General features: G+C 47.8%; 4 protein-coding genes across 7 annotated transcripts; 2 read left to right on the top strand and 2 right to left on the bottom strand.

Moving 5' to 3' along the window:
• Positions 1-12,030: 12,030 nt before the first annotated feature.
• On the bottom strand, positions 12,031-15,892 carry LOC136527054 (auxin response factor 18-like). 2 transcript variants are annotated; one of them, XM_066519667.1, is made up of 4 exons: positions 15,622-15,892; positions 14,135-15,404; positions 13,032-13,972; positions 12,031-12,487 (listed from the first exon to the last, which is right to left on the bottom strand). In XM_066519667.1, the coding sequence occupies exons 2-4, from the start codon at positions 15,257-15,259 to the stop codon at positions 12,418-12,420; spliced, it is 2,136 nt and encodes a 711-aa protein (XP_066375764.1). In that variant the 5' UTR covers positions 15,260-15,404; positions 15,622-15,892; the 3' UTR covers positions 12,031-12,417. The 2 variants fall into 2 exon arrangements, with proteins under 2 accessions (XP_066375764.1, XP_066375763.1); XM_066519666.1 differs by having other exon boundaries at positions 14,135-15,892.
• A 14,500-nt stretch (positions 15,893-30,392) lies between these two features.
• Positions 30,393-44,130, top strand: LOC136528935 (structural maintenance of chromosomes protein 5-like). The gene is made up of 29 exons (XM_066521943.1): positions 30,393-30,717; positions 30,830-30,983; positions 31,723-31,796; positions 31,962-32,111; positions 32,245-32,349; positions 32,433-32,581; positions 33,598-33,709; positions 33,788-33,943; positions 34,108-34,229; positions 34,300-34,444; positions 34,519-34,584; positions 35,213-35,341; positions 35,587-35,685; positions 36,129-36,294; positions 36,374-36,519; positions 36,736-36,799; positions 36,868-36,992; positions 37,092-37,169; positions 37,832-37,904; positions 38,498-38,601; positions 39,189-39,305; positions 40,139-40,216; positions 40,313-40,412; positions 40,493-40,547; positions 42,752-42,800; positions 42,889-42,976; positions 43,070-43,142; positions 43,232-43,335; positions 43,447-44,130. Exons 1-29 carry the CDS (start codon positions 30,478-30,480, stop codon positions 43,497-43,499), a joined length of 3,174 nt encoding a protein of 1,057 aa, XP_066378040.1. The 5' UTR covers positions 30,393-30,477; the 3' UTR covers positions 43,500-44,130.
• A 251-nt stretch (positions 44,131-44,381) lies between these two features.
• On the bottom strand, positions 44,382-60,293 carry LOC136528936 (synaptotagmin-3-like). Of its 3 annotated transcripts, XM_066521946.1 has the most exons (13): positions 59,030-59,692; positions 56,941-57,039; positions 56,775-56,827; positions 56,189-56,239; positions 55,931-56,054; positions 48,283-48,401; positions 48,093-48,194; positions 47,942-48,016; positions 47,752-47,828; positions 47,142-47,391; positions 46,653-47,000; positions 44,908-45,036; positions 44,382-44,803 (listed from the first exon to the last, which is right to left on the bottom strand). In XM_066521946.1, exons 4-13 carry the CDS (start codon positions 56,228-56,230, stop codon positions 44,675-44,677), a joined length of 1,395 nt encoding a protein of 464 aa, XP_066378043.1. In that variant the 5' UTR covers positions 56,231-56,239; positions 56,775-56,827; positions 56,941-57,039; positions 59,030-59,692; the 3' UTR covers positions 44,382-44,674. The 3 variants fall into 3 exon arrangements, with proteins under 3 accessions (XP_066378043.1, XP_066378041.1, XP_066378042.1); XM_066521944.1 differs by lacking the exons at positions 56,775-56,827; positions 59,030-59,692 and adding an exon at positions 59,715-60,293; XM_066521945.1 differs by lacking the exon at positions 56,775-56,827.
• Positions 60,294-65,704: 5,411 nt separating this feature from the next.
• On the top strand, positions 65,705-67,678 carry LOC136526452 (F-box/LRR-repeat protein At3g03360-like). The gene is made up of 4 exons (XM_066519116.1): positions 65,705-66,721; positions 66,824-67,003; positions 67,142-67,426; positions 67,646-67,678. The coding sequence occupies exons 1-4, from the start codon at positions 65,705-65,707 to the stop codon at positions 67,676-67,678; spliced, it is 1,515 nt and encodes a 504-aa protein (XP_066375213.1).
• The last annotated feature ends 2,110 nt before the right edge of the window (positions 67,679-69,788 follow it).

Here is a 69,788-nt window from a genome sequence, read left to right as displayed (position 1 = left end):
TGTTGTTGGCATCGAGGCTGGTAGGAGCAGCCAACTTCATCTCCCGTGGTAGTCGACATGGTGAAGTAGTGGGCGATGTTGGCGTTGATCGAATCTTCTCCTTCATCGGAGGTGTCGATGTTGTGGTAACCTAACCCGAACTTGGGCTAAGCTTTGTTCTTCCTCTTGATGAGAATCTCTGCCTAGCTCCACCATTGCTCACATATGGATGGTGGTCGTGGGACCCTGTTGTTTGGACCGAGCGTGATCCCGGCCTTCTCTAGCAGGCGAACCATTCTAGGCTCGGCCTTCATGGTCATAAGTGCCTCATCTGCATCATGATTAGGGTTAGGGGATTCAAGTACAAAATCACAATGTTGTACTTGTGGCACTTTATAGAAGATGGTGCTAGGTGTAGAGGAGTGACTGGGAATTGTCCATACTTCCAACTCGGTGGTTGTCGATATGTACAATGATGGAGGTTGCATGCATTCAGCACTCTCCGCTACTCCTTCTATTTCAGCGACCCTCTTCTTTACGACTCCTTCCGACGTTAGTGAGGGTTGGCTTGTAGACACTTGAGGTGTTGGCGTTGATGACACATCTTCAATTCTTATTGGTAGTTTGGTGCCACCTCCAAGGGTCAGAGCACCAGGCTTTGTATCCTCCTTAGTTGACAGAACCTTCTTAACTTGGGAGACAACCGTCAATAAGGGTCTCCGTGTAGGCCTTAATGTTAGGGGTGTCGATGTGGACACTCCTACTTTCAACGATAGAGGAGTGGCCGTGGATGTCGAGGGAATGCTACCCGCCCCCTGCCTTGTCCTTCTAGACCTTGGGGATGTCCTCCTCTTGGAGGGGGACCATGGCATGATGAGAGCCTTCACCTCAGGTGTCGACAAAGCGCCAGGCTTCAGCATGATGTCAGCTACAGGAGCGACTCGACCAAGCTGATACTTGTACTCCTCCACCGGAAAGTAATACTTGGCGTCCATGTGGTACGCCTCTTGCACGGTGTACGGGGACATGTTGCCGATGATGCGTTGTTGTGTCTTGCTTCCATCAAGGAACTTTAAGCATTGATGCAGCGTAGACGGCACCACCCGATACTTGTGAATCCACGGCCTCCCTAGAAGCGCGGAGTACGACATGTTGGCGTCGATGACGTAGAACCGCACTTTGAAGCTGAACGTGGACATCTGGATCTTAACGGTAAGAGCTCCTAAAGTCGCCTTCCTGGAGTTGTCGAAGCCACAGATGATGACGTCCGTAGGCTCCAAGTTAGCCACCGTGTAGCCAGCTTGCGTCAAGCTCCGTAGGGGAAGGATGTTCACAGCGGACCCTGGGTCGATGAGGATTCGACAAAGGTGCACGGCTCCTACATTCCCTTCAACGTAGAGTGGGCGGTTGTGATCGCCGTCTTCTACCACCTCATCTTCTTCATCGAACGTGATCTCGTTTACAAACAACGGGTTGTTGACAAGGCGGTGTTTGGCCATGATGACTTCATAGAGCTCTGGTTCTTGCAGCGCCTTCACTAGGGCTTCTTGGAGCTCGAGCACAAGCATGAGAGCATCATAGACACTCAGCAACGCGGGGACCCGCTTTAGGTGAGAGACAACATTGTAGTCGATGACGTCAATTCTGTTCTTTTTCTTTGATGTTTCGGGCACTCCCGCTAACGGGGTACCTTCATTTGTAGGCTTGTTCCCTTTTGGTTGCTTGACTTGGGGCAGCTCTTGTAAAGCCTTCCCACTTCGTAGGTTCTTGTTGACTTCCAGTGGGGCATCTCCTTGCTCAGCACCATCATGGAGCATTTCCTGCTCTCTAGTCGTGAGCAGCTCATTGGAGTTTGTGCTACCATCATTGCTGCTAGTGGAAGTGGCGTTACATGTTGCCACATTTGAGGTTGGTGAAGAGCTTGATTCTTCACTTACCTCTTTAGTCGAAATCTGCCCCCAGTCCTTGGGCCAGTATTCTGCCAAGGTAGCTAGAACGCGACCCATACGAGGGAAGGGCGCATTTCCTTGCTCCCTGGGGACAAACCGAGGTTGGAGGCGCCGCCGGCTTGGGTCTGGCCGCCTTGGTGCTGGTGTTGATGTTGATGTTGCATGTGGAGACACAACCGTGCAAGGATGTTGTGGGGGACGCCCATTTGGTCATCGTCGATGCTGTACTTCGGTCCATGTCTCCCCTTGAGGGACCCTGGTCGGCTCTGTTGATGTAGTTTGGGGCTGCTTGAGCATCACAGAGGCAAGTTGCTCCTCGACTTGCGCTAGCGGCACCCATGATCATTGGTCTCTTTCTCCTTCTTGACTCATCGAAGAATGTGCCCCCATCGTCACCATGTTAACAGCATGGTAATCAGGATTAACAGCATTGGGATCCAGGTTGATTCTCCCCTCGATGATGGCTTTTTGGAGCCACTCCTTGAAGGCGATGCAATCCTCGATCAAGTGACCGACGTACCTGTGGTATGGGCAGTACAAAGGATTGTTAGCCATGCTTACCTGGTGTGGCTGACGTGGTTCAGGAAGGCGGAGCGCTTGATTGTCCATCAGCTGCTCGAACATAGCTTTCACCAACTCCCGCCTGAAGATGTATTGCTTCTTGAGGAGGTCTGAGAGACGTGTCCTCCTTCCTTCTTGATCGTTCCTTACGCCTGGGCTGGAGGGACGTTGGAGAAAACCCTCGCCGTATTCGCCTCTGCTTGAGCCTTCATCTTGCCCCCAGCATTGTTGGGCTTCACTGTCGAGCTGAAGCGCTTAGCAAGGTCGAAGACGCTCGCGTTCTTGTTGAGCTCCATTGTTTGAGGTGACTTTTCGAACTCGATCTTGGTGGCGGCCACCGTAGAGCTCAGTTCGCTGAACGTCCTAGGCTCACGACGAGAGACTTCGAGCGACCAGTGTTGTAGCATCCCATGAATGCACATTCCGATCGCATCCTCGAGGTGCATGTCTCTAGCCAGACGCACGTAGCTATCCTGAAACTGGATAATGTAGTCGTCGATGGCTTCATCGCGTCGTTGCTTAACTTGCGACAGCTCGACGATGGAGATGTCCCTCTTCATAGCAACAAAGTGCTTTTTGAAGGCGCTCTTCATGTCAGTCTAGCTAGTAATTTTTCCTACCGATAGCTAGCTGTACCAATGGAACGCCACGCCGGTTAGAGATCCTAAGAATTGGCGCAATAGCAGCGACGAGTTGTTGGCTGTGTTGCCGCATGCCGCCTCAAAGTAGGCCAGATGCTCTCTCGCATCCCCAGTCCCATCGAATTGACAGAATTTAGGTGGGCGCCATCCCACAGGGAAGGGGACAAGATCGTGCCATGCTTCATATGGCTTCTCCAAGTCACCCTCTAGTGAGTGCGGCGCCTTCTCGTTCGTGATCTGCCTCAACTTCTTGGTCACCATGTCCTCGACTATGTCATGATAGTCTTTTAGCACTGATGGTTGTGGTCCTACACTTGCCGACGCAGAGGGATTTCGCAATGGAGGGGGACAAGCACTTGCAATGCCTTCTACCTCCTCAAGCTGCGGATCCTCGAGAGGTTGATGGGCACCACCAGGTTGCACGTTTTGTGTTAGGGTCGTCATTAGTTCAACTAGATTGTCAAACTTTGCTGACAACGCTCTGATCACCTCGCCTTGTGCTTGTACTTGATCTTCTAGGCTTCTTGGGGCGCTGTTCTCTCCCGCCATGCGTGCTGACGCTGTGTTAAGGTCGCCGATATACTCCTCCCCTTCCAAAGGGATGGAGCGAGCGAGGTTGTGGTAGAGTGGCAATGTGGAGTGCACCTCCAATGACGCAGAGGAGTCGGAGTCAGAGTCAGAGTTAGAATCACAGGTGTAAGGGCCTGAAAACTCCTTATCTTCATCGACCATGGCTTGGTTCACCTTTTGCTCCGTGATGGACTTAAGCCGAGTACTAGCCCTAGCCCGATCAATGATGTGTTGCAATTCTTGTTGGTCTTGTGGAAGCTGAGATGAGATGTCGGCGTATCGTTTTGGAGATATGTTCGACGTCAATATATCATCACCATCGGACAAAGCATTCCTTCTCTCGCTAATAGGGAAGCAAGGAGCTGATGTCCCTACTTTCGGATTCACCAGGATCTCTTCGTCAGAAGGATAAGTGAAGTCATGGGTCACCGGCAGAGGGACCCATGTCTCTTCGGACATGTGCTCTGGATGCACTGTCAATGCAACGCACATGGCTATGTCCTTCTTGGGTGCTTCAGTCGTTGGAGAGGCTTCCTCATCCATCGCAACCGTATCGTCAACTTGAGCTTGTGGAAGAACCGCACCATCTTGCATGGATGGCGCTTTCTCGACCCCATCCATTGGTGAAGCCAAGGTCAAGGTGGACTCTCCTAGGCTGTCCGAAGAGGCTATGCTTGGTGTAGCTTCTCGCGATCCTTCTCTTTTCAAGATAATTGGAGGGCGCTCTTGAGTAGGAGCGACCCCTTTCCCTACTGCCTCGCCACCTCGCACCTTGCGAGGTTTTGGAGTTAATCTTTTGAGGAGGTACTTGTACCTCTCGTTGCTTTCTAGAGTGGGGGAGATACGGAATATGATTCTCCCATCTTCTTGGCGGATGTCCCCATCAGCACGAACGCGCACTTGAGTGTTTGTAAGCACCAACTTCTCAAGCTCACAGTAGAGTGTATGGCGGTTCCTTCGTCGCCTCTCACGCTTGCGTTGGTTCTCCGTTGGCACATGTCGAGCCTATGATGGCCCTTGTGGGGCAGGAGGAACCACCGGCCCAACTGGTTAGGGAGTTGTGCTTGGGATGTTCTCTTCCCACTGCCTCGATCCCGAGGCTCCGTGCCTTAGAGAAGGCGGAGGTGGAGCAAGCCTTCCAATGGATGGAGAGGCAGCACGTCATTCTTGCGTTTCATGAGGAGGTGCGGCATAGTCAGTACGCCTCGCCCACGTGTTTTGCCATGGAGGCGGAGCCATGTATCCTCGATGCGTGGGTGGTGGAGTTCGGCGACGCAGTGCCAAGGTTTGACGCTCATGTTGGGGACGGTGGCTCGGCGCACGCCTTTCCGGCCCAGTCCTGAATCGAGCCGAGGAAGATTCCGGTGTAGCCTGAAGCCTTCTCCCAAGCTCGGCCACTTGGTCTCGTAATTGACGGATCTCCTCCTACACATTCCCATTGCGAGGTGTAGGTTGTTCAGTTTGCAGAGGCGCAAACCTATTGGCGTTACGAGAGGAGGCGCCGTTAGTCGCCGACGCGTGAAGGCAAGACACCCATCCAATCGGTTGGATTGGGATGCTGTTGTCGACGATGGTGGTTGGTCCGATGATGTAGGGCTGCTTGTTTGCGTGGTGCATCTTCCAATACTCCTGCATGATCGTGCGCCTCATAAGCTCCTTGATCTTGGCAGGTTCATATGCCCACCTGTCAGGGAACAAGTTGTATGGAGGCTCCACCGTGCTGGGGTAGATGAACACCTTGCGACTTAGGTCTCTCACGTCTAGAGACCAGTCCTCCTCTAGAACAGCGCTTCGCGCAATGCGAGCACTGACTTGTTGGTGGAGTTGTTGTACCTTGCGGTACTTCCTCCTGCAGTTGCGTAGCGGGTGTGGGCTCGACGCGTGGCGAGCATGCATCATTTGTCGACGTAGGTCACACGAGACAGCCTCCAAGGCTTTGAGCAACTCCACCTCCGCGTATTCCACAGGTGGAACGGGTGCGTCTTTGGCTAGAGTCGACACGGGAGGTTGGAGAGCCGCACTACTCGCACGCCTATTGTTTGCCTTGATGCATAGTTGTTGTGCAGCATGGACGTCTCCTTTGACCTCCTCGATGGTGGACTTCTTTAGGAGGGCGCGAGCTTCCAGCATGAGGTTGCGACGCTCCTTCTTAGCCTTAGCAAAGGCTCGCTTCTGCGCCTTTTTGGACTCGACCTTTTGGAACAGGGCCGGGTCTTGTGTTTGGTGGAAGTAGGTCTTCTCGCGATGCTCGAAGACCTCTACCGGAGGGTGCGTGCCGAAGGAGATCAAGAACAGAGTCTCAATGTTGGCAGTGCCATGGACTCCTCCCGCTCCTTCTTGGATCACCGTAGGGCGGACCTTCTCGACCTTCATGGGGAATGCCGGCTTGACGTCAGCAGCTTCCAATCGTGCTCCCATCGGTCCAGAGATCGGCACTAGGAATTGCCCGATCTGAATCATGGCAGACTCCTGGGTGGTTGCAGCATCAGATGGTCCTCCTACAAGAAGGGGACCATTCATTAGGACAGCTCCACCTTGGGTACCATCATGCAGCATGTTGTGCTTGTTGGAGGAGAGGCGAAGACGAATCCGACGACACACTACAGCAGAGATGGGAGGAGAACCAGGTCCCACTGGGCGTGCTAATTTGTTTGGACACCAGAAAATCTGCCTACAGCAGCTTCTCGTGTGGGAAGTGTGCGGGCGTGCCAGTGTACAATAGTACACAAAAATAAAAGACAGGAACATAGTATCTTATTAATCATCATGAGTAACAAGTACAAATTCCTAAGAAAAGAATGCGCGCCATGGCCTGCTGATGGCTATCTAACTTGGGCGATGTGGTCTCCATGGTTCCTGGGGCCTCGGAAGGCTCCTAGTTAATTACCCCTGTGAGTTGAATCACAGAGTACCTCCAATTTTGCTACTGTGGTCGTCGTCTTCAATCTTCGCTTCACTTCTCCATGCAGAGTGTTGGTGTAGATGTGGGTGGCGTCGGCGTAAGGGCCTCGTCGGTCCATGAGCCGATACAACATGGCTGGAACATCAGCCATGCCCGCCCATGTAGTCCGCCTTGTCAGTGTCGAACAGCACGTGGTGTCATCTTGATCGCACTTGCATGGTTGGTGTAGATCGGATCGGATCAGACTTCCTCGGCCGCGTCGTCGTGGTACGCCGTGGAACTTGTTCACTTGGAGTTGTTGAAGTAGTGGATGGAGAGCTGCATCGCGGCGCTACGTTCTTTTGGAGGCCGGCATGGCCTCCTGGCTTTAGCACATCTGGAGCATGTATGTGTAGATGCATCCATGCATGGCCCTATACACGCCCACATGCACGTAGCCTTGCCTTGCTTGCATCTTGGTGTTGCTTGTGTGTAGGTAAAGAACTTGCATCTTCAAGTTCATGTCGTGGTAGCGTTCGGCCTTCACTCGGGCGTGTTCGACGCCAGCGGACCAAAGCCGGCCGTCGGCGCTCCGTATTCCCATGACACGAAGTCTGGCGTCGTCTCGATCATCAGACCGCCACGTCGTTCTCTTATTGGCCCAAATCATGACATTGGACCGATGTGCTCATATCCATGCAAGATTGCAAAAGAAACAGTAACTAATAAATAGATTGACTAGATTAGTTTCTTACCCATGGAGAAGAACGTGTATGCCATCTCTTTCTACTAGTGGCTTTCGCCTTCTCGGCTTCAGGAACTCACGAAGGAAGACGACGTCTAGCCGTTGGCTAGCTGCTGGTCTAGGGCTGAACGTCAGAGTGGTGGATGGTGATGTGCTTCTAGCTCTTGTTGCCAAGAACAGCCTGATGGCGTGGAGGTGAGGTCTGATTAGCCCTTTCATAGAGTCCTGGGGGCTCTTTATATAGGCAACAGCTAGGGTAATGCCAAGCCTGTTGGGCTGCTCGCACGCGCCGCCTTTGTTGGTTGCCACCGAGCGAGATATTTAGAGATTTACTTGTCTTCCGTTCGATATTATCTTCGGCTCGTGTATATCCTGGCGAGAACCTGGACACTTCTATTCCGTATACCAAACAAACATCTCCTTTCTTGGCTAAACAGTGGGCCAGCACTTGATATGGATTAGCTTCTCACATGCAGTCACTGAGGCATGGGCCCAGCTGACTATAGAGCCTACTATACGTACGTATATTTGGTCCAGAGAGGCTTGCGGCTGATAAACGTGCATGTACGCTAGCTGGCGATCAGTACACGGATCTGCCGGCTGTATATCCCCCGAACGTTCTAGAATATTCTGGACCTCGCACCGAGTAGCGCCGCGTCGCATCGGCCCGGCTGGTGTACAATTATGCGGAAAATACATGGTATAGACCGGCATATATACGACCTCTACGGCCGATTCCGGACGTATATATACAAGCGCACATACGTATCATGACTGCACCTGTTTAGCTCTCTCCCATTGCCTGTCGCGAGCATACCTACACTGCATGCATGGACCTGTAGCACGCAGAAGCTCACACAATGGTTATTAGCTTCCTTGCCTGAATGCACGTGACACAAGCATATATATGTATATGTATGTATTTTCCCTTTTTTTATATGCTTGGTGGTACACACAAATAAAAGTGTACATATGGATTTTACTTTGACAAAAATCCATCGAACAGCATGGTGTATGGCCCACAAGGGCAAGGCGACGTCCGACGTCTCCTTCAACCTGGAGGACCTGCCCGAGGCATACACGAACCCGAGCGTCCACTCCCGCATCAGTGAGTACACTGAGGTGGCGAGGTCGCTCCTTGGGCCAGACCACGATCTGAGCACCCAGGACTTCGATGGAGAGGCCGTCATGAGGGCGGGGCAAGGCAAGAAGCATGGGCGGTTCTGACTTGGCGACAGCATCATCGACACGGCCTCTACTCTCTCTCTCTCCCAGATCCGAGCACGGAGCATGAGCGAGACCCCGGCCATTCGCACAGTGCCGACCGCTGCACAGCACCGGGTCGACGCACTCGAGGTTATTCCTGTTTTATTCGTCATATATTGATCTTTACACACCTTAATTAGCTTTGCATTACTAAAATATTAGAGTGAAATATTGCAGGCCTAGCTGGAACAAGAAATGAGGCAACGTCAGGAGCTGGAGGCCGGGCAGCAGAGGATGGCGGCCCAGCTGGAGGCCGAGCGGGCCGAGCGGCAGGCCCAGGCGCAGAGGCTGACTGACATTACGGAGTTCCTACAAGGGCTTGGGCAACGTGTGGGCTTCTCTCTGCCAGCTGGGCTGTTGGTTCCACCTCCGCCTCCGTGTCCTACAGCTGCAACTACTCCTGTGAGTATGTAAGTTTTTTACTTTCGCTTGTGCTTTGCTTGTATGGCCTCTACCTTCCTAGATTAGCTATCCAAATAATCTTGTCTCATATGCAATCTTTTCTCCTTTGTGCAGTTTCCATCTGACGGTGGTTCGAATAATCCACCTCATGCACCTCTGAATGATGGAGCTGGGCCTTCACCATAGTCGCAGTGGCCGAGATGAGTGCACGTTGTATTTTTTTCATTTGTTGTTCACTTGATGATGGACTTGTGATATACTTGTGATGCACTTGTGGACTTTGATGAACTTTTGATGGACTTGTGGATTTATTTGGATGCACTTGAGCACTTATTATTATATATGTGATATATATTATGATGGATGTGATATGTGCGGATGAATGTGTGGATGGATGAGATATATATGTGATGGATGAAATATATATGTGATATATGTTTGTATGAATTTACTTGTCATGATGGAATGTAAAAAAAATAAAAATTGCCGTTTTGGGTCACTTTGCCGAGTGTTGCACTCGGCAAAGGACCCCGTTGCCGAGTGCCATGGTCACAGCACTCGGCAAAGCTGAAAAAATGGGCGCTCGAAAAACCATTTTTCCAGCTTTGCCGAGTGCCATGACCATGATACTCGGCAAAGAATTTTTGCCGAGTGCCGACCAGAGAGCACTCGGCAAATAATTTTTTTTTAAAAAAATCAAACTTTGCCGAGCGTCGGCCAGAGGGCACTCGGCAAAGAATTTTTTTTAAAATAAAACATCTTTGCCAAGGACCGGATAGAGGGCACTCGGCAAAGAATTTTTTTTAAAAAAAATAAAAAATCTTTGCCGAGTGCCTGCAGGGTTGGCACTCGGCAAAGCGACCGTCAACGGGGCCGGCGCCGTGACGGTCGCTTTTCTTTGTCGAGTGCCCCCGGGGCTCTCGGCAAAGCCTTTGGCGACTGCCCGATAAAAGACACTCGACAAAGAGAGTTTTGCCGATTAATTTTTTACCGTGTGTTCTTTGTCGAGTACCGCACTCAACAAAGACTTTGCCAAATATAATTTGACCTTTACTGAGCGCCTCATGCACTCGATAAAAAATCTGAATCCAGTAGTGTGGCGTGTCCTTGTCACCGGCCGTCATCGCGATTAGCAGCCGCAGGCGTCTCGGTTATCGCTTTTATTTTTGGCAAAAATCTCGGCTATCGCTTTGACCCCGAAACAGTTGTGCACGTACCGTCAGCGAGCCGGAAGGCACGAGACGACGACGACGACGTCGACGCGTCGCATGCAACGCGAACCGTTGGCAAGCGCACACGCACGACACACGTCGTCGGTCGTCCCCGGCCCGCGTGCGGAACCAGATCGAGACGCCGGCCGGACCCGGCCATACCACCGCACCTCTGCGCCGCTGGACCGGCCGGCGCGTCCAGGGCGGCGCCGCGACCACAGTAGCTCGGTACGTCGCGTATGCGCGCGCCGCCGCCTGGCTAGTCCAGCACCGGCGGGCCGGCTTTTGCTTCTCGTCGCGGAATGCCGGTACGGACCATCAATATGGATGGATCCTATTATTGCCCTAATACGACAAGCTAGCTATAGCCGTGTCCAGCTACACCTAACGGTTTCTGTCTCGTGCGACGGCCGTGCATGTGCGTTGCGTTCTCTGAATTCCAAGCTCCGTGCACACGTACGACGACGACGCGGCTAACGGTGAGGCTGGGTTCGTGCATCCATGCATGCACGTACGGATACGACGGACGATGCGATAGCTTCGCCGAGGTTTCACTGCGCCTGTCGGTACACACGTGGTACGTAGCAGCTCCGTTTCTACTTTTCACCCACCCGTGCGCAGCAGAGGGAGAGGATAACGACTAACGAGAGGAGGCAGCTAGCCGGCAGTGCCGTACTAGTAGCTACACTATGTACGCTACGGTGTAGAAGACGTAGCTTCTCACGGCCTCACGGCAGAAATTGGTCGCGGTAGAGATCAAATGCGTGTTCGTACAGTCCTGCAAGAGGAGCACACGGCAGATATGCCAAGATCCTCGAGCGTTCGACATGCAGTGCAGGTTGGCTGGATAGCCAAAAAAAACAACTACTATTAGGACCGAAACGCCTCATCGTCTCATCACCCTGAACTGATTTGGTTAGGTGTGCAGCAGCGTCCACGTCGAAGCTGACGTGGTTTGCTTGCTTTGCTGCGCCTTTGCCTGCTCTGTACGTTTCTTCTTTCCCTTCGTAGAGGGACCAGGCGTCCAGGCGGCAAAAGGTACTCACGCACGCTATTTTGTTTGACACGGTAAAAGACAGGTGCACCTTTCTAGCGCTTTTTACACGTGCAGACGAGGGTGTAAAGGGGATGGATACGGGTCGAGTGTACCTCCTTTTTTCCCGTAACTACTGTTCACGCTTTTCACCCGTGCACAGATCTCAGAGGATAAAAAAGCGGACCGTGGGACTGGACATGAGAGTACTTCAAAATCCCGGAAAGATCACTGGACAACGGACGCCATGTACACCAGGACTAGGCGACTAGCAGGTAGCAGCACGGGAACTTGCAGTTGCAGCTCAGCTCAGAGAACGGGAATGGCAGTAAAAGGTGAAAGGCGTAAGGAGGACGGCGTGCGTACCACTGTCCCAGGCAGAGCTGGGGTTTCACTGGATCACGTCCGCACGGCGCGGCCTGGCTGGTCGCCTCCGTCGTGGGCGGGCCTGGCCCTCTCCTTATCCGGGGGCGCTTTGCACTACACCCACCAGGATCTCCGTAGGATTCCCCCCCGGAACAAGAAGCATGGACGTGACAAGTAGCACTGCGTGCGTGCTGACTGTCGTCGCAACGCGTCAAAGACATTCTTACAGTTACAGACAGCAAAAAGCTGAAACGACCGACACGACAGCAACACCGACGGACTGACGGTGGAGTGCGATGAATTTGATGCGCGAACCAGTCCATCCTGACTTTCCTGTGAGGTGGTGAGAGCACCGAGCCCTCCATGACTTTTTTAGATGGAGTACAGACAGAGGCACAGAGCGAGAACAGAGAACACATCAGCATCTCAGCCAGCCAACCAAAGCCCTTAATTATACCAAAACTTTCAGTAATCGCGTTTGCAAAGCAACGGGGTTCATGGCAGAGGTACATAACATATGATCAGTCAGTGACCAAAGGCAACTGCAATGGCCACTTGAACTAACAACAGCAAGAAGGTGTAGCAGTGTAGAGCTAGTAGTCCGACAAATCCAGCGATAAATCTTTGGTCCTGGATTACACGCACGCACTTGGTCCCGTTCCGGGGCGCCTCCCAAATCCCAATCGACGAAAACCAAACTGAACTGCCCTCTCTGCACCAGCAGTCCAGCACTTTGGAAGTGGGGATCTTCTTCCTTCGAGATCGCCACCGCGCTCCTCCTGCTGTACAAAGTGACGAGAGCTTTGCTGCCTCCTACCTCGCTAAGCTAACGTTGCTCGCATCTGTTAGTATGGTCAGCCTCCGGGCTGTCTTCGTGAACTCACTGCAAATTCAGAAGCATATATAAGCGTACATTAGTACCATCCAGGAATAGTTATCATCTGTTCAGAACAATGGGAACGATGTGGGAGCTAAGAAAAAAGGGGCTTCCTCCAACCACATGGGTGCAAGATGTCCTAGTCCTAGCTTGAAGCAATTCAAGTCAAAGTACCATAAGAATTAAGAATGCTTCCAAGGAAAGAACACCTAATAGAGTTTGATACTTGAAGATAACTGTGTCTACTAGTTAATTAGGTCGTAGTACGAACTGAAGATTGAAAGGTTTAGCCCGGTCAGGAACAGCCATTTCAATATTCTTTGATATACATGCTCAGCTTGTTGAGGTTATGAATTGCCATATTAGCAAAGCAAATTATCAGGAAACTTGAAAGGTTGTAGCTATCCAGGCATTGTACCCCTACAGGTTATTATAGTCATGATTTGTAAATGCAACAAACGGCATATATCTAATCGATTCCTAATCAATTCCTAAAGAAAATCCAACGACTGAACCGGAACAGAGCGCTTCAATCTGAAATCATACGGACCTGAAAGGCTTGTCGCCGGTGTGCTTGAGCGCTCCAGAAGCGTCGTCGCGGTAGAAAACATGGCTCGTCAGCTCAGCTTTCTCGATGCCAAACATGTCGGCGAGCCTCTGGTAGAGCTCCTCATACGACCCAACAGCAGAAAGGTCGAGCGTGCGCCCAACATCCTCCGACTGCATGAACACCTTGCAGTGCCCGGTCTCCAGCCCGAGATCAGGCACCTTGTTGTCCTGGCACGACGACGGGGCGCCGTCACTGGATGTGCCATCCTGGTTGCTCCTCCCAGGGCTGGAGACATCCGAGTTGCTCACCGTCCTCTCGGAAATGTCATCAGAAGGGCTCTTCTTCGGCAGCGGGACGCCCGTGACATTGCCTAGAGATATCTGCTGCTCAGTGAGAATCGGTTTCCCGAAGAGCATCAGCTGCGGTGGCGCCGCCGCCGCCGCCGCCTTCTTGACGTCTGATGATGATTTCTTGTTCTGTGGGGAGGTACCAATGGTGAGCAAGCACGAGATGTCATCTCGAGCTGCTGCCGGGTGGCCGATGATGAGGCCAGCGGCGATCCTCGGCTGCATGCCGTGGCCGTCCAGCTGGTGGTGAAGCCCGTGCGGTGACAGACTCGACTGCAGCTTATTGAGGTAGAGATCTGATAAAGATATGCCAAAATGAGCATGCCTGGCTCCCTGTATGCCTGCAGGAGTGCCATCCGGGAAATAGCACATCGGGCCAACACCGCGGCCGAGAGGGCTTCCATGGAACATCGGCGCCGGGAACTGGTGGCCCTCGAGCGGAAGCTCCGGGTACAGTGGAACACACAGCTTCTTCCTCGGCGGCGGCGAGAACGGCGTGAGGTGGTGGATGGCCGGCATGTTTGAGACAATCTCAACCAGCCATGGGCTCACTCTCTTCACGTTCTGTAACAAGTCCGGTTCATCCCAAGCGACCTGACAAAAAAAAAATGATCAGCATGCATTGTCGCGAACTACTCTGTAGTCTGTACGCTCCTCCTCAACTTGATTGAAGTGATGAGAAGCTGGAAGGAACTTTGAGATGCCGTCCTTGAGATGAGAGTACACATTGGCAGTTATGGAGGTTGGTTTATTTACCTGAAGAAGCCTCCAGGGTGAATTGGGCCATCTGATGGGGTCAGCGACCTGCACGGCGGAGACGGTGCCCATGAACCAGCTGATCCTGGACGAGTCCTCCGTCTCGAAGGCCATCTTGAACCTCATCCCGGCGCACCACTGGGTGCGCATGGCCATGCGGACCGCGCCCGCCTTGACGCAGAACTCCGGCGTGCTCGCCCTCGGGTAGTACACCACCTCGAACGGCTGCCCGCTCACGGCGAGGTTCGCGGCCTCGACGACCTCCTCCGGCCGCACCCGCACCCTGACCTTATTCCCCCTCGTGGCCGCGCCCGTGGCCATCATCTTGCCGCCGTCCTCTTCTCCTCCTCTCAGGAACATGGAGAAGCCGGCGTAGCCGCCGCCAGGTGGCGGGGGCGGCTGGTGATGGTGCAGGAACTCCGGCCCTCCGATGCCGCCCTTCTTGGCGCGCCGGATGCCGACGCAGAGGTCCCCGTTCTCCGTCCGCATGAACACGATCGAGTCCCCGGCCACGAGCTTCTTCTGGTTCACGAAGGTGCTCCACCCGGTGGTGAGCAGGTGGCGCCGGGGCGTGCCGCGGTAGATGTGGCGGAACTTCCAGACGACGCCGTGCACGTCCTTGGCGAGCACGGTCTGGACGGGTGGGTCGGCGGAGTAGTCCAGCCGCGGGAAGATGGTGTCGGCGCAGTAGCGAGGCACGGAGAATCCCCCGCCGTTGTTGGCGTCGGACTGGGTGAGCGTCTTTGCGAAGGACGCGGGCTTGTCCTCCTGCGCACCGCCCGCCGCGGCACCAATGGCGTCGTCGGCGTCGTCGGCGTAGCCCGGCTCGTTGGGCCGGACGGGGGCGAGGCGGATCTTGGCGAAGACCTCGTCGGTGTCCGGATCGGCCATGAAGCGGACGGCGGCGACGCGGCAGAGGACAAGCGCCGGGACACGGCCGGCGGGGAGGTCGACGACGGGGCCCGGCGCGTGCTCCGCGTGGCCCTGCGGGAAGTAGTACACCTTGGAGTGCACCGGCGGCATCTGGACCATCCCGCCGGCGCAGGCGTGCCACAGCTGCGGGTCCAGGCACCTGTCGCTCTCCCGCTCCCGCTCCATGGCCGCCGAGTCGACGAAAGTAATCATCTCCAGGCCACCTCCCACGGCCGCGCTACTACCACCCCGGAGAGGCGATTTCAGCGGAAATTGAGCGCGATCTCCACTCACCCACCGCGACAGCCTTTATGGATGAAATTTCACGCCTCCTCCACTAGCAGGACAAGCCTTTCCGCTGCACAGCCGCCATCAGCACTACCATCATGATCAGAGTCTGAAAAAGGCTTGGGAAAAGAAGCAGCGGAAGGGAGAGAGGAGAGAAAAGCAAGGGAGGATTTTTTTTTTTTTTCTTTTCTCCGGCTCAGAAAATCTTGCAGGGAAAGGGAACCCAAGCAGCAGCACGGCAGCAGCAGCACCACAAGATTGCCGAATTCATCCGGTCAGTCACTCACCACTGGGCTCTGGCAGGCAGCAGCAGCAGGCACAGCTCGACAGGCACAGGCTCGTCGTCTCCCTCCTCCCTCCGTCCTCTCTGCAGCGCTTGCCTCCCCACCCACAGCCACAGCCACAGGCTCTCAGGTGAGCAGCAGGCTCAGATTCCCCCAGACTGCTGCAGCTGACATGAGGGCAGCAAAATATAGAGAGGGAGAGGGAGAGGCAGAGGAAGAGAGAGGAGAGAGAAAGGCAGTCAAGGCCGGGAAGCAAGCTCTGCATCTCAAGCAAGTACCACTGCCTACTAGTAGTAGTGCTAACTCCTGGTTAGTAGTGGCTTAATTAATTGTTTATTAATACTTTTCATCTGCACACCCAAAGTGCCAGCTGCTAATGATATTTTCCGCACGATGAGCTGCATCATTGTACCATTATCCACTGCTGTCTCTTCTTTTACAAGTTCTGATTTTTTCCCACTCTCAATCAGAAGCAGAAGGAAACAAACAAACGGGACCACACGCTAAATCGAGAAGTGTTGTTGCTTTCATCCTAGTATTATATATAATAATAATACTTTTCCACGGAGTTTTGTCGTCCAAATTGCATTGGACGCACAGGGTTAAGCTTGTATATACTGTACGTACGCTGTAGTGTGTGTACACACACGCGTTCTTCAGCAGTTTGTAATATGGTATTTCCTTGTTTCAAAATTAAAATCAAGTACTGCACTCATACTCCTAATAGTGTACATAATTTTTTTTTCCCTTTCTTGACTTTTAGAAGTTAGCTATCTTGTAAACTCTAAGCCTGAAAATGTTGGAGTTGTTCCAAATTCACTCCAGGATATAGGCCAGGCTTCTGACAGAGCGAAGCGGAGGCCCGTCGCCGGAGGCTTGGGCCGGAGCGTAGCGGAGTCTGAAGCCGGCCCATCAGGTCTCACCCCTGTGCTCGGGGGGTGCGGGGGGCGGAGCCCCCCGCGGTACGGTACGATATATACACCCTTGCTAGGGTTTCGTGGAGACTTGATTCTCTTGTAAGCCGCCATAGGCGTGTAACCCAAAACTCTTGAGATAGTGAGATTGTTGCTGGCTGGTGCCCGTGGTTTTTCCCCTTCACATCGGAGGGGTTTTCCACGTTAAATCGTGTGTCTCCTCTGTGGCTTGATTCTTTACTTCATATTCCTATACGTCGTTCATAACAGAAAATGCATAGGCAGAAACTTTTTGAGGAAGCTGAAACTCATCAAAGCCGACTTACATGACCAGCACCGTGTTTCCGCAGCTTTCTCGTGATCACGACATGGAGATTGGAGACTGAATCCGTGACTCCTCTTCTCAACCCAAGTTTTTCCTCCACCTCTTAATGAAAAACGTGCCAAGAACGATCTCGGAAAAAAAAAAACCAAGTTTCTTTAGCGCGGAACAGATTTTCACCAGAGCTCATGGAGAGGAAGAACCGGTGCACGGTGGCGTGGGCGATGCCAGCTTGCTTTGCTTGCTGGGTGACCATTGCCATGGAGACTTGGAGCAGTGCTCCTAGCTCTTCCTTGGGAAAACTGGCACAGAGTTTGTCCCTTTTTTTACAAAGTTAATATCCAGCTTTTATCGAAAAGCACACATAGCTGTCAGTGGCAGCACATTACAGACCAGCATAGAGTTTATTCTCAATCGGGGTGGAACGAGTTTGATGACTACTCACTCGCGGATATCACACGCAATGCAGCAGCTGAGAGTGAAGCTGAAAGAGGCCGTTGTGTGTAATTTTCCACGGACACGGAGGACGAACGACGAACGACGAACTGACGAAGAGAGAGAAGGCAGGGAGAGATTTCAGTCGCTCCAAGTCACGGAGAAGCACTGTACACACCCCCTGATGAGGAGACGACGAGACAAAGAAGCCTCGTGCACATCATCCTCGGCAGAAGATTTCAAAAAGAAGAGCGAGCAGAGCGATCGGTGGCGCAAATGGACCAAGTTGCGGCCGTGTCTGTCCTCGCGCCCCGCTCTTAATTCTGACGTACCGCAGCCCGTTCCGATCGACGCTGTCAAAGATGGAGCTCCTTCAGCTAACAAGCACACACAGCCCATGCATCATCTTCTCTTCCTTAAAGAAAGAAGCAACGAAGGATCACCTCGCCTAGCCGCCTGGATGAATGAGTCTCGTGTCGGCCTGGCGTTTTTTGTTGCAACGAAGACTCGGCAGCAGCACCAACAGACCAGGAAATGAAATCATCGGCATACGGTTCTTGTTTCGTCATTAGTTCAAGTGTCGCTGAACGATTTGGACAGACGACAGACAGGCGTGTACAGCCTGTTCGCAGCTCGTATTCGGCTTATAAGCCTTGGCTTATCAGCCAACGAACAATATTTTTCTCTCGCACCAAAACAGTCAGCGGTACTTTCATCCATGGCTTATAAGTCAATCTAGCCGAAACGATCAGGCTGGTAATGTGCAAAAGATGGGTTCAAATCTCCCTCGCTGTCGTAGTCGGCGAGACGGCGACGTTGGCCCGGCCGGCCGCCTCCCTCCAGCGTCCAGCTCCCTCTACTGGCCTCCCGGCGATTGGTCGCGAGAGAATGCCCAGGTCACCGTGATAGGGTGGCCTCGTGCTCGACGGTTCCTCGGTTCGGTGTCTGATGTGATGTTGCCCGGCCATTTCGTTTCCCAAATATGTATAATCCAGGATTAGGTGCGTGCGTCGAGGCAATTAAGAATGTCTTTTTTGGTTAATTAATCAGGGGTGTGACGTGAATGGAATTGATCAGATCAGACCACCTACTTTAGCTACTCACTAGTCATCGAGACACCAGACACCTGGGTTAATTAACCTGTAGTTGCGGATTAAGAATTTAAGACAAGATCGATGGATGGATGGGAATCGCATCATCATTGATACAGGACTAGTAGGCAAGATCCTGCCGCGGCGCGGCTCCAAGTTCCTGTCCCATTCCTCGGCAGACAAGTTGTAGCCTAGCTGGTGAGCACCAAGATAGCTTGCTAGCAGAGATGAGAGGGATCCGGTGCCCGTTTGCCATGCCAAACAGACTATTACGTCTCCTGTATCCCCTGCCCAAAGTGTCAAGGGACCAGCATTAGGCCATGATTAGGCATGACGGACAAGCAAACCGCAACGCCATCTGCAGTCACTTCCGGTCCATTCCATCATCGCGCTGCTCTAATTTCTCCCGGCGGACCGCGGACGCATCGCTGTCTTGTCCCGCTAGAATCTTGCTGTCGGCAGCCCCGCAAGTCCCGGCTCCAGAGAGCGAGCTGAGATCGGCAGGAGCATTTGGCCGGTACACTAACCGGCCTGTTGTTTGTGCGACGTGCTGCGCTCTGGTTTACTTGCTTGTTTCTTTGTTTAGCAGGATGGATGGATAGCTAGGGCATCGACCGTCGTTAAACCGGAGGAAGACTAAACCCAGCCCAAACCCAACCGTGAAAGACACAGATGCTTTGCCGCGCTACAGTGCCGGCCATCTGCTCTGCTAGTTGTTATTGGATAAATCATAAATGTCGTGCGTGCCCGGTGACATAAATAGGAGGTGTCTTACAAGGCACAGGAACTCCAAAAGGGATTGATTAAGAACAATGAATATGAATATGCTTGACCACCCGGTGAGTACCGAGCGAGAGATGATGGGGGAGGGGAGGAAGGAACAAGGAAGCTACAGAAAAGCAAGTCGGATCTGATGCATGTCTGGTGATCTGTTCCTCCTCCGTCCACAGGATTGGCCGGTTGGATGCCGTGGAGATCTATTTTTGTTTTTGTTTTTTTATCCTTTCTCTCTCTAGTTTGTGAGTGTGACTGTGAGCTCACGCAGCAACAGTAGTACGTACTAGTAGTCTAGTACCATACGCTGACAAAGGGCTACTTTATGCCTTCCTATGAGCCTAGTGATCCTAGTAGTGTCTATATATATGCGCGATCCTATCCTTGGTGTTGGAGTTGTTCCAAATTCACTCCAGGATATAGGCCAGGCTTCTGACGGCGCGAAGCGGAGGCCCGTCGCCGGAGGCTTGGGCCGGAGCGTAGCGGAGTCTAAAGCCGACCCATCGGGTCTCGCCCCTGTGTTTGGGGGGGTGCGGGGGGCGGAGCCCCCCGCGGTACGGTACGGTATATACACCCTTGCTAGGGTTTCGTGTAGACTTGATTCTCTTGTAAGCCGCCATAGGCGTGTAACCTAAAACTCTTGAGATAGTGAGATTGTTGCTGGCTGGTGCCCGTGGTTTTTCCCCTTCACATCGGAGGGGTTTGCCACGTTAAATCGTGTGTCTCCTCTGTGGCTTGATTCTTTACTTCATATTCTTATACGTCGTTCATAACATTTGGTAGTTCGTGTGACACATAAAAAACGATACTTCGCGGTTGGATTAGGACTTAGAGCCAGGCCTCTCATTATACCTCCAAATTGTTGGCCGCTAAAATTTAGCTAGAGATATCAAAATAGATGTGCTAAATAAAAGTATAATCAAAATTCAGTTAGTTGTAATAGATTAACTCTTTCGCAAAAAAAATGTAATAGATTAACTACTAGCTCGTTACCTGATAGAATATGAGCTAAAAGAGGTTAATGGATGTGATAACCATTCCCCTCCCTCCTGATCTCTTTGTCTCTTTCGTCGTCGTCCCTGATATGTTCGCATCATCCACCACACCATATGGATTGACAAAAGTCGTAACATGAAGCATTCGGCACAACTCACCACCCTCTACATGCGGGTGTCAGTTTGTTGATGGAGATCTTGGCGTTCAAGGTGTGTTGAGCGGGATATCAACATGGGCCATTCTAGGAGGTGCGCATGTACCACCATCGCAAGAAAGTCATAAACTGCATGCACGCACCCATACAAAATAGGGTCACCTAGGCGATCCATCGTGCCTCAATCACATGACAGCTTCGTCACTGTTGGGCCCTCACCCTTTGTAGCTCCCCTTGTAGGATCTGTCGCCCTACACCCCCCCCCCCCCCCCCCCCCCCCCCCCCCCCCCCGATAAGCCTGCCCTAGACTACGACAATGAAGAAGACGGACCATGCGCCTCTGCAGGTGCCCATTGCCACATCACATCAGGGATGGTGCCCATAGCCAAGGGGATGCCACTATCCACGGTTAGGGGATGATGGTGGGGAGAGAGAGAGAGAGACGGTGGCGAGGATGAATGGGAGGTACCAAAGAGAGAAAGGGAGACCGAGTGGAGTGTGGGTGTGCAAGAGCTAAAAAAATGAACACACGCTGGCAAGAAATTTAACTGTCTAGGTAAACTAGTCATAATCCACTCAAACTTCTCCTTGATCGGAACAACTCTAACAATAGGTAAAACAGTTGACTCACAGCATATTTTATTCACTAAGAAAAATAACAAAATAATGAATAGCGACTAGGCAGCTCTCCATGAAAAGCTAAACTCGGACGCTATTTTTTTGTGATTTATGTCTATGCTTATATAAGTTTTTATGCTAGCATGTCTGGCTTTATCCTTTTATAAAAACTTTATACGAGTTAGTAATGTTTTAACAAAGGTCGTTGGAAACGCCCTCGGAGACCCAATGCAAGGGTGACCATGCTTTTTATTTTTAGGGGTGGATGTTATCGGATTTACTTCAATCCACATGTTTTGGGGTGGATTGACGTGGAATTTATTTTAAGTTTCACTTCAATCCATCCCAACACATATGGATTAATGCGAGAATCCGACTACATCTAAACAAGCCCTTAAAGTAACACTGAGTAGATTGCAAGATCTTCCCCAAAAAAAATCCTCCACACCACGCACGGATGGATCCGAGCCAACCCGGCCGCTCCTACTAGACACGGCTTAATTAGAGCAGGGACACACGCACACATGATACACATCCACGGCACATGCATGTGTGCATGTCAGACACACGCAGTACAGTGCAGGGCTCGCATCCATGCCCATGGATCGCATGCGCAACTAAGCAACCAACAACCCATGGACAGCAAGCGGCCAAGTGAACGGCGCAACTGGCCTGGCCATGTGCGCGCGGGGCTGCCGAGCTGTCCGTCCTCGCTCGCGTGCCGTCGCGCTCGCCGTGCTCGTGCTCGGGGCCGGGGCCGCCCGCCCGGGGCAACTGGTGGACCGGGACACACACGCTCGCGTTGCGCACGGACACTATCGGAGAAAGCAGCAGGCCGAAAGGCTCTCGGCGCTCGCGGCGGGCGCCCAGGGGCCAGGGCCACCACAACCCTGGCCGCGCTTTTGACCGCGCAAAAAGCTAAAGGTGGAGGAGGCGAGGCGAGGCGAGGAGCACTGCCGCGACCGCGACGCGAGCCAGAGAGGAGCTCGAGGAGGGCGTCCACCGGGCGGGTCGGGGTCGGGCCGGTCGGTCGGTCGGTCGGTGTGGTCACGTCACGGGGTTAATGGTCTGCTGGTACGCGTGAGACATGCTTGTAACTCTCGCGGGTACTGTTTGCTTTTAGCGACATATGCAGCATGTCCACGTCGGCTGAGACCATGTGCAGCTACTGCATTATGAACGAACGTAATCTTCTTCTTTTTTTGCGATTTGAACGTATCTATATCTAGGCGCAGCGACAAATTAAAGCTGTAGTCGTGGTTTTATCGTGTTGCTGCATTGGGCGGGGAAAAAGGATCGTCGAGCTGGCCCGATGGTGGTTTGTATCAAAATTGTTTTGACTGCACTCGTTTTTTTTTTTGGAATAAAATTGAGTTGGTTCTGATCGATTCATATTTAGGTTTCAAATATCACATGGGGGCTATATATTAAATAAAAATTTAGGCAACCTTTTTCCATTTCTAAAAAAAAAGAAACGTGTTTAGTTTCGATAAATGGCCGGGTACAGTTGGCAGCATTGTCGCAGTATGCATGTTTTGGCGTGACCCGGGGCGTCCATCTCGAAACCATTGGCCAGTTGGCCGCTAGCCTGACACAAGGCACATAGCTCCATCCTGTGGGTCCATGCCACGCTCGCATCAGTTCATATGCTGTTGTTACAAGCAAGTACACGTGCCCACGCCACTCCTAGGCCACCCGCAAAGGCCAGAGCAGTTATTAGCTCTAAGTCAATTTTTTTAATAATGCTAACTATATCATATAGCTTTTAATAAAAAATATTTAGATTTAGCTTACTCTTTTGCTAATTAAGAGTTAGTTTTTCTTTCTCTTCTATTAAAATATGAGAAAAATATTTAGAGCTAGCTTCAAAATCGATCGTTGGAGCTGCCCTTACAACGTTGCCGTCGGCCGCAGCCCGCAACAACGATAGCGTCACCGCGTCGGTTTATTTCCTTGTAGGCAAGAGAAGTTGCATACAGTATATGTATATTCATTCATTCAGGCACAGAAATGTATTATATAATATATTTGCACTTTGGCACACGCAGCGGCGCGCGCCGGTCGTTGCACTTGCACGGTTGCACCACCCTAAAGGACCCTCTCCGAGTGGCGATCCCATGATGGGTGCAGGGTGCGTGACCCAACCAACGAGAAGAACAGTGAGCGCGACCTTGACACCGGAAAGTCACGCCCTGTGTTACCTGTGTGATCGATCTTTCTGCGCTAAGCTAGCTGCAAATGCATGCATGTACGGTGGTGTTGGCGTTGCTGGCTGGTCAGCTGCCCTCACCTAACAGGCTAAAACGTACACGGGCGCTCACTCGGCTGCTGCTGATGCGTCGGAGAGGCGGGAACAGTGTCCGAGGCATGCGCGTGACGTCATGCGCGTGCTCGTGATTGTTCCTGTTCCTGCATAGTAGGCCGGCGAGAGATGGATCGACGATCGATGCACACTGTTACGTCTTTACTCGCTCCAGAGAGGCAGCTATAGCATTATTTCTCACCAAGCACTGCACGCATGCATGCATGTGCACATATACCGGTAGCTGTAGAATTCAGTAAAACCTACCTAATACTTGTACATCGCTCTACCACCAGATACCGTCTCAGTAATGCACGGCGTACGTGTTACCTTTTTTTCGTACGCGCTGGCTGCACGCACGCGTACGTGTCAGCGCTCAGCGCAGGGTACGCGAACGTACGCGTACGCGTGCATGCTGATCTCTCTGCCCCTGTAAACAGCTATTTACTCGCAACGGTATGTGCGTACGTCCATGCCGCCGGCGCCGTCCAATCGATCGAGCGCGCGCATGTGTGTGATCCTTGAAGAAGTGAACACCCAGAGGCCAGAGCACCAGTGTTACCACCGCCGCCGTACACGTCGAGTGCACACACAGCTGAAGCACCGATTACAACGCATAAAAACTGTATCCGATCAGTATCTTGCCGAGCTAGGACAGACCAGCAGCGGCAGCTCAGATACAGACACTGTCGTTGCAAGTTGCAGTGAAACCTCACAGACACAGCAGGATGCTGTATTGCTAGCTGTGTATACTATGTATATGTATTTACGGTTTCGTACCTTGTAATGCTGTCACAGCTAGCGTGATGATTAGCTTATCATTCGCGTACGTTGCTTGGTATTTTGTCAGGCCGTATAGTCCAGAATAAGCAAACAGGCATAGCTTGTCAATCTCGGACACAGCTGATAGCTATAGTTTCTAATACTCCGTCCGTCCTGTAATATAAGTGAATTTAAGTATTACAAAATGTACTTAAATAAGAAAAAAAAAGTAGGGGATAGTTTTACACCACTAAATAATAGCATAAATTTTGTAGGTATCATATCATTATTTATCATTTATCAACCAAGCTTTATTAGTCACATCCATGATAGCGTCTAATATGAAATAAAGTAGGAGTATTAGATCAAGGCTCGGATCCCAAGAAGATCTTGCTGCTGGGGCGCAGAATTGCAGGGAGAATATTTTACTGTCTTGAGAATTACAGAATCGCCCCAGCAAGACAGCAAGTAGTACCAGTACTCGTACTACCAGTACCAGCCAGGGCAGACACAGCAGCTGTCCAAGTGCTTGTTTAGTTTAAAAAAAAAAAGTGCTACAGTAGCTATCACATTGAATTTTGTAAAAAAAAAAACTAATTGTACAGTTTAGTTGAAAATTGCGAGACGAACGTTTTGAGCCTAATTAGTCCATGATTGAACACTAATTGCCAAATAAAAACGAAAGTGCTACAGTAGCCAAATTTCCAAAATTCGCGAACTAAACACACCCCAAGGCAGATACCCTGTTTGGCTCATAAAAGGGTGTGTTTGGTTGTCTTCCTAAGTTAGACTGACTTACATTTTAAGTCAGGTCAGTCTAAGACAGGCTTCAGCAATGTAACCTTAGGTTTGTTTGGTTGGTCACAATCCCCACCGCGGCCACGCCAGTCGCCTCCGATGGTCGCTCGGCGCGGGCCTCACATCATCAAGCTTCACGATTCCAACCCACCCCTCCTTAGCCGGACGCTGGGGGCCGCGTCGTCCGCCGTCCCTGTGCCCTCGCGCGACGAGGGCCACCTCGCGAAGCACCTGCACGCCGCCCCCTCGAGCGCCTCCGCTGCGCACCCCTCTATCGCCCTCACCGTTGGTCCGGGCTGTTTCCATCACCGCCTCCAGGGCGCGCGCCGAGCGAGAGGGCGAGGTGCGTGTCCTCGCCGACCAGGCGGCACACATCGACCGGCTCCAGGTGCACACCCTCGTCAACCTGCTCTAGGGCCTATGGGAGAAGCTCGCACACATGTGTGGCGGAGGTGGGGTCGGCGGGATCCAACAGAGGTGGGGCCGGCGGGATGCAGCGAAGGCATGGGCCCAGACGAATTTGACAGAGGCGTGGGGAGACGTGAGCAGGGACAACGGCGCAGCACGAGAGCGAGGAGGGAGGAGAGCGGAGGAAGGGAGTTGCCGGCGCAGGGGCAGGGGCAGGGGCAGGGACGACGACGCAGCACGAGACCGAGGAGGGAGGTGAGCGGGAGGACGAGATGCGCTAGCCAAGGTGGCTAGTGGGAAACGACTTAGCGATCCGTTTCCAGGAAGCCTGGCTAAGGTGTCCTCTTTGACTTAGCTAAGCCTGGCTATGTGCCCAAACCAGACAACCAACACATCTCGCAGCTGGCCTACTGGAACCTGGCTAGAGGTTAGCCGGGTAACCAAACAGCCAAAAAAAGAACAGGCTGGCAAAATAGTTCAAGAAACAAGAAAATAAAAAGAACAGGTTCATCCGCTCCTGTCATCCCGTGTCCTATATGCGTGCTATCTCTGGCTTGATTGCCTGTACCGCCACAAGAAGGAAAAGCTGTGAACATACGTTGAATACATGGATCCGTGTGTCCGGACGGTACATGCATCGTCGTCTATGTACGTGCATGTGTACACTCGTATACCAGCACGCAAAGCAAGAAGATCCGTGAGCGTGTAGTAGCTGGATGAAGAGAGAACAAAGTAGCTGCGCCTGATGAGCGTCGCGTTTTCAGCGCCTGTCCCTGCGAACGCATGTGAGCTTCAAGTGGCCCGGTACAGAGATACGTACAGAGACAGACAGGGTACTGCGCGCTGCTCTACGATCCTGCTGTTTCAAAAGCGGGTAAATAATTGACGGGTACGTATCTTGACAGGCCCCGGTATGTACGTACGCGTACGTACACGGAAGCTAGGGACCAGCGGCGGTTTGGTTCTGTTTCTCCAAAATGAAACCTAATAACCTCTTGTGATTAATAAGCTCGTCTCGTCTGTCTGTGAGACGTATTAGCCTGAAACTGAACACATGCGAGGGTTTCAGAGCTAAACATGGCTCTGCCACAGAAACTTGCAGCGTCACCGGGCACGTACAGATCGAGTGAAATCACCTGTTTTGGCGTTTTGGGTATGCATGCAGTGACAGATAAGAAGCACCAGTAGTAATACGGTGCCTTTTGGCCGCAGGCATGAATGAAACAACAAATATTCCAGCCGAGGCAACGCCGCCGGCAGCTCGTGTTCATGTTACTATCACGTAGAGTAGAGAGCACTTGACGGTTGACACTACGCAGGCAGCGTGCGTTGGCCAGTGGCAGTGTGTAGTACACTAGATAGCATAGAGTATTGAGGCGCACGTGAGAGTGAGACGTACGTGCCGTGACGACCACGCGCGTGGGCGTGGGCGTGGGCGTGGCCGGCTCCGGCGGGCGCGCTGCCCTGGCCGAGTGTGGCCGGCCGGCCACCTGCATCTGCATGGGGACGGAGGCCGTGCCGACCACCGCTTGCCGGCCTCAACGGCAATCCTCGCCTCGGGATCCAACCCAAACAGAATTCCTACCAACAGCTAGGTCTCCATATGCCCAAATCGGCTATCAGACAACAGTGGGGCAGCGTATAGCCAACAACAGATCTTATCTGCTTTGTTGTCAAAAATTGAGAAAAAGACAGATTAGTAACAGACTTATGATGTTCGAACTAGCAGCTACAGTGTGCATGCATTACCTCACTGGAAAAGATTGGTCCATTGTTTTGCCAATGAGCTGTGTCACTGGATTCAGAAGCTTGCAGCTAGCTGCAGCCTCAATTTAGATTGCAGGTGCAGTGCAGCTGCAGCCGTTCTCGTGTGTGTTTAAGACAAAAAAAAAGGTTCATTTCAAGATGGGGAGAGAGATCTGGTTGTTAGGTTGATCTCCACCAAGTTGGCCTAACAGCCAATTTGGACATTTGATCCGCGCCCTGATTGGGGGCGTCCAACCCAATTATGGTTGGTGGCCCCCATCTTGCAACGCTATAAAGAGGAACGCGGGGGCTGGGGCGCTGAGTACGAGGTTCACCACAGCCGCCAACTCCCCACCGACATCCTAACCTTAGTCCGATCGAGAGGGCAGCGCTGGCAGCGACGGAAAGCGCCATTGCCAGCGCCACTGCCCTCATCACTGGATCTACGCCGCCGAGACGAGCACCTTAGCACCTTCACCGGAGCCACTCACCCCGGGGTCGACCTCACCACCGACTCCATGGCTTCATCCGCCTCCAAGCAGGACGGTCAGCCCCTTCTACCCCTCTTCCTATCTCTTCTTTCTCTCTAGTTCATGTACTAGGATAATCTACTTGTTTATGCCATGATTAGTGAAGTTTCCACCCGCTAGATCTGCTCCTAATGGTCCTATATTTTTAACAATGGCTGCAAGCCAACAACCGGATACGGACGGATATCACCGATATTATATTTGTTTTCATATTTTTGTCCGGATTCGGATTCGAATATGGATAGTGTCAACTATGTCGGATAGGATACGATTGGATATCGACATCATAAATATGCGATTTGAGTATTCGGATACGGTATCGGATGTTGGATATCCGGACTCGGATATGGACAGATCTCAACCCCTCTAAACGGATTCGGTTTCGAATACGGTCGGAAAATATCCGTACCGTTTTTATCCCTAGGTCCAAGGCATATTTGAAAATAGCATTTGATTACGGGCAGGCAGGACCACATGACACATATAAAGTCTCCTTGTTTCTTTCTGTTTGTCATGCTAATCATACACCGACATTTTCCTGTCTGCTGCAGCTTGTTGCAGCGTTCTTCACAGCATGCATGCATACACTGTACTACTTGTACACTGTACTACTACTAGGATCGTTGTGTTGATCACCGGCCCATCTCATCTGTCCGGACTCCAGAAACGGTGAAGAGGCCCTCCCCGGGTGTAGCCTCGCCTGCGTGCATTCGTGGCGCCAAACTAGATGCACCATTGGTCAATTGCCATACTCATTTACAGTGTAGCAGCAAGAAGATAATCCCAATCCAAACGAAGCATGTGACTACTATGCCTTTGGACTGAGAGTCTGATTGAAGTTCTCTGGCTGGGTTTGACCAAGCTGAAAACAACAGCAACTTGACTGGCAGGTGAAATTAACCAAGTCTTTGTTTGCTGTAAATTAAACCAAAGACTAACGAATCGCTGGGAAGTATGCAGCCGTCGTCAGTGAGAGTCAACCTTAGGATTTCCCTTTTGGATCGAAGAGGGGGAAGGCTGTGCTACCGCAATATCGCAGTTCATCCCTAAATAAATCAACTTTTTAGAGTTGTCTTGAGTTATTTTTGTTTTCAAATCCAATTAAGTTTATAAAAAAGAGTATTAATATCTATGACATCAAATTAGTATCATAACATGTATGCACCATAAAACGTATTTTCACAGCGTGCTTAATTCTCTCGGGCCCTACCTAATAATCCAGGTCTGTAGACCGTAGTACAATCAAAATCTACCCGTGGAGGACTGGAGGTCAAGATTAATTTGAACAGCTTTTGAAATACAGTACTAGTGCTAGACACCCGTTTGGTGATCCAATGCCTGCTTGCTTGGCTGCTTGGTTTGCATTGCACGTGTGCTTGTTTACTCGACTACTACTCTTACTAATATGATGTAGCAGCAGACACGTGTAAGGCGTACTTTTTCAGCCAACTAATAGTATTTTTCTCTCACAACAAAATAATTAACAATACTGTCAGTCATGGCTTATCAGCCAAGCGAAGATGGACGACGCACCATCGGGATCCGATCACTCTTTTATGTCGTCGTTAACACCATGTCTCCGATCCATGCCTGCTACATTATTTTCTGTTTGTATTTGTATATAATCGTGTCTGGGGATCGGCGCATCAGCAGGCCATCAGCATCAGTGCGTGGACGTGAATCAAGGCCGGCCTCTCGTCTCGTCCGTCTCGAGTGGGCTTTTGACTAGAAACGGAGAACCTGCAGCGCGCGAGCCCAGACGGCAGAAACGTAGGAGACTGCGACCGCTGTTGCTGGGTCGCTCTCTGACTCACACACACTCGTTCGATACAGCTTGGAGTTACGTTGGAGCGAAGCGAAACGCGAGCGACGCCTGCTCGATCGACCGGCTGTGACGACGCTCATCGGTCAGGCCATGTGGTGCCCCGACGAGGCGACGACAGGCACTCAAAATCTCAAATTGCGTCGTCCATCACGCCGAGCTCCGGAGACCACTGGGTCCGTTCCGGCGCGGCCAGGCCTGCCGGCGGGTTCGGTGTGTCTTTTTTCAGTGGGCCGCAATAAGCGCGCGGTTAGGATGGGATGCGTGCTACGTGGGCCGAATCGTTTTGGTGGAAAAAAGGCCCTTTTCTTCCTCCCTGCACTATACTCTGTATCGTTTCGTTACGTAAAAGTCCTTGCATCTCTCAACTATTCCTTTTTTCTGAAAAAATGTCTTTCTTGACTCTCTTGAAAATCACTTCTGGCAAATTTAAACCATTTGAGAGTTAGGGGATAAGTTTAGAGTCCGATGGTCAACCCTAAACTATAGCGATAGTCGTCGTCCAAGATCCTTTTGGGCTTGGACTATTGTGAGTTTTGCACGATATGTCCATCTTATTTGGGACTCTTTTGGCTTGTGCCTCTCCCAAACTCGATTTTTCTTACACTCTCAACAACGACCAAGTCTACTACACTGTCTTATGATAGATTTGGTGATTTTCATGTTAAACTCAATTTCCTATGAAACCAAAACATGAGTGATTCCATACGATTTTAAAACGATTTTCATCTTAGATTTCCTCGTTCTCGCTTTTCCTATGATCTGGAAATGATTACATAAATCCGGAGTGTTACGCGTATCCATCACATAGCGACGTCACCATTTTCTATTAAAAAAACAATATGATAAAAGTAAATAAGGTTTTTAAATTATGAAAAATATGTTCATAAAAGTAAATAAGGTTTCTAAATTATGAACAAGTGTTTTTTAAACATACACCAAACAACGCGGCGAGTATCAATATTTGTGTAGTAGTAAAATAAATTCAATAGAAAACATACACCAAACAGCTAATCTACCGATATTGATTATCTGCCATAAATACTAAGTGTTTTTTTATTGTGTATTTAGTCAAATCCAAATCCAAATTTTTTTGGTTCCTCCGCACGGATGCTGTAGACTTGTGTGGGTCTTCTTCGCCTTCGGCCTCGGCCCTTTGCACACGGCGGAGCTGCCTCGCGCCGGCGATGGCGGCCCCGCGCGCCGCCAAGCGCCCCAAGTTCGCCTCCGGCGCGGCGCCGCCCCAGCGAGGGGAAGACGACTACGTGCCGGGGAACATCGTGGAGATCGAGCTCTTCAACTTCATGACCTACGACCGCCTCGTCTGCTGCCCCGGCCCGCGCCTCAACTTCGTCGTCGGGCCCAACGGGTCTGGCAAGAGCTCGCTCGTCTGCGCCATCGCCCTCGGCCTCGCCGGAGACCCCAACGTACGTGCTCGATACCCTAATCGCCACCAATCTGCTATGTTTCCTCAGCGGTTTCACTGTACTGTTGTATTGTACGGTTCAGTTGTCACCGCGGTTGTGATATTCGTTGCAGATTCTCGGGAGGGCGTCCAGCGTCGGTGCATTCGTCAAGAGAGGGGAGGTTGCCGGGCACGTCAAGATATCCCTCCGCGGGGATACACCTGACGACAAGATCTGCATTACTAGGAAGATTGATACGAAGAACAAGTCCGAGTGGCTCCTCAATGGTACTAGTGCCTCACATCTAAAGCACCTGCATTTTCTGTGAAGTAACGGCAAGTACAACAGAGGACGCGCACCTTTTTTTGTTACAAACATAAGGTCAATTACGTACAGTGAGTTACCCATGAAAGGGATTTACATTTTCTCAGCGGATGCATGCTCCTGACATGTGCCACCGATTGTTTTTTCCCCTTTATGGTTGGTGTATTGAGTCACTTGTCAAAATCTTGGCTTGCTGTATTACCTTCTTGGTTTTATGGCTGGGATATTTCCCTTTTTTCCATTCTATCTTGTACACCTTAGACAAGCTGATATTGTGATTGATGCTGCTCTTTGTTGTCCTAGAGGAAATTACCGAAAGGAATGTTGTATTCATCCAGTAAATAGAAATGCTTATATTTTACATATTTTTGAGTACTGGTTACAAGCATACAACACATAAGCTGGAAGAAACTCCTTTTTCTAAAACAAGTTACAAGCATACACATGATTCTGTCGTAATCTCTGCTGGTATAAATTTCATATCAACTTCCTCTACTTCAGTTGGCTCAACATAATATTCTTAAGGATGTTAATTAATGTTGCCATGTTGGGCCTTATCATGCAATTTCAGCAAAGCCATTTCTCTGAGTGTATGCATGAGTAGCTTTATTGTTTCTGTTTCTTTTATTATTTTTTGGAATGTGTTCCTCTCGTTTGGAGAAGTAGTTCTTCCTCTGTGTAACTGAAATTTGTTTCCTGCAGGTGCAACTGTCCCTAAAAAGGACGTTATTGATGTGATTAAGAAATTCGATATTCAAGTTAACAACTTAACTCAGGTTGGCCTTTACATGCGGCTTCAGTTCTTGTAGATTCTAGTTTGTTATGTCACACATCTATATTTGCTCTGCATGTTCATGATAGATTAATGAGCTGTCTGTCCTTAACAAAAGCAACTGCGGAGCTTTAACTTATTTTGCTGTTCTGTGCAAAACCTTCTCTAGTTCTTGCCACAAGATCGGGTATCTGAATTTGCAAAGCTAAGTCCGATTCAACTTCTAGAAGAGACTGAAAAGGCCGTTGGTGATCCTGATTTACCTGTTCAGCATCGTGAACTTGTAGATAGAAGTAAGGAACTGAAAGCACTTGAAGTGGTAATGCCGAATCTTGCTCCTATAATTTTTTGTTCGCTTGAGAGTTTTAAGCTCACCTGACTTTTTGAGAAACAGTTTGTTAGGCGTCAAATCTATGCTATCGATTTACTGTTTATCTTCTGGTCAATTTTAGGCTATAACGCAAAAGGAAAAGACTTTGAATAATCTAAAGGCCCTCAATGCTGAACAAGAAAAAGATGTTGAACGTGTTCGACTAAGAGATAATCTCCTTAGAAAGGTATGTACCTTTTTGTCCATGTGTATGATTCTAATCATAAGTTTCGCTGATGCTATTATAATGCATTGTTTAATGTACCATAGGCTGAATTAATGAAGAAGAAGCTGCCATGGCTGAAATTCGACATGATGCAGAAGGAATTCATAGAAGTCATACAAGAGAAGGAGAAAAGTGCAAAGCAAGAAATGGAAGAAGGAGCCAGAGTCTGGGAAGATTCAAAAGGCCCTATTGAGTATGTTCCATGGTTCCAGAAAGCGTCAATTGTTCATTTTGGGAATAGACATTCCTTCTAGATGTTTTCGAATTATTTCATACTACATGGTTTTCTTTTCGTCCTAGGCAAAAAGGTTTCCTTTGCATGGATGACAGAAATGCACCTACATTATAGTTCTGTTTCTTTTAGCGAGTACTCCAATAATTGGAAATTGGGTCAGCTTCACGTCCAATTTCAATTGGGATCGGTACACTACTTTTTCATTCTTGTTTCTTTCTTGCTTGATGAGATTGAAGCAAAGTTCCTGATTGCCATAGTTTGTTGACAACATAGCAATATATGAATTCAGTCACTTTACAAAAAAATTGAAAAAATGAAACTTTCCATCCCTATGTGGTCAAATTTTTGTGAGATACTAAGTTCAATGATTGCGTATTTGCGTCACCCACCCAAGGTGGAGACGGGAGGGGATTAACTCAGAACATTAGTTGCACAACAACTCCTTTGCCGTCAAGCATCTCCAAAGTGTGATGCACCCAAGTTCCCATCCACACTGTTCCTTATTAGTTTCATAAATAATTCTTCTGAGTTTATGTGGTCATGGTCCTAGCCTCAAGACAGCTTAAGCATCATTTACAGTCCTATTTCCAGCTAAGATTTTATGGTGGACTATTTCATTTCATTCAATTAAACCCTTTTGGGCACATCTCAGGCTCAGCTGAATTCCCTCTACAAGATATTACTTTGAAGTTGCTTGTACGATTTCCATTTCTGGCTTCAAATACATAGGGGAGAATAAAATGACAATTAAAACATAGTATAAAAAATGTTCTTTACTTGTTCAAAACAAACAAAAAAACACAAAGAAAAATGGGCATTGAGAGGTTAGGAATATGCTATTGGTATATGAAACAACTTATCTTTATGATTGTGCTACATTGAGGAAATCCAATTAGCTTATCGTGTGCTTTCTGAATAAGCAATGTTTGGATTTTAAGGTCTAAAGGGAGACTTCTTTTTGCCATTTTTTGTAGCAAACTCAAGAAACACAAGGCAACTCATACTTCAAATATAAAGAAGATAAACAGCCAAGTAAATGAAAACATGAACAACCGTCAGAGAGTTATGGACCAAGATTTAAAGCTGGTATGAACCATTCTTTACTGTAATCAGGCATGCATTACTGTTTTGCTGCTTTCCTTCTTTGACATTCCTTGGTATCAGAATGCAGAACTGAAAGCTACATTTGATGATATTGAAGACCTGAAAAAGCAAGAAAAATCTCGCCAGCAAAGGATCCTGAAAACTAAGGAAGATCTTGCTGCTGCTGAAAAGGAACTTGAAGATCTACAGCCGTATGAACTTCCTAAAGCTGAAAATGTCAGTTGATCAGCCTTACTCCATTACACCCTGCTTTGTTTGCATATTTTTTCTTACTCTCTGTGATTGACTGGTATCCTCTCCAGTTTATGTGCTCATAATAACACATTTTTTCATGATGGTTGTATTTACACTAGTAGCTCTATTTTTTGTTTTTGCAATAGGCACAGCTAACAGACCAAATTGCACGAATAAATGTTGAGATAAAAAATCTAAAAGCAGAAAGGAATGCCGTGGAGTCTCAGTTAGCCCGAGAGGAAGAAAGCATGAGGAGATGTTGTGATAGGTAACCTGCTTGCGAACTGCTGTCCTCTCCACAAAAGACTAGTAGGTTACCTAACAATAAGTTGTTCCAGGCTGAAGGAAATGGAAAGCAAGAATAGTAAGCTACTCCAAGCATTGCGAAGTGCTGGTGCTGATAAAATCGTTGAAGCATACCACTGGGTGCAAGCTAACAAAAAGAATTTCAGGGAAGAAGTTTACGGGCCTGTTCTCCTTGAGGTTCGTGTAGTATTCCTGTCTACAGTCCTTTTCTTTGAGGCCATGATACTATACCTTGTTTCAACTGTCCCCAGGTAAATGTTCAGGATAAGCTTCACGCCACTTACTTGGAAAACCATGTTCCAAACTATATATGGAAGGTACAAATTCAGTGCTAATGCTTCATTTCTTGATTGTTGCTAAATAATGTTGCATGCATTGCATGTTGTATTAGTTTATACTCCCTCCGTTCTACATTATAGTTCACAAGGTTTTGTCCTATAAGTCAAAACTACTCTTATTTTAACCAAGTTTTCAGGAAAAAATATATTAACATCTATAGGTTCAAACAAATGCGCAATCAAAACATGTGTCATGAGAATTTTAATGAAACGAATTTTATGTTCTAAATGTTGCTCCAATTTTTTTATAAACTTAGTCAAAGGTTTGATTCAGGACAAAGCCAAAGTGAACTATAATTTGAAACATGGAATATTTAGCATTCATGTGGAACTAGAGAAAACAGCTAGGAGAAAATTTTACGAGTGGCTGCTGGATCTTCTTGTGCTATACTGCCATTGCACATTCCCATGTTGTATGCATAGTCCATGTGCAGAAGCAGATTTATCCTCCCATTACTGAGGATGACCACCATCCAATCATATGCCATTCTGTATATACAGCCGTAGTTTATTGTCATTGCTGACTTGCGAACAGTTACATCCCATCATCTTCTTTCTTTTATTGTGGAAAACCATTGTAATTGCTGTAAACAATTGTATGTACCAGTCATTCATCACTCTGGATGCTTCCGACCGTGACTACATTGTTAGAGAAACGAAGCAGTATGGCATCCCTGTTCTGAACTACTTGGCGCACGAAGGCACAAGGAGACAACCATTAAACATCACTCCGGAGGTAAAGCAGATACGGGCCAAGCATTTGCCCTTATTTGTTGCACCCTCACAACTTTTATTATGCATGAGCATTCACACTAACCATCATCCTTGTTTCTGAGCATTTTGAATGAATGGGCACCACGGTTATTCCTTTTGGTGACGTGACTGATCTTAGTGCTTTCTTGACCTCTGTTCACACTTAAAACATGACCTGAGAACTTTGTGATAGTAATATGGAATATTCTACTTTTCTTCCTTTGGCAGATGAAGCAACTTGGGATCTACTCCCGACTTGATCAAGTATTTCAAGCCCCTGACATTGTAAAAGATGTTTTGATTAGTCAGGCGGGTTTGGATAATTCGGTATAACTACTTTACTACTTATGTTCTGTTCATAAGCCTTTACCAAGTTGCATTGGTTATTACCCCTGCAGTTACAAAAGATAGACAATTTGTATATTGGCATGGTCCCTGAAACATACCTTTGACTAATTTCCTATAACTATTATAAAATCTCCCCATACCATCATCAGGTGTTCAGTTTCAAGTCACATTTTTTTCCTTCTCAAATATGCATGAGAGCCACTTAACATTGCATGGAGAACAAGAAACAAAACAAGAACACCAAAGAACCCCCCCGCGCGAACCTGGCACGTGAAGAGTACAGCCCACCCACAAACACAAACAACACGCCAGATAAAAAAGACACGTCCTCCACCAAGTGACCTCAAATTGAAGGGAGTACCTGAAACCCTCCACTCAAAGTTGCTTTTTGTCTCACTTTTCTTCTTTTTATGTGTATTTAGTACATAGGTACAGATGAAACTCATCGCAGAGCAGATGAGGTATCAGAGTTAGGCATTGGTGACTTTTGGACTCCGGATAACCATTATCGATGGTCCAAATCAAGATATAGCAGTTATATGTCAGCAAATGTAGATGCAGTCCGTCCTTCTCGTCTCTTCAAGAGCAGTATGTCATCTCAACCTTGATAAAATTCATATACATAATTCACCTATTGTGTCTTATTCTTGTCAGCCTTTCCCCGCAGATCTGGATGTAAGTGGCATTGAAGATCTTCGACTTCAGAAAGAAAACCATGTAACGAATATTGAAGGAATGCATGAAGCTATAAAGACGCTTCATAGAAAACAGAGGCAGTTAGAAGACGAAGAGGCAAATATACACAAGCAGAAGGTTTGATCTATTCAGTTCCATTGATTTTTGTTTTTTCCCTACAATTTGGTGTTTTCTTATCCCTTCGAATGTAATCAGCTGATGAGCTTAAAACTTGTAAGAAATTGGCTGTGTGCGATTGCCGTGGCCGGAACTATTCTTATTTTTTTAATAAAAATTTTCCATTGATTTTAATTATTCCTTGTCACTCTTATATTTGCTAATTAAATTTTGTAGGAAGAAATTATTAATGCGATGAGGTACCACAAGAAGCGACGAGAAGAGATACAAAGGCGTGTTGGTATGATACTTTCTCCTGTTCTTTTGTTCCTTTCATGTGAATCATATAATAATTGGTCGTCCTTCCAGATTTCAAAAGGAGAACGCTGAAGGACATATCCAGAGAAGAGGATGTAGAATCTAGCACAAGAAAGCTTCTTGATCAGGTGGCTAAGTTAAATGATGAGAGATTTCATGCAATGATGAAACTTAAGGTTAGCAGGGCCTTTATGCTAACAAACGTTTTTAGTTGTTTGTTCTGAGAAGCATCAAATTACTTTGTACTTATTTCAGTTTTATTTCAACTGTCATAGGATTTGCTTACTGAAGCTGTTGCTCTCAAATGGAGTCACACAGAAAAGAATATGGCTTCAGTTGAGCTCGATACAAAGGTATACCCCTCTAACTATATTTACAAAAGTAGGTTGTCTGTACTACCATTTCTTAGAAGGGATTGCCTGTACTATCATTTCCAATCGGATTACATAGTACATTTTGAAATGTAAGACATCGTTTGGCTTGTTGCTGTTGTCTGGTCTCACAAATAAGGTTTGCTTTAATTTATCTTATATTACAATGCTAATGACACTAAAATCATAATATGTGTAAATATGGGTCTGGTCATACTAATTCCATCTCACAAAATCTACAAATCGTTAGGTTAGTTGTTGGTAAAAATAATGAGCTTTAAATCTTGAAATGCATGCACATCGTATGAAAGAAATGGGCGGGTGTTGGATGGAGGGACATTAATATATGTAGAAATATGTGGGTGTTTGTATGGAAGGGCACTAATATATGTAGATAATTTGGTGTACTTGTTTAGCAATGATGTGCAAAATTAACAAATGAACATACAATTAAGTGGGAAGTGAACTCAGTTGAATGGAATGGTTGTTTTCTTGTTTTTTTTCCTAGTTATATAGTTTGTGAGCTTGCATAACTGTAGCAATTTTTCTTATGTTGTCCATAATGTCTACGCTTCATGGAATTATCTGGCTGGTATTACTGATTTTTTTCTCTTTCTGTTTAACCATAATTGATCATGTCATAGATATGGGAGATGGAAAAGGATGTGAAAAAACTTGAAAAGGAGGCTAATCAGAAGGCTAGAAACTATGAAGATTGTAAGTTTGTTTTAAAATAAATTCTCTTGCTGTTTTCTTGTGATATTTGTGAAGTCAGGGAAGTTATAAATGGTGAAATGTGGCCAGGGCGACCTCCCCTCTCCCCATTTAACATCAATAATTTGCTAAGGATGATCTTTTGGTTGAGCCCACAATTATCAGGGACAACTCACATCATTGCTTCATGGTCAATTATTTTGTAAGCGGTGGCACAATATATTTGTGCATCTTTTTAAATGTAAAATGCACACTTTTTGGGCGTGCTTTACCAATTATGGGCAACATAAATGAAGAGTTAATCAAAGGTGACAATGTGAACAAACAACTAAGTGGGAAGTGAACTTATAAATTGAGTGGAATAGCCCTTTGGTTGATCTATTTGTTGTTTTCAACTTGCAAATACCACAAATTTCAGTTTACTGTTCAATCCGTGACTGCATGTAACTTATTTTTTAATTGAAATGAGAAGTAGAAGCAAGTTATCTTGAAATATGGTTGGAAGAGTAATTTCCTTTTCCTTGTTCTACAAATTATTATCTGCAGTTGAATATGCATAAACTGATTTCAACTGTCACATTTTTTATTTTCTTCAGGTAAAAGAATCACTCAGGAGCATAGGCGGAGGCTGTCTATTGCGAAACAGAAAGCAGAGTCGATAGCCATGATTACTAAAGACCTTGAAAAAGAGTTTCTTGCGGTATAGTTAAAGTTTAGTTTGTGCAAACTTCATTCTGAACTTATGGTAGAGTACCAATTCATGACAATGGGTTTTGTGTTATCTGAATGTACTGATTGTTTCTTATATTTCAATTAAATGCATGTAGTATTGATTCCTTTTTTGAATTATCTGAAATGACAATCATTAATTCATCACACTAAGCATTTCACTTAGATTGATCATGGCCATTAATAATGTCTGTTGTATTAGTAATAACAATGGGATTTTTACGTGGTTATGCCATTTTATCATCAAATCCTGTTTTCCTGCACCTTACTTGAATCTGCAATAATAGTTTAAGCCATACAACACCTGCATGCTCAATCCACCACAAACTACCTTTCAGTCAAATACGAGAAAAATGATTTCCTGCTCTAAAGTGCTCGCGCTGAAAATTGAGACTTCGATAGCCTTGTCATATCGTATACTAACCATGCGAGGTTGGACACGACACACGTCTAGTCTAAGTGATTATATACACCAATAGAATCTTCTAGCACTGCTCTTAGTGGCATCATTAGCACTAATAATCCGTTTATTGATTCTTGACTGCTTTCTAATTGTAGATGCCCACTACCGTTGAAGAACTGGAAGCTGCAATACAAGATACTGAATCGGAGGCAAATTCTATGCTATTTCTTAACCAAAATGTTTTGCAGGAGTATCAAAACCGGCAACATGAGGTATCAAAATATGTCTTGTTCTGTTGTTCATATGTGCTGGCCAGTTTGCAGTGATTATGTTTGACTGTCTTGGTATTATCACTGGCAGAATTATCTATTGAGAACTTAACAAATGTCATTTTATGGGATTACTGATATGCATTTTTAAAATCCTTTTGAGATGATAACATAGTGAGGGAATCCAGGAAGGCGTGTTATGAAATGTCTATTTCCTGAAGTGCATTAAAATTGTGGAGGTTGCATGCCAGCATGCTCTCCCTTCAGATTACCACCCTTGCGTAAAATGCTTGGCTATGTATGATATGGTCTGTTGATCGGGAAGACGGGAACTGATACAAGAACTGCAGGATAGATCGGCTAACTTGCCCTCTATAGAGACTCTGAGCTGCTTTCTTTGATCTATTTTCTGCTTTCCTAACCTATTTCTCAAGGATGCCTTTATAGACCAGGTGCCTAACAACCTACTAACAAATCTCCTTGTAAAAAACCTGCTAACAAATCTTATCCATGTAACTAATCAACCCTATCTGCTACAAATTAATCCCTAAGCTGCTGTTGCTGCACCTTGTCCAGAGCCACAGCCGGCCCCACTTGCCCTAACAATGTATGAATAATAAGCTGTTGTTTGGGTGTAATCATGCTATAGTCTTGTCATTTGTAAATAAATTAGGATAGTGGATGAAGCCTTGGACAGTTGAACGATCCAAAAGAAGTCAAATTTGATTTGAGCCTTGGACAGTTCAACAGTTCATCTACTGAATCATAATCTGTTTTGAGCTACTAAATCAATCTCCTCTGCCTAGAATTTCGTTGATACAATTTTGATTTTACAGATAGAATCAATCTCAAATAAACTTAAGGATGATAAGGGTGAACATGAGATATGCTGTTCTGAAATCGAAACAGTAAAGGTTTGAATACTTCATCTTGTCACCTGAATTGAAATGATTTTTTTTTACTTCTTTTTTGGATCCATCTCCTGTGACTTGACTTAAGTCGTTTTGTAGGGTAAATGGCTTCCAACTCTGCGGACTCTTGTTTCAAAAATAGATGACACATTCAGTCGTAACTTTCAAGAAATGGCAGTTGCTGGAGAAGTTTCACTGGGTATGTATGGTTCTGTTTCTTCACCATTGTTTGTTTTCTTTGATAATAGACTAATTGTCGTGTCAAAACTTCCCGTGCAGATGAGCACGGTCTTGATTTTGATCACTATGGCATTCTTATAAAGGTGAAATTTAGGTGAGCTTTCACCAAATGAGAGCAATTTTGATATTTCTGAAACTTGATGAATAAATAACCATCACTCTGCACCATATTAATTTTTTTTGAAAACATACTCTGCACCATATTAATCAATGTACTGTTTTGTAATGGTAAGCTAGCTTGGTATTGTCTACTAATTACATTAGCCTGGAGTACCAGACTCAGCCCTTCCAAGTTGACTAAAGGGAAACTAAGTATTTTTTATTTTTTTTATTTTATCAGAATTGGATGTAATGGAAATGAAATAGCACGCTAGCATTATATTCTCTTATCCAGCCTTCCAGAGCTCCTCAGTGCATGTTGTGAAGTGGGCTTGCCTTGTTTTGTCGTGTGCTATATTTGTAGTGGACTTCGCTTCCTTGAAGCACTTGCACACGCTTTGTGCAGTTCCAGTATTCTTGTCCTTATCATCTAAAAGTGAATAGTGGTCTTGCCATCATATGAAGTAGGTTCCACTCTAATTCGCTGAAGATTTGTGCAACCAGCGTCCAACTGAATTAAAATGTAATCTCCTAACATGACTGATTCAACACTATTTCTGTGAAGCACAGTTCATAGATGAAGATGGTTTATCCTTTCTCAATTCTATCTCTCCCTCTTTTGTGACCTGCATGCTTCCTATTTCCTAGTCTATCAGGAGATTTTTGTATATGTAAATATTTCTAATTCTCATGGAAGAAATATTTTTTTTATTTGTGTGGCCAACATCTATTCAGTGCCTAGGAAGGATACCTTTCGATATTTAGGATCAATGCTACAGAGAGACGGGGATATTGATGAAGATGTTAGCCATAGAATCAAAGCAGGGTGGATGAAGTGGCGCCAAGTATCTGGTGTCCTATGTGACAAAAGGGTACAACAGAAGCTAAAAGGCAAGTTTTATAGGACGGTGATTAGACCTGCTATGTTGAATGTTGGCCTACGAAAAGACGACATGTTCAACAGATAAGTGTCGCGGAAATGCGTATGTTGCGTTGGATTTGCGGTCATACAAGAAGGGATCGAGTTCGGAACAATGATATACGTGATAGATTAGGGGTAGCACCAATTGAAGAAAAGCTTGTCCAACACCGGTTGAGATGGTTTGAACATGTCCAACGGAGACCTCCAGAGGCACCAGTGCGTAGTGGAATCCTACATCAAGGGTCAGCTTTGAGCCCTTATTTGTTTGCCTTAGTGCTGGATGAGGTCACAAGGGACATACAAGGGGACATCTCTTGGTGTATGCTTTTCGCGGACGATGTAGTGCTAGTTGATGAAAGCCGAACATGAGTGAATCAGAAACTGGAGTTATGGCGGGAGACTTTGGAGTCCAAAGGTTTTAGACCCAGTAGAACTAAAACTGAGTATATGAGATGTGACTTCGGCACTACTAGGGAGGAGGAAGATATTAGTTTGGAAGATCAAGTAGTGCCTAGGAAGGATACCTTTCGATATTTAGAATCAATGCTACAGAGAGACGGGGATATTAATGAAGATGTTAGCCATAGAATCAAAGCAGGGTGGAAGAAGTGGCGGCAAGCATCTGGTGTCCTATGTGACAAAAGGGTACCACAGAAGCTAAAAGACAAGTTTTATAGGACGGCGATTAGACCTGCTATGTTGTATGATGCAGAATGTTGGCCTACGAAAAGATGACATGTTCAACAGATAAGTGTCGCGGAAATGCGTATGTTGCGTTGGATTTGCGGTCATACAAGAAGGGATCGAGTTCGGAACGATGATATACGTGATAAATTAGGGGTAGCACCAATTGAAGAAAAGCTTGTCCAACACCTGTTGAGATGGTTTGGACATGTCCAACGGAGACCTCCAGAGGCACCAGTGCGTAGTGGAATCCTAAGCCAGGATAGTAACGTGAAGAGAGGCAGAGGAAGACCGAAGTTGACTTAGGTAGAGGTAATAAAAGGAAACTTGAAAGGATGGAATATACCCAAAAACTTAGCCTTAGATAGGAGTGCTTGAAAAATAACTATTCACGTGCCTGAACCTTGATTGCTTCTGCTGGGTTTCAACTCTAGTAGCCTACCCCAACTTGTTTGGGACTTAAAGGCTTTGTTGTTGACTTGTTGTTGTGGCCAGTATCTATTCTTTTGATTGCATATTTGTTGCTGATATTGTTTTTTTTCCTATGCTGTGCTTCTAGCAAGGGTTTTGATATATTCTCTCTTGGTTGTCAGGCAAACTAGTCAGCTGCAGGTGCTAAGCTCTCATCACCAATCAGGAGGGGTATGAAGGATCAACAAGTGTCAAGTCAAATGTGAAACCTTTTCTCTTCACCTACTTATGGTCATTATTATTTCCTTCCTGTTCATAGGAGCGATCAGTATCGACCATCTTGTATCTTGTGTCACTTCAAGATCTTACCAATTGCCCCTTTCGGGTTGTTGATGAGATAAATCAAGGTAACACAACTGGATTGCTTCGTTTCTCCCTCAACTGTATGGGCGTTAACTTGTGGCATTGAGGTGGTCTAATGCATTCATCCGAATATGCAGGAATGGACCCCATAAACGAGAGGAAAATGTTTCAGCAGCTTGTCAGAGCTGCCAGCCAAATTAACACGCCACAGTGAGTGACAGTGCTGTCAACACTTTGTACAGCATGCAGATCCGCAGACCTCCCGACATCTAATAACCTCCCCTTTCTTTTGCCTGCAGATGCTTCCTTCTGACGCCCAAGCTTCTACCTGATTTGGAGTACAGCGATGCCTGCAACATTCTCAACATTATGAACGGCCCATGGATTGAGGAGCCAGCAAAAGGTACTCGTCCGCTTATACTTTCTGAAAAAGAAAACATGCTGATCTTACTGGCAAACTGAACATGTAAACATTCTCAGCCGGAGTTGTATCTAATTCTTGTGATGCTTGCAGCATGGAGCTCCGGAGATTGTTGGAGGACAGTGGTCAGCGCTGCTGGGCACTGATCAGCCGAATATTTTGCCTTGACCGCAGGAGGCCTGTAAAGTTTAGCGTGTAGAGCTGGAAGCAGTTTTTGGGTTGTTAATTTAAGCTTTAGTTGTACTCCATGTAAATATAGGAGAAGCTAAGGTAGCTGGTTGCATTATCTATCTAGAACTAGTTGCTGGGCTGCTCTAGTCACTTGGCAGCCCTTTTGTCACGGGAGGGTACTGCACTGCGGAATGATCCGTACCCGGTAGCTCACCACTAGCCAGTATTTGTGCAAGTTTCCAGCTTAGTTCAGTAATTATTTTGCAGCGTGACTGCAGATTCGGACCTCTTTGGCAGGGCTCTTGCACTGTTGCAGGGTGTCGGCCGCCCACGGGCCGATAGGTGCCTGCTGGAGCCGCGGAGCTAGAAAAACAAGCTTCTTTGGCTCCGGTGGTGTCAGTGAGAGAGGAAAAGAGGAGAGAGAAAAGCGGCTCTGGTAAACAGTAGCCGGATGTCGGCCGCCAGCCCTGCCAATGAGGTCCGAAAAGTAAGTCCATGTGGTGTGTACCTGTCAAGTTGCTATGATCAGTGTGACCTCTCTAGGGATGTTTCAATTCACTGTTGCATGGATAATCACTTGATGAGGTTTGTTGTAGCGTTCGAATACTGGCCAATCTGTTTCTGTCAGATATGCTCGACGCTTATTTGCTGCAGCCAGCCTGTTAGCTCGCAGCGCGCTCGAATGTTGTTTCTTACTCATTATCTTGTCGCCAATAGCGTGGCCATGCTGATTTCGCCAGTGGCCACGATTCGAGATATTCCCAGGATAAATCTAGGATTTGCCAGACAGTTTTACTTTTTACAGTGAAGGCGCTTTTTTTTTTTTTCTGTCAGCGTTTGCCTTTCTCATCTGCTGATTCTTGTGGTGTCAACGTTTGACTACTCTTGAGGATTTGGTACTCATGCCTCACCAGTCACCAAATGTTGCTAGTACAAGGCTGCAAGTGCAAGCAACCAAACAAGCCCTGATCGGCTTATAATAACAGCAACAACTCACAAACCAGTCACACGCCTCTTGGCAGCCCATTGACGTTACAACTTTTAAGCTAGCTAACAGCGACAGATGGAACTTTGCACGTGCTGACTGCTGAAGCTGCATCACACGAGCACAAAAGGAGTGTGGTGAACTAAACTACGTACGACAGAACAATCACACCGTGCTCCATTTGGTCTCCACGTGTATCATCCCGTTCCTCGAGTTGATGAGGTGGTACTTCTCGTTAATCCGGCCGTTGTTCACCACATCCACCAGGTTTATATTCACATGCCCCAGCGATTCCTGGAAGATTGAGAGATCGAGCGTTAGCTAAGCGTTATGACTTATGACAGACAGCAAAGAGGGAGGAGATGCTTCGGCCTGCAACTGCAGCATGAATGACTTGCCTTGTTGCGGAAGGGAAGTCCGCGGCGTTTGCTTTTAACTTCGATGTGGATCTTATCTTCCACCGGAGGCTCGTCTACCATGAACTGGAACTCCTCGCTCCATCTTGGATCTCTTGTTTTCCTTATGACCTGCAACAGCAATGTACATAGGACTGGACCATGAGGAGGTTGTTGGAGGTAAGAGGTTTGGGTTGCTTGAAATTGAAGTTTTGTGAAAACTGAAACCTGCAAACGTGAGGTATGGGCACTTTACTCAGATTCAAGTGCTATAAAAATCAGAGGGAGGGGTGGCGTCGGGGAGCAACGCGCGGGATCGGGAGTGCGTGGGGGGTGCATTTGCCGCAGCAAGCAGGATGAAATCAGGGAGATACACATACACTATTATCTCTAACTATGGTAAAAATATTTGAGGCTATGGTAGTCTACCTTTTTTTTTTTTGAGGAAAGGCTATGGTAGTCTACCTAAATGACTATTATTGTTTTCTATGGAAACAACCCAACTAACCCAAGCGAACGATGAAGCCCCGCGACGTCCTTAACCATATGTTCATATATATAAGCTCCGGCGCAATAGCAGTACTCATTACATTACCCTCCCGATCAAATCCCGGCGGCCACGCCACAAAAGATGGGAAATTGTGTCCGCAGCAGCAGGGACGACGACGGTGTCATCAACGTGTTCGGCGGGGGCGGGCCCCGGGAGGTGAACTTGACGGCCAAGGACGGCCGAGTTCATCGCTGCATCAAGATTGGGAAGCGGCTGTTCATCACGCTGCCGAAGGAGAAGCAGGTGGCACTGATTGCAATCCCGGAGCGCGAGCTGCGACTGCTAACGTGGGGGAGCTCAGTGTGATGGAGCCCGGCACGCAACGTCTCTTTGTGAACGACGAGGACCTGCTGCTGGAAGTGTTGGTGCGCAATAACAGCATTGCGGGGGTCGAGGATCTTTGTAAATAACCTCCGTCTTGGAATTAATATAAGAGATTCTACTAGTGTTAGACACTAGACGTGTCCTTTATACTGCCTAGATGTACAGTAGTTAGAATTCCTGTCCGGACGGAGTACTTACTACCTTCGTAAAAAAATGGCATTATGGTTTTGTCCTAATAAGTCAAACTGTTGTAAGTTTGACCAAGTATAGAGAGAAATATTAATATTTACATCTAGTAGGTATATTATAAAAATATAGTTCTTGAGGTATGGGCACTATTCCAGTTTTTTTATTTGCCACCTTTGAGTGAAATGATTATGATGCAAGTTTGTGTATAGTAGTCATGGCACAATGAACTGCGCCAATGTGGCAATGTCTTTCTGTGGAAGCAGGAAGCAGGAGCTAGTACTGTTATGCTAGTGAAATTCTGGATCAGTTCTCCAAATGAGACTATAGGATGAACAGAGAAGTTACTCCTATCATTCTAAACCTTTCTGCCCAATTAGTTGTCCAGCCTATCAGGCCAAGATCTCAGAAGTCTGGACCTACCACTTCTCAGCTTAGACATTGCTACCAGTTAGGTAATTCAGTTCATCTGACTAAAAAATGAAAATCATAACCAATAAAGACGAAAGAAGTCTCAATAGGGTTAGGCTGTATGGTAACGTAGGCTTAATCAATAATCATATACTCTAACTAGAACAGGTAAAAAATGTCAGAGAACTTAAGATGTGGGCTTGCTACGTTTCGCAGTACAAATTTTAAAAAATAAATGAGCATTGCTACATAAGATTAAATAATTTGGTAGTGTTACCTTTGTTTTCTTCCGTTCTCCCCTGAAAAGTACCTCAGCATATGGATTAGTATGCCGCTTCCCTTCGACATCTTCTGCATTTTCTACTGAAACCAACAGCACCCCACCACTGGATTCACCGTCTGCTTCCCTTTTTATACTAGCATTACCTTCACCATCTGAAGCCATATTGTCTTCTCTGAAGGGATCAAATGTCAACTCAACAATGAGCTTTCCTCTATTCTTCTTGTTCTGTGGATCATTTGGGTTCATGCTTCGAACAAGGTCGAGTGTGAATAACTTGCTCTCGTAAGGTGTAAGCAAGCGGAGGGGAATTACTTGCATCCCCAATTTATCATGCATCTTAACCTGCACAATAAAAAACACACTAAGGTTATCGATTGGTGTCTCTCCTACCAATGCAAATCTGGAAAAAAACATATAGTTCATCACAATGAGCCATTATAAGGATATCAGAAGTAGAAAAGTAAGTTGCATACAGCTAGAGACCTTTTCCCAATCAAACATGTGAAGCTCAAGGACTTGAGTGTCAGGATCCTTGACTATGAACCTGAAGTGTTCATTCCATTCAGGATTCAGGTTGCTCATCTTAACAGATGTTTTCTTCCAGGGCAGTCTTTCACCACTCAGGCGCATCTTGACATAGGGATCAGATTTGCCAAGAAAGTCCATCTTGAGAAGATTCAGGGCTCTAATTACCTTTACATGCAAGATTCCAACTGGCTTCTTTGTAGCACCACTGCAATATGGTTCATAGAATAAAGAGTAATTAAATCCAAGTTCAATTGGAAATTTTGTTTTAAGAAAACTGGAAAGTGTTTGTTAAAATAGGACGATGAGCTATTGCTTGTGATAACTAGAAATTGTTTGTATTGCCATCCTATTCTTTGTTACAAACATTTGGATGTCATAAATAATAATTAAATCCACATTAACTTTGAGCTATTGCTTGTGATAACTAGAAATTGTTTGTATTGCCATCCTATTCTTTGTTACAAACATTTGGATGTCATAAATAATAATTAAATCCACATTAAGTTTTGTTGTTACTCATAGATGAAGCACTAGCTGTTTGGATTTCATTGCTGGAGAATTTCACCTTGCTCCGTCTAAGATAGGAATCTGTATAACCTTAGGCCAGTGATACAAAATTGAGATTTGCTTTGATATTTGATCCTGTGAGAAAAAAACGATAATAAGATCAGAGTGAACATATTATGTGCTTCTACGGTACATTTACTCAAGGGTTTGGGAATGTTTTTTTAATACAAAGCCAGGAGAACAGTTACCTGAACATATTGATACAAGACTGGTATGGCCATGACATCTCCCCCCAACAATTTGAATCCAAAATCTATACGTGGCTATACCCACAAAACTTGAGTTAGTAGTCTTTAATAAAATTATTAAGTGCAGGCGGAAGGCGCATATAATACATACCTTTTCCATTAGTGAAACACACAAGTTAGCAAAACAGGGAAAGCTTGGCACAAGTGACTTCAGAGTCACACGTGGTGTTAGCATTATATGCAAATCTTCAAGCTGAAAATTGCAGATATAGGACTTCAATACGTCAGTGAACTACCCAGCCTTATATGTATAATGCAGCCAGCCAGGGAGAAAAGCTAACCTGAACCGTCACTTTGAAAGAATGCACCTTTGCATTCACTGTTACATTTGCTGTGCTAGCCCACCGAATCACAGGCTCAATTACCAACTCTTTTTCTAGCATTTCGTAAACTTTAATGCCTGTTTTAAGCAAGTAAAGTTATGTGAAAGTTATATTCAGATGGAAGCCAAAACAAGTTGGAAACAAAGTAAACAGTGATCAGACAGCCGTTCCAAACCACAGTACAACTATAATGCATCATATTTTTTTCGCGTGCAGGCATATATGCCCGAATTTCATTAAGAGGACGGGAATGGTCAATAGACCTTACAATAAAGCCGTTAGCTGATGGTGGCGAGAGACCATCACCAAAGCAAACCGCAGCCTAGCTACTGGATTACCAAAAGTCGTATTACAAGACCACTTGGTTTTGCGACCATAAGCTAATCAAGTGAGCCAACGAAGAGTACCCTGCCTCGCACCAGCATTGCGCTTCTCTGATCACCTCCTGTGCGATTGCCGCCAAGTTGGACGTGATTCGGTTGAAGACCCTATTGTTCCGCTCCTTCCAGATTGTCCAGGTGATGAGCAGTAGCAGGGTATCGAACGGTGGCCGGCTGTCAGCACTCAGCCGTTCTCTCTGTCTCAGCCACCAAATTCCCAAGCTTTCCTCTGTCAGCGGCGTCAAGTCCTGTAACCCCAAAGGTAGAAGCAACCTATACCAGAGTTGCCTGGTAGTCACACACCCCACGAACAAGTGATCACACGTCTCGGATGCCTGGCTGCACAGGTTGCAGTCATCTGAATCCTGTAGGCCATGCCGCAATTGTTGATTTGCAGTCCAGATCCTGCGGTGAAGCACCAACCACATAAAAAACTTGACCTTCGGTGGAGCTTTAGTCTTCCCTAATTCCTTGGCACCAAGGAGCGCAGTTGATCCTTCGAAAAAAGCTCTATAGGTCGACGACACGCTGTACTTCCCATCAGGCGACCACTTCCATGTGAATCGGTCTGGCACATGCGGATCGAGAACAACGACGCGTAGGATTGCCCACACACGCAGGTACTGAAGGAGCACCTGCACAGTGTCCGCACCATGAATTTCACGCGCCCACCGGTTCTGGAAGAGACCATCGTTCAGAGACATCTTCTTTCCTCTCGGTGAGATGGCAGCGAACAACTGAGGCGCAAATGAGCATAGCGAACCAACATTGGACCAATTGTCCGTCCAAAGTTTTGCTAAGGCCCCATCGCCGATGATCACAGTCATGCTGGCGTCTATCATTGCGACTACATTCTTCTCAGCACGTGCCGGCAGTGTAGCCCAGCAGCGATCAGGCTCAACTCTGCTTAGCCATTCCCAACGTAGCCTGAGGGCTAGCCCAAAGAACCTGAGATCCAAAACACCTAGGCCGCCCAGAGATGTCGGACGACAGACAGTAGTCCAGGCCAGTTTGCATTTTCCTCCTAGCGCCTTGTCAGTACCGCACCAGAGGAAAGCCCTGCGACGTCTATCAATCTGCTCAATGGCCCAGGTCGAGAGGCAACACGCAATGCTAATATGCACCGAGATTGCCGACAACGTGACCTTGGTCAGTAACACTCGTCCCGCATGCGTGAGCAGTCCTGACTTCCAAGTCGGGATCCTCGCGGCTACTGAATCCACCAATGCTTGCTCCTCTGCACGTTTCAGCCTCTTTAGCGACAGCGAAATGCCCAGATACCTGCACGGGAACGGGGCGACAACACATGGGATGGCCGTTTGCACATCCAACATCATTTCTTCAGTGCAGCGAATCAGCGAGGCAACACACTTATCAATGTTGGCTATTAGTCCAGACGCCCCCGCAAATAGCAGCAGAATCTGCTGAAGGTAGGTGAGGTCCTCAGCAGCCGGCGTGACGAAGACAACTAAATCATCCGCGTAGAGCGAGGCCCTATGCTTGATGGATCTTCCTGGCAGTGGAGCGAACGTGCGGAGACGACCAGCCTCCCGAATCAATGCATTCAGCGGCTCCATAACCATAACAAATAGCATTGGCGAGAGGGGATCCCCTTGCCGTAGCCCCCGCGCGTGCTATTCTCCTTCCTGGGCGACCATTGAGCAGCACCTTCGTGTTAGCAGTAGACAACAAGATCAAAATCCAATTAGTCCATCTTCGAGGAAAGCCGACATGTTCGAGGACGTGTAAGAGAAACGGCCAAGCCACTGAGTCGAAGGCTTTGGCAATATCGACTTTGATTAGCACTGCTGGGAATTTCTTGCTATGCAACCATCGACAAGCAAGTTGCACCGATCTGAAGTTGTCATGGATGGATCTTCCCTTGATGAACGCGCTTTGATTCATCACTACAATATGTCCCAGCCTTGGTGCTAGCCTCCTCGCCAAACCCTTGGCGAATAGCTTACTGAAACTATGTATTAGGCTTATGGGCCTATAGTCCTTTAGTCTTGTCGGTGCCGAGTTCTTCCTAAGCAAAACCATCAGAGCGTCATTCAGTAGGTTGAAGCTTCGTGCATCCAGCGACCAAAGCACATTAAACACGTGCACGACGTCAACTTTGATGGTCTCCCGTGAGGCCCTGTAGAATGCCCCGCAAAAGCCATCTGGCCCAGGTGCCCGGTCCAGCGGCATAGCCTTGATGGATTCCCAAATCTCTTGTTCAGTGAAGCAGGCATCGATGCCTGTAAGGTCGAGCCATGGCAGCAGTCCATCAAGAACCAGCCCATGAGACCGCGTGAACGGCGTACCCAGGATGCTATGGTAGTAAGTGTAAATGAGGTCCTGCTTGGCTTCATCAGCCGAGAACCACTGCCCCACATGGTGTATTGCAAGAATGTGGTTTTTTCGACTCCTGTGGCACGCCTGTAAATGAAAAAATTTGGTGTTTGCGTCTCCATCCTCTAGAAACCTGATGCGTGAACGATGGCGCGCAATCGTTCTGGCCAGTGAGGCGAGTCCCAGGCTCTGCCGCTTTAGGCCACTCCTGAGAGCAAGCTCATCATCAGTGAGTGCCCTCTCCTCTTGCGCCTTGTCCAGCTACACGACTATCTCCCTTGTCTCGAAGAGCTGGGTGCGCACGCAACCAATGTTCTTTGCACTCTAGCTCCTAAGGGCTTTTGCTGTAGCTCTCAGCTTGTAGTCCAGCACACGGCATGCGTCAGCACCCGGCAATGTGCAGGACCAAGCCTGGTGAACGACATCCTCATATCCATGTTGGCATATCCAGAACGGCTCGAACCGGAAACGTGGCATGGCCCACGGCTCAGTTCGCAGCTGTAGTAGAAGAGGTGCGTGGACGGAACAATCCGAGGACAGGGTCCTGAGATGGTGACTGGAGAAAAGGTCCAGCCACTGAATGTTGGCGAACGCTCTGTCAATACGTTCGAAAGTCGGGCGCCTTCGTTCGTTGCTCCACGTGAAAAGCCTACCATGCAGGTGAATTTCCTCTAATTGCATGCTGTCAATGGCACGCCTGAAACGCCGCATGCAGCGTAGGTTCAACCTATCATTGCTCTTATTTGCGGCCTGATAAATCAGGTTGAAGTCACCACAGATGAGTAGTGGCCCGGCGATAGCGGCGTTCAGGTCAATCAACTCATCCAGAAACGCCTGCTTCATCCCGTCGAGCACTGGCCCATAGACGACAGTCATCGACCATGGCGATGCGTCATCCGCCACCGGCTGTAGACAGAGCGTGATCGAAAAGGAACGACAGACACGGCTGGAGACAGCCCAAGCATTAGTTTGCCACGCAACAACAATACCCCTAGAGGCCCCGACGGTCGGCAAGCACACATAATCAAGCGCCATTCCCATTAAGTCATTGGCCATAGCAGCCAACATTACAGCAGTTTTTGTCTCCACGAGACAAGCGACCGTGGCCGACTCCTGCGCCACAAACTCTCGTACAACATCACGACGCGCTCGCGAATTTAGACCACGAACGTTCCAAATCAGAATGTTCTGAGCTAACATAGCTAAAACATGGAAAGGACGACTCAGGCGTGCGTAGCCCTAGACCACGCCCGTTACCTTGGTCGGCCGACAACCTTTCCCTAGGTAGTACGTCTGCATGGCCACCCTGGTCTCCACCAGTAACGGCGAGGTGAAGGCGGTGTGGAACTCGTCAAATGATGCCGTGTCTGGCTCCTGCGTTTCCACCTCCACCCCAAGCTTCTTCATAAGGATCTTCCTTGCTTGCGCTTCGGGCTTGGCCTCACGGAATTTGCTCTTTGCAGCTAGCCTCTCACTCCTCTTGGGCAGCAGATCCTCATCATCGATTTCCCTCCCTCTTACTGGCCTCATGGTTCTAAGGTTAGGCGTGGAGAGAATTGCCTGAGGAAGCGGAGCCCTGAATCTCACAACGAAGTCATCCACCGGCACAGGCACGACTGCGACTGCTCCATCATCAGGTTCCTGGCCCATCAAATCCTGAGGGGCCGTGGTATCCGACTGAGAGGGGATGTCGTCATTCCCGGGTGACTCCGAGCTGAGGCAAGAAGTCACTGGCCCCAGCCCAGTAGCGGCCCAAGTTACATCCCTGACCTCCAAGCCTGCCATGAGAGCCCACTCGTCCAAGCTAGCCCCAAGTAGCCGCTTCGTGGCTTCAGCTGACACGTCCGCCCTGCAATTCCAAATCTCAGCTACATCACCGCGCATGCATGCCGCATGGCCCGCAACCATTAAAAAGTCATCATCAAGCATTCTCCCAACAATCCCCTTTTTCCGGCTGCTCAGGGCATGGGCTACCCCCGGGTCACAGTCGATGGTGAGGACCCGCGACTCCCCCTAGTCAGCCAGAGCTTTCGGCGTGCAGCAGAGCATGGCCTCTGTGCACATCGGGTCTTCAACCAACATCTTGACAGGAGAGAGTGAACGGTCAGCTCCTGGACCGAGGTCAACTTCTTGGTCCATGGCCTCGTCGACACGTGTTCGGACCTAGCCAGAATTCCGGCTGCCAGGCGCTGCACCGGAGATTGCACCCAGCTGCGACATGACTGGGCACTCCACCTGCCCCACCTTGATGACGTTGTTGGTCCCACGCGCCCGAAATTCTGGGCCGGACCCGCGACCGAGCCTCGGGTCGCCGTCACTGCCAAACCTCGTGGTGCGCGGCCGAGCACCGGCGCCGCCGCGGTCGGAGAATCCCGGCCAGTACCCATTGAAATTGTTGTCGCCACTATTAGAGTCGGTGTCGTCGCGGCGCCTGTAATCCTCGTCGGCGGACGTCGGCGGCGTATGCCAATCTTGGTACTCAATGACGCGCAGGCGCACCAGGTACCGAAGCGCCGGTACCTCAGCGTGGATGACCTCCTCCGGCCGAAGGAAAAGGGGAGGCCCAGCATCATGTTGTTCTTCCTTCTCCGGGATCGCCATGATCTTCTCATCAGGAATGAGGTCAGGGTGAGCACACCAGGTGGCGACATACAGCTCGCGCTCGTCGTTAGGTTCATCTACGGCGCCATCATTGGCCAGCACGACACGGACGTAGGATGAGCCGAGTATCGTCTGGGCCGTGTCCTCAGATCTGGCATGGGACGGGATGCCCTTCATGGCCACCAAGACGCGGAATCGGAATTCCCCAGCAGAGGCCATGATCATCCTCGACCATGGCCGCCACCACAGACTGAACGGGCCACCCACCTACGGCGGCGTCCCAAGGACGAGCTCAAGGTCCTCGCGGCGATTGAAGCGAACAATGAAATCATCTAGCTAGAAACAACGCACCGACGCCTGATCATCACCGATGCCGAAGCAGTCGCGCAGATGGTCCCGCACCATGGCTGGGGAAACCGGTGGCCGTGTCCCAACCACCAATGCCAGCAGGGCGAGGGAGGACAAGGCATCCTCAGCCGCCTGAATCGACGTAGAACGAGGGACAACGACCATCTCCAGCAGCGGTTCCCGCGCACGTGTTGATGGCGATGCCGGTGGCTGGTGTAGTTGCCGCGGAGGGGGGATGTGCTCGACGTGGTCCAGGCCAGCGACAGGTGCGCTCGGCGCATCACCACCCCCTGCGAGACGAGTCTCGTCGCCCCAGAGGCCGCCTGCACCTGAGGGTGGCTTTCCTATGGCTCGCAAGCAGGCGGAGACCGACGACGAGTCTGCTCTGACGATGATAACTCCGGAGCGCCTGAGGAAGCCCAGTCCGTACGAGGCACACTGGCATGGCGGCGGCTGGTAGGTGAATGGCGACGACGACACGCCACATCCCCACATCCACGTGCACGCGAAGGGGACCACCCACGCTTTCCAGCCCAGTTGTCTGTGTGGATGGTGCGGGGACAGTCGCGTGCTTGGTGGCCCTCCTGCAGACATGAGAAGCACCTGGAGGGGAAGGTGCAGTTGACTCGCACATGGTCCTTGCCCAGGCAATTGAAGCACAAGCCGACCAGGTGCTGTGGCACCGGGCGAGCCCTGCTGGCAGGGGCTGCGCGGCGCCACCGCCTCTGGCTCTCGACCTTGCGGAACCCGTCAACGTCCGGCTCCACACTCAAGCGCGCAGGGTGCACGGCAACAGACTTCATCTTCTCCTGCGTGGCTCTGGCAGGGCGGGGCACCACCCGGCGTGCCGCAGCCATGAAGCCAGAAGGCTCAGCACGGCGGCTGCGGTCCCTGCGCTGGCGACGAGGACGCACAGGGGCCTTCCCTTGACCAGGGGGAGGCGGGGATTTAGGCTCCTCTAGGGACTCCTCAGAGTCGGAGAAGCGGAGCCTCCCTCCCGGCGAGGTGGAGAATGGCTCGGCGTCGGGGTTGAGGGAGCTCGAGCGCATGATGTGGGCTGCATGCGCGCAGCGGCCAACGGGGGGAGCACGAGCGGGCTGGCCTGTCCACCGGAGTCCGCGTCGTCCGCCTCCTCACACTCATCAGCCCACGAACGATGGGAAGGGGAGCCGCGTTCCATGGAGGCGAGCGGTGGAAGGGTGTTAGCGGTGGACGGACGGGTGGGGTAGAGGTTTGGGTGGTCGGCGCCACCGGAGGGGCAAGCGACGTGGGGCTAGGTGGACGCCGGCGCCGGTGCCGTCCTCTGTTCGTCAGCACCTCCTCCGCGCACAGCAATGTATGAAGACCCAAATGGTAATGCATCATATCAGAAGAGTGGGATCGGCTTTATATTCTAGGAATAGTTGAGTTTCACACATTAATAGAGTGTTTGGTTTGAGGAATGTTTAGTCCATCATCTTCTCATTCATCACTTTTTTTTTTGGTTTGTAGAATGGAATGGGTTGATGCATCATCATCACCTCATTCCTCACAAGCTAATAATTAGTACTAGTGTGAGAAATGGAGTCATTCCATGAAATTCGAGGATTGGAATCATGATACACCACCTAATCTAGAATGGTTTGATTCCTCAAACCAAACACCCTATAATTTTTCCACCAATCATTTCCTTCAAAAAATTTATAAGTTTGCACTAAGTTAGAGTTGGTTAAGGTTAATCTCATTGTTTGAACAAGGACAGTTGAGGGCTGGTGGGTGGACTAGACTTTGAGCTGCAGTACCTATTCAATCTGTTCATATCACAGACATAAGTTATATAACAGTAGGAAAACAAAAACATATTTCGTGTAGTAATGACAGTCATCGTTTGAGGAGCCAACGTGCAATATCACTCAGCACATTGCACCACAACAGTAAGCTATCTAAGAGAAATGGCAGACCTTGAAATGTAGGTGGAAGAGTCCCAAGTGTCAACTGTCCAAATTCAATTGATTCTATACCATATTGTCCAACATATTGATCAAATATTGGCCTCGTCGCACGTTTTATACTGTTGCATATTGCCTGTGTTCGTGGAGCAGAAGAACATTATTTTGGCTAATCATGCCTCCATTTAAAATTTATACAACACAGAAATGATGTACTGGTGCAAAATAAACTAAATTGTACCAAATAAGCCAAATAAAAGTTGAAAGAACCTTATCCAGAAAAGGCCACATGTCAAAAATAAACTTGTTCATCCAGTCAACCTGCAAAACAATAAGATGTTGCAAACCTTTAATCAGCGAAATATTGTGTTTGAGCATTTGCAACACCAGCTTCCAATTCAAAAACATTGGAACATTTTTTTAATAACAGTTGGATGTGTGGAAAAAATATGACTCATGCTAAACAACCCAATTCCCGTCTAACTCCTCAAGAACTTCAGCAACTATATAGGATCTTTTGACGTGACACCTAAACTAAAAGGAATGTGTCAAGTGATTCTTCTCGTTGGTGGCAGCATGGTACCACTTTGTAAGTCTCATTTCTCAAAATGGATGAATGAGTTCGCATATCCTTATTAGGTGGGGAATACATGTTTTAAAACTAATGTCTCCAAAAAAAAGACTAAATATATAGTGAATATATTTTCCACATCAATTTAAAGGTGCATCACTGTCATGATTTGTTTTAATTGAGAAACTTAATGCTAATATTAAGATGTTTTTTCAAACATAAACAATGCATAAATTTATTTTAGCAGAACACAAAACGAGGTTCAATTTCTTCCGTAAGACTTACATTCCTACAGAGATGTTCCTCAAGGTTTGAGTAACATGCAGTTTGTCTTACACCTGCATTCACTCATTAAACAGGCACTAAGTAGTTTGTCTTACTACGAACATTCAATCAAGAAACAACAATAAATCATTGGATTAGTAGTGTAAGCTATGAAGTATGTACTCACCCGCTCATAGTCTGGGCTCTTCACCCATAATGGAATATCTGGTATTGTTCCCTGCAGGGTTTCAGAATCTAAATCTCGTAGAGGTTTAACGACAGGATCCTGTAAAGTCAACCATGAGAAACCAGATTACGCTGCAATATTATTGACACAGCACAATAATTACCATAAATGCAACCTCTATGGAAATTTGTATATTCATAATTCATAATAGTATTGGCTGCTATAACAAGGTAAAAATGATGTGAGGAAAAAAAGTATTTGGGCCCAATATTTCTGGAAAAATTAAGACTCTCTCTTATGGATTAGATTTCGGTTAAAAAATGGACTAGTTATTGGTAGTTACAAATTCAAATTTCAATCTAGCTGCAATAAATGAAAATATCGTTTCACGATCTCAGTTTGCACTACTAGAGAACACTACGCCAAAGCTATCTTTTTGAAAATGTATATGCCTTCATGAAACATGATCGATAGTAATTCACTAATTGGTGATCCATAGGTACAAGGGTAGCATCAATTACATAAATAAAGAGGAAAAGGTGACAATAAAACCCAATAAGTTATATATTTTTGTCCGAAAAGCTTAATAGATGTTCTAAGCGGGTCCATATTACAGAGTTGGAAATAATGTAAAACGGATATAGTTCTCGACTCTGCAGAGGCAAGTTGTTAGTGTGTGCTATATTGGTGTTAAAATGAAATTGATTTTATGACTTTCGGTTGCACAATATCTCTGTAAAAATGACAGTTACGGCTTTTCTTTACTTAGCGTTGTGGATCTGATTCTTTCTTTTCTTACCAACTAAGCTATCCAAATGTCATTGTAGTCTCAAGTAGACTGCGTTCAGACAAGTACGCTATAGATATATAGTATTTATTAAGTTCCCAAGTTGGATTTTATTCCCATCATATTCAACAACTGCACGTCATTTTCATTCCTGTGGGCAAACTGATGAAACCACCAGTAGTTTTGCGCGAACCACATGCTGGAAAATGATTCCAAAGCATATATTATTAGACAGCTATTAAGAAAAGCATCACTCAAATATGCCTTAGTACGATGCTAATTAAATAACTATTACTGCATCGTTAATTATAAGCACCAGGTGATAACTATGCACCCCGCCATAATAATAATATGCACTAACCCCGTTTCACATTGGCAACATTAAACAAATGCACACATACGTAGACGTACGTACAGATATATCTTACTGCATGCACTTGGCATATCCTTTCTGTCCTGCAGTCTGTCTACTGGACAACTATGTGTTTTATACAGTTTCAACACATGAATTTTTTTGCACCATAGAATTAAGATCCAATAGCCTCCACCCTCCTTCTACCTTCAGCCTCCAGTCTTCTTCTACCTCCAGACAATCATAAATCACAAGATCATAGATCCACAGATCATAAGAAATAATTTTTTTTTCTATGGAAGGACAAATCACACAGGAGGAAGAGGAGAGGCCTACTGGCACCATGCGACAGACCGATTGCGTCACGGTGCGGGTGGGGGCGTCGGCAGAACGTCAAGGTGCGGCAAGGTGCAGGCGGGTGTGCAGCTTCGTCGGAGAACGCGTGCATCAGCAGAACAGAGGGAAGGAGAGAGAAAAAAATCCATGTGTTTTTTTTTGCGCTAAAACATACGTGTGTTGTATAGCCTTTTTGTTCTGTAATCTTGCAAGCTGCTTTGTCCAACATAGACAGAGACACATAACCTACACGGTGAATCGATCGTGTCACTGATCCACTAGAGGAAAACCCCCTCACACAAACTCCAGCCGAATCCTCCTCCACTACAACAATTTCTAACCTGAAAGTCGATATCTGCCTGGCAGTGCCCATCCGTGCAAATTGCCACTAGGGAACGGATGGGAGCGAACACAATCGTTCGTTGGACAAGGCAAAAAACGAATCAGATACGCAAGCCGGCGTCAGTCGGGAGGCCATTCAAAGTAAGGCTTCAAAGCTGGAAAAAAGTACTCTCAGCTGGCTGCTGGCCAACTATTTCTGAAAAGAACCTACGGACAACCCAAGACTCCAGAGGCGTACGTACAGAAAATCGCTCCAGCTGAGGTAATCTCACCTGGACTTTGGAGGACCGCACGCACAATCTTCCCCACGTCGCATCGCCACCGTGTACAGAAATATGGAATAAGCAACGAGTCACTAGTTTTCTTAAAAAAAGAGAGAAAAAAAATCCTCTGCTTTTAAGAAATCAACATAATATAAAGAACGAGTCACTATTCACTACGTGCTTGGTCGCTGTTTTTCCTCCTAGCAGAGACGCGATCGAAGGGAAAGCTATAGGTACCCGAAAAATCCTCGTTGTATAGGTACCCAATAGGAGGGAGGAACCAAGCAAACATATATGATATATCCCAATTAAATCTTCCCCAACCATACGCGGCGGGGCTGCGTAGTCGATGGCCAGCTTGCGTGTGCCGTCGTGTGCACTGTGTGCAGCTTCGATTCGGGGAACGAAAGCCGTCGTGGTCATATACATGACATGAGTGCATCCTGATATGATTTGGTGCAGACGATCGGGTGGTGGTGGACCTGGGCTCCTGCCCGATACGTGCACGCACAACGCACGGAATGGACGCGCATCGATCGATCGAATCGCCGATTCGATTCGGTTCTCACGGCACGACCGATTGGAACTAGCGCGACCGGAGCACGGAAACTCGGAGTACGTAATCAGCAACGCGGCTAGTGCAGTGCTGCGGGGGATAGACGACGGCGGTCACCGTACGCACGCACGCACGTACCTGGAGGCGGCGAGCGGCGGCGAAGTAGCGGAGGTAGACGAAGTACGCGGCGGCGAGGCCGATGGGGAGGCCGAGGCAGAACCCTAGGACGCCGCCCACGATGCCCATCGTCTATCGTCGACTCGTCGTCGTCCCTGCCGGCGCCGCGCCACTACCCCAGGCGCCGCGGCAACCGCCGCCGCATGGGGAGTCGGGAACCGACCGCGCGCGCGCGCGGAGGTTGCTGGTTGTGGGTGCGGTGGTGGGGTTTCGTGGTCGCTGCTTGCTGCTGGTGTTCTTCCTCCTCCTCCTCGGAAGCGTCGAATGAACCGAGGCGGCGGGGGCAACAACTGGAGCAGTATAGTAGAAGAAGGGCTGAAGGAAGCAGTGGAGGCGGCGAGCTGGCGCTGGCGACGGGCGGAGTTTTATTATTGCTTGGGATGGGGACGGAGACTGGGATGCTCCGTGCGCGCGCGGCGTGGAGATGGCGGCACTTGGCAGGCGGGGTTTATGAGGGCTCGCGGTCCCCAAGCCAAGGCGGCCGGCGCGACGTGCCGCGCGGGTGGTCTGGCCGACGCCTGGTGGCTGGTGGACTGCAAAAGGGAAACCACCCGAAATGACGATTGACGAGATCACACGCTATTTTGCGGGGAACTCCACGCGGCCTCGCGCCCAAAGGGCGCAACCGTCGGTCGTTGCGGCGGCGGCACGGCGGCACGGCCGGGCTTGCCACGGGCTCGCTGCCGGGTCGCGTGTTGCTTTCGGTGACGGTCCAGGCTGTTCGTTTGGGTCAAGTTGGATTGTGTCACCGTCCTACTAATTCGATCCAGTACAAGCACAGCGATAGAAGTATCTAGAAGCTATTAGAACGATGGATACAGGTTTGGAAGGGGAAGAAGGGAAAAGGTGAAATCTAGCCGCAGCTAGCCTCGAGCTCGCGCTCGCCGCCGGTTCAGGTTCTGGTCCTTCGACACTCCTTGCGGTGATTGGTGGTAGTCCTTTTATGTTGGCTTGCTTTCCTCCTTGGAATACTGAGGAGCCCGGTCCTTATCTTCTCTCGGTCCAGGTCCAGCCCATGTCCCTTGATCGGCCCAGCCCACGGTATCTCTACTAGTATCATGACAGATTGTTGGAAGTAGGTTTGCTTGGCGTCGTGTCAGGGATTATCCATGTAAGCCCAGACCAGGCATTCTCAATTACCCCTCTCGTCTATATTGCTCTATACTAAACTCGAGAGTCGAGACCTCCCTTCTTCCTAATCCAAAGTCCAAACCGTTCATAAACTGAGCGTTGAATGCTGTTTGAACACCAATTGAGAGGTGTGTGCTAACACGTCGATCGGCGGCTGACATGTCGCCAGATGTTTTGGGCTGGCATTTGTGCAGGCATTCAGCCCGCTCGCACTTGGGCTTTCTTTGGAAATCTGGCTGGACCATAACCTAGACAACATTCATAGGAAGATTAGATTGAGAAGTAGAGTATTGGCTAACGTACGCTTCGTTCGAAACGCAAGGTAGCCCGCATGGCCGCATGCACGCGAGAAGGTACGTCTCCCAATCTCCGCTTGGCTTCCCTTGCCGCCCTACGCGGTACGCGCAGTACGTGCGCTCTACGCCGCTGGCCGCTGCAGTGTGCAGTCTCACGCCGTGATGAACGAATCAATTGTGGAGAGCCGCGGAGTCGCACAAAGAGCCACAGAGGCCATCAGGTTTGTTGCCTTGCTGCGCTGCGTTTGAATCATCTAATTTTGCAGATAAAAAACTTACGTACATAATTGTTTATCAATAATTATTTGTTTATCATAGAGATTAGGCAAGATCACTCGTCATCAGATTAGATATTGGTTCATAGTTTGCCCAAGATTAATATTAGAAGACATATCACACACAAAAAAAAAAACTAGCTCTTTGCTTGTGTTAATTATGTTGATAAATTGGTAAGACCACGTGAAGATTTTATTGGAATTGTTCATGTAGATGACGCAGGACACTACCTCTAGTCACATTTATTCCGTGGATATTTCCTTAGAAGGCTCCCCTCCGCAGCCCTCCCCCTATGCCTAATGTAAGGGAGGGCGGAGCGCTGGTTCTTCAGAGTGGTGGCGTCGCCCATGCCGGTACCTGCAATGACAATGTCAGCATGGGGCGACATCGGGGCGCTAGCTGCAGGAGCGCTTTGCGAGGTTTCTGGGCGAAAGCTCAGCCTAGCTCTTAGTTGGGACAGCGATGATGATTTCCTTCTTGAAGGTGTCGCTGAAAAACCTCTGGTGGTCATGGCTTGGCTATTGGGAAGGGGCTAGCCTCGCGGTGGATGTGGGGCTCCTCGCCGTCGTCGGCCTCAGGTGTGGCCAATGGTGCCAGTATTTGTTCGTGGTGCCCAAATATCGCTATCAGTGTCCTTACTCTACCATCATCCACGAGCCTTGATTGCCTTGTCTCACCAAATGACGGGTTAGCGGGACCATGATTCCCTCTCTTGGATCTCCTCGTTCTCCTTTTGTCATCCCTCCCTCCTTTAAGATTTTCTCCCCTCAATGGGCGTTGGTGGGTGACGATTGGATCCCGGAAGTGCCCCAAGATAGTGCAAATCACGACCGTCGTCTGCCTTCTTGGCTCAAAGCTTAACAGTTGCTTGAGGATTGGAGGTTGTCGGAGTACTGTCACTTGACAGTGCTGTTTGTCTATGCACAATGACATGCTGGGCACATCTCAAAAACCCACACCGGTTCCAACCCCTTCTCTTTGATATTTTGCACAAGTTCTAACTGTCATGCTTCGCTTCCGGTGGCTAGTTTTGCCTTTCTCCATGATCCTTGGTTGCCTTGTCTCATCAAATGCCGGTAACAAGACCATGGTCCCCTCTCTTGATCTCCTTGTGCTCCTTTTTGTCGGTCCTCCCTCCGTTGAGGATTCCTCCCCTCATTGGGCGTTCGCGGGCGTCAATTGGGTCCGGATGTGCCTCTAAGACAATGTAATCACGACTGTCGTCTGTCCGAATCGACTCGAAACTTAACAGTTGCCGTTGGAGTGGAGGTCATGGAGTTCAGCCTCTTGGTTGTGGTATCGTCGGTGAACCACGACGCGCAAAACTGAAAGCTTACCTCTGGGGTGATTGGCTACCGCGAGTTGACAAGAAACTTTTTCTAGTTTGCCACAGTTTGGTGCTCTATAATAGCTAGCGCTCTGCACCAACAAAAATCAAAAGATGTATCTGTAACCAAGTGGCTATTTAAATGCCAATCATCAATATATCATCCAGGTGGGGATTCTCTCCCCCCATTGACTTATAAAAAAAACTTAGTGCCTGCATAACGAATTATGTTGTGAATTTTACAATTGTTTACTGAATTAATAAATGGTTTTTACCGAATTGCATGTAAAATTTTTACGTGGGATACCCTCTATCAGTCTTGACCCACTAAAAATGTGCCATCAACCTTGACTAATCGGATCCCACAGTCTTTGACTCTTTTCTCGGACGCATGCGGCATGCATGCTCACCCCTTAACACTGTTGATGCACCGGAGCCATTAGGTTAGGGTTTCGGGTTGTTTTCCTTAATTATTATTGTTACAATAGAGATATATAATCTAGTTAATAACTAATGCCACACCATCCATCTTCCATCCTCCGCCCAAATAAAAATTTGACTTTTGGAGAAAAAAGGTGAAGTGATAAATATTTGTGCATGCCACTTCTAATCGTAGTATATATTATTCACCTTATTTCCTCAAAAATCTTTGTCACCCCATGTTCCTGTAAGCAAAGTTTATAGATACGTTCTCCCTATTTATTTCTTCTTCCCACTCATTTGTGAAGGCGCGTGGTGAATACATGCCAACCGAAAATAGCTATCCAGTCCTTGTGTTTTGTTTGAGAGAAAATTCTTTGACCCTAAAAAAAAAAGCTTACCTGTCCCTTTCTATTTTGAACTTACCTATTTGGACCGAAAGTTGCTCTTCCGTTAGTTTTGGGACTCAATAGTGTGGAATCAGAGGTGAAATGATAATTTTACCCTGGACGAAAAATGAATCACTGCAGGGTTTAATTGGTTTGTGTTCGATTTGGAGCAATATTCAACATTGTTTAGGATTGTCATAACTAAACCATGCGAAATATTGCTCCATATTAAACACAGACAAGAGTGCCCCTCCAACTCAGCACGTTGGCAATCCATCTCCATTAACTGGTACCTGCATTACAACCGCTAGACATGATTATCGAAGCTCGAACTGCCTTTGGAAGCCCCATCTTTAGGTAGTCGTCATCACAGCATGCTGGATCATTTGGACAACTGGAAATAAAGTTATCTTTGATAATGCTAGTTTCACCTTAAATACCTGGAAGGTTGACTTCTGGAAAGAGCTTGGGTTGGTTTGTATCAAGGGCAAGCAAAATGTTAGTGTTCTTCTAAATTTGTGGAGAGAGAGTCTACTATAATTGTAATGTTCCTTTTCTATTTGGCTTTGAAAGCCTTGTAAACTGTACAATTCACCATATAATAAAATTTTTAAGTAGGCTCCCCTCCTAACTCCTAAAAAAAACATAGATAAACTAACTCTACATCTGATTTATTTTTTTGCCTAGGGGTAAAATCATCATTTCGCTCTGACTTAAAATTGTTAAGTCTCAAACTAACACAAGGGCCAAACTAAAAATAGCTTTGAGACTAAACAGGCATGTTCAAAACAGAAAGGCCAAGGAAGGAAGCTGAACCTTTTTTTTTAGGAAAAAATCCTCATTAACTCCCTCAACTTTTGCGAAAGTCCGTTTTTTCTCTCCAAACTCTAAAACCGGGTAAAACACCTCCTCAACTTTTAAAACTGTTTATCTTACCTCCGCCTTGTTATAAGCGGTTTTAAAAGGCGGTTTTGCCTTTTTCTTTTTTATTTATTTCGGCTAAATTTTTGAAAAATCATAGTAAATCACAGAAAAATCAAAAAATAAAAAATCTAATTTTATTGGACTCCACATGAGTAGATCTACACAGTAAATATATAATATGGCATGCCTTAGTACAAAGTCTTTGCTGTGGCTTTAGATAATTGCTTTTCTGTAATTAAATGGAATAATTCATAGCTGTAGTTTCTATGATCCAATTATGATGAAATTTTTATGGTGGGCTAATTATTGTATGCTTAAACTGTAGTAAAAATTTCATATCAATTGATCATGTACAAAGTCCAGCTCCCTTCTCCTGAATTCGAATCCAAAGGAAGGCAGCAGAGACAAGCGCTTGGCGGGAGGGTGAAATGGCGAGGAGGGCAAAGGGGGCGCTGGGGGCTGGCAGATAGTGGTGTTGCGATCAGGGCGCACTAGAGGCGTGCTCGTCCTCAGCTACGAGTGCGCGCGTGAGGCGAGACGAAAGTGGATGGGGTCGGCACAAAGACGAACGGGGGCGGATTGCACGAGCGTCAGGACAATGAAATGTCCAGCCCAATTCATGATTTGAGACAAGAGAATTAGCCGGGCCAATTTAGGCCTTGTTTAGTTCCTTCCCTAAAGTTTACTCCCTTTCTCATCGAATGTTTGGACACATGCATGTAGTATTAAATATAGACTAAAAATAACTAATTGTACAGTTTGCGACTAATTTGCGAGACGAATCTTTTAAGCCTAATTATTCCATGATTTAACAATGTGGTGCTACATTAACACATGTGCTAATGACGGATTAATTAGGATTACTTATGAATTCTGTAATTTATTTTTTTATTAGTATCCAAACACTCCATATAACATCTGATGTGACACCTTGAAACTTTACGCACTAAATTTAAACAAGGCCCTAGTGTTATATCCATATATCCCTCGTATTGACCCTCCTGGGGTCCAGCCTGGCACCTTGCTGGCGAGTAACCGCCTGGCCTTTAGCCATTTTAGTTGTGCCTCCCCTCTCCAGCTCTCGTCTCCTAAATTCGAATCCAAAGGAGGGCAGCAGAGATAAGCGCACGAGTGGAAGAGTGGCGGGAGGGTGAAACGGCGAGGAGGGCAAAGGGGAGAGCAGCGTCAATGGCGTACCAACTCCGCGGCGGCGGCGGAGTCGCCCCGGACCTGAATCCGCTGCCTCCAGAAGGCGGTGAGCAGGCGCCTCCCCCGGCGGCGGAGGTGGACCGCATCTCGTCGCTGCCGGAGAAGGCGCGGCTGCGCATCCTGAGCTTCCTCCCGCTCAAGGCGGCGGTGAAGTTGGGGATGGTCTCCAACAGGTGGTCGCATCTCGTGAACACTCCACAGTGGCCGTGCGACTCCATCCTCGCGATCCACATCCGCCCCGCGACGCAGGGGCCGTGCGGCTGCCTCGTCCCCACACACATCCGCTCCGACCAAATCATGCCGCTGCTGGCTAACGAGCTGGGCCGCCGCGGCCGGGGCCCGGGCCACCGCCTCCTCCGCTTCTTCCTCAAGGTCGACGACGCCCAGACGCGCCCCGACGACTTCTACTCCCTCCTCGACTACGCCGCCGACTGCGACGTAGAGGACTTCTACGTCGACGCGGGGCTGGGGCCGCCCGAGGTATCGTTCAACTTCCAGCGGGCGAGCCACCGCCTCTTGCGCTTGGTGCTCTTCGGCGTCGGCGTCAACGAGGCCCATCGTCGACCTATGAGCCAGGTCCGCTCCATCAACACGCTCGAGGTCATCACCATCGAGAACACCAGCCTCGGCGACCTCGAACTCAAATGGGTACTCCTCTTGTGCCCCCGCCTGCGCACCCTCGTCCTGCGCAACTGCCGCGTCCTCACCTGCGTTGATGTCACGGCTGCAAGCGAGCGCCTGGTGAGGCTCACCGTCGCGGAGTGCCCCCAGGTCGACAAAATCAGTGTCAGCGCCGCCGCCTTAGGCCTCCATTCCTTCCGCTACATCGGCGACTTGCTCCGGTCCGTGGCCCTCCCTCCAACCTGCTTCGGGGATCTCCGCATCTGCTTCACGAAAGCGACACTTGTCGACCCGATGCAGTACCACAACTGGCTCGATGCACTCCCAAATCTCTCCAACCTCGTCAACCTCACCATATGCAGCAATGCTCTCAAGGTTTGTGATCGATCGATCGGATTCCATGCACGCATGTTTGGTTTTGTCGTCGCGATGCCACCAACTGACAGAATCTGTGTTGTTGCTTTTGCTCTTCTGCAGATTATGTCTGCCTTGCGTAACAGGGAAAATTTCCAGACCCAGGTGGCCAAGTTGAGTAACCTGCAGAATTTGAGAGAGCTGCGGCTGGTCTTGTATAGAATGAACACCCTCATGCTATCCCACACGTATGGATTCCTCAGGATGTGCCGCTGTTCTCGGCTGAGAAATCTCTTCCTGGAGGTCAGCGCTTGGTACACGCTAGTGAAATGCAGTTCTAGTTCTAGTTAGTAGTAACTCTGTCTCACGTGCGTACTGCGTACGCTCATGCTCGTCGTATTCACTTCTATGTTTCTGATGAATGCTTGATTTATGCCTCAGCTCCCAAAAGCCAGAACTGATTCCTTCGTGGATGCTGTCAACGGGTTGGCCGAAGAGCCAGCGATGGATGGCTTCGAGAGCCTTGTGAAGGTAAAGATAAACAACTTCCAGTGGCAGTGCATTGAGATTGAGCTGGTGCACTTTTTGTTCAGAAAGGCCAGGTCCCTCCAGAAGCTGATACTAGTTGCTCCCAGGGGGACAAATCCAGAAAGGGATCAGTCAGGCAATGCCATTTTCCCAGATTTAAACCTGCTGTGTCTCGAAAAAGCTCCAGCGAATGTGGAGGTACAAGGTGCTCAGTTAGTTCTTTGGTTGTAAAATGAAGGCAGTTCATCGAGATATCTTTTTGAGCAATTAGTTTTCAGTCAGCAGTTATGTTCTGGCCCTAAGGTTTGGTTTGAGATACCATTTCACTGACAAGTTGGACATATATTGGACAGTCTTTTAATCGGGAATGTGCATGGAAATAAATGCTGATTATGCATTCTGTAATTTCCCTCACAGTTGTACTACCGCAAAGAGATCCGTTGTCTATAACTGATAATTCCATATGGTGTTCCCACTATCGACATTTTAGCCTTGTTTCTGAAAATAGAGCAGCTGCTGCTTTCATTTTTCTTGTGCTATCTATGTGTGTTGATATGTTGGTGAAATATCATCATATCATTGGATTCAGCTACATGTTTGAGATACCAATGAACATCATCATATCAATCTGTGTGAATAAACTTGAATAAAGGGTTAATGTGGGGACTCCTTAAGAACAGAACTGGTTTGATTTCAACTTTCAACATAGTGAGAGGAACTGGATTACACTGATTGTTAACACATTATGAATCTAGTATGCGCTATTGCGAGGATGTTTAATAACATGCGAACTACTTGTGTTGTATTGCCCTTACTTTACTTCTGGTACCTGGTCTAGGCTGAACTTCATATGCGATTGCCGTGATTGATCTTTATTCGTTTTCTTTCAACATAGAGGACGTGCTTGCTTAAGCATTTTGCTGAGTTATATATTTCAGACACTTGTGAAATATCATCATATTGGTATGGCCGTATGGGGATGCAGATGCTAGTGAAATATCGCATCAAAACTTCTGCAAATAAAAGTAGTCCACTTAACAATATCTGATGTGGTGGTCTCAGGAACAGAACCATTTTCATTTTGTCCTTCACCAACGCATAAGGAACTGAATTTGGATTCTACTTTGGTTGATTAAGTTGTTTGTTGCAGATGTATTTGAATTTTGAGTGTACTAGAGGTTGGTGATCGTGTCACTTAGGACTGAGGATTTCCCTTATGTTTTCTCTCTTAGGTTGGCGATTGTGATTTGGATTCTACATTCTGTAATGAAAGAGATAAAGCACTAATTACATTTAACAAGCTAAAATTAAAGAGTGTATTGTGGGGACGAACTAGACATGTGGTAGACAATAATAAGATAAAACAAAAGAGATAGAGAAAATAATAAAAAGATTAATTTTTAATTATATAAGATGTTATTAGAGAAAAATTTAAGCACTAACAATACCATTAACTAGCTAATTAAAATATCAAAAAATTAATTAAGAAGATGTACTGTGAGGCCATAGAAATATTTGGGGGTGGCGCCCCCCCCCCCCCCCCCCCCCCCCCCCCCTCCCATCAGCCCCCTCTCCAGCCAGATGAAAAATTGACTTTTTTTGAGAAAAGGTGAAGTGATAAATATTTGTTCTTAATAACGTATGTATGCCACTTTTAACCGTAGTATACATTCACCTTATATCCTCAAAAATCTTCGTCACGCGCTCCCTGTTTATTTCTTCTTCCCACTCAGCGCTCGTTTGGCAATTCGGGGGTGATAACCACGTTGGAGCAAACAAACCACAGGATTGGGTGATTCCCCTCCGTCCACGCTGCACACAGGGATTGCCGATCCCGTCCCCCCTCACACCGTCACACGTGTGTGCAGCAAAACTGCAAAACCATGGTGGTCGGCCGCTACTAGGTAGTTGCTGAATACAACAAGCTCTGTTCTTTACCAAGGTACCATATCAAGTAAAATACTAAAAAAAAACCAGTATGAAAAATCTAAAAATGAAAATCTCGAATACTAGCTAACCCAAAAATTCAAAACCAACCATAAAAAATGGAATAGGATCTGAAACTATAACAGTGCATATACTTGAGCAAATGGCAGTACATGAAATATTTATACATGACCTTAAATGACGCATTGGGTCATCCCAGAAACTATGCATGAATAAAACATTTCAAGTAACTAAAACTAGAGCTCTGCAAGGTTTCAACTAGTTCTCTCATAACAAATCAACGTTAATCTCTTTGATTTTTGGTATCAAGTTATCAACACTCCGGCATGTCAACTCTGATCTGCATAACCATCTTAACATTTCAGCTCCAACTTGAACCTGCTACAAATGCTAGTAGCAAAGGAGATTTAGTTCACATAATAACCGTTCGGCATATAAAACAAATGAAAAGGACAGAGAAATCGTTTGTAAGTAGATCAAAAAATAAACTGTCTAATAAACATAAGAAATTGGCGGCCAATCAACAAAATGCAGATGCTCATGAGCTTTTTCTAGAAGAGCAGGTTCACCAATCTGCACAATATTGGCGTATGCTATAACGAGTCATCTCCAA

The sequence above is a fragment of the Miscanthus floridulus genome, chromosome 19, assembly GCF_019320115.1.
Source record: "Miscanthus floridulus cultivar M001 chromosome 19, ASM1932011v1, whole genome shotgun sequence".
NCBI lineage: Eukaryota > Viridiplantae > Streptophyta > Magnoliopsida > Poales > Poaceae > Miscanthus > Miscanthus floridulus.
Note: the sequence above shows the minus strand (reverse complement) of the source record. Positions and strands in the feature narration are given on the sequence as shown.

What these genes read in the sequence shown, in the direction of transcription:
- LOC136527054 (XM_066519666.1), bottom strand. Translation starts at nt 15,259, where the DNA reads ATGATTACTTTCGTCGACTCGGCGGCCATGGAGCGGGAGCGGGAGAGC. An exon ending in CACCCTGGAGGCTTCTTCAG is followed by an intron (nt 13,973 to 14,134) that starts GTAAATAAACCA and finishes TTTTTTTGTCAG; the next exon opens with GTCGCTTGGGATGAACCGGA. An exon ending in ACCGGCGACAAGCCTTTCAG is followed by an intron (nt 12,488 to 13,031) that starts GTCCGTATGATT and finishes CTGAATTTGCAG; the next exon opens with TGAGTTCACGAAGACAGCCC.
- LOC136528935 (XM_066521943.1), top strand. Translation starts at nt 30,478, where the DNA reads ATGGCGGCCCCGCGCGCCGCCAAGCGCCCCAAGTTCGCCTCCGGCGCG. An exon ending in CAAATATACACAAGCAGAAG is followed by an intron (nt 36,520 to 36,735) that starts GTTTGATCTATT and finishes TAAATTTTGTAG; the next exon opens with GAAGAAATTATTAATGCGAT. An exon ending in AGAGATACAAAGGCGTGTTG is followed by an intron (nt 36,800 to 36,867) that starts GTATGATACTTT and finishes TCGTCCTTCCAG; the next exon opens with ATTTCAAAAGGAGAACGCTG.
- LOC136528936 (XM_066521944.1), bottom strand. Translation starts at nt 59,822, where the DNA reads ATGGGCATCGTGGGCGGCGTCCTAGGGTTCTGCCTCGGCCTCCCCATC. An exon ending in AGAGCCCAGACTATGAGCGG is followed by an intron (nt 56,240 to 56,940) that starts GTGAGTACATAC and finishes ATTGTTTTGCAG; the next exon opens with GTTGACTGGATGAACAAGTT. An exon ending in CTTTCAAAGTGACGGTTCAG is followed by an intron (nt 48,195 to 48,282) that starts GTTAGCTTTTCT and finishes TGCAATTTTCAG; the next exon opens with CTTGAAGATTTGCATATAAT.
- LOC136526452 (XM_066519116.1), top strand. Translation starts at nt 65,705, where the DNA reads ATGGCGTACCAACTCCGCGGCGGCGGCGGAGTCGCCCCGGACCTGAAT. An exon ending in TGAGAAATCTCTTCCTGGAG is followed by an intron (nt 67,004 to 67,141) that starts GTCAGCGCTTGG and finishes TTTATGCCTCAG; the next exon opens with CTCCCAAAAGCCAGAACTGA. An exon ending in AAGCTCCAGCGAATGTGGAG is followed by an intron (nt 67,427 to 67,645) that starts GTACAAGGTGCT and finishes TTTCCCTCACAG; the next exon opens with TTGTACTACCGCAAAGAGAT.